Source organism: Schistocerca cancellata, chromosome 1 (genome assembly GCF_023864275.1).
Source record: "Schistocerca cancellata isolate TAMUIC-IGC-003103 chromosome 1, iqSchCanc2.1, whole genome shotgun sequence".
NCBI lineage: Eukaryota > Metazoa > Arthropoda > Insecta > Orthoptera > Acrididae > Schistocerca > Schistocerca cancellata.
This window is the reverse complement of record NC_064626.1, coordinates 231,740,681-231,812,769: the sequence shown is the minus strand read 5'-3', so window position 1 is coordinate 231,812,769 and position 72,089 is coordinate 231,740,681. Positions and strand designations below refer to the sequence as shown.

General features: G+C 40.9%; 1 protein-coding gene across 1 annotated transcript; it reads left to right on the top strand.

The window, feature by feature from the left end:
• Positions 1-57,331: 57,331 nt before the first annotated feature.
• On the top strand, positions 57,332-62,343 carry LOC126169793 (ras-related protein Rab-1A). Its single transcript, XM_049920672.1, has 7 exons — positions 57,332-57,516; positions 59,193-59,265; positions 59,344-59,391; positions 59,472-59,519; positions 59,624-59,851; positions 60,904-61,111; positions 61,194-62,343. Exons 1-6 carry the CDS (start codon positions 57,494-57,496, stop codon positions 61,099-61,101), a joined length of 618 nt encoding a protein of 205 aa, XP_049776629.1. The 5' UTR covers positions 57,332-57,493; the 3' UTR covers positions 61,102-61,111; positions 61,194-62,343.
• The last annotated feature ends 9,746 nt before the right edge of the window (positions 62,344-72,089 follow it).

Sequence of the window (72,089 nt, the reverse complement as noted above, 5' to 3'; positions counted from 1 at the left end):
AGAACATGGCGTCATTCTGGTCGCCGGCTGTTATTGTCTTCTGAGTCTCGTGGACGAAAAGAGCGAGTTGGGTTTCACACAGTCGTTGTTAGCGGAATGCATATGATTCCTAGAGGAGTTTGCTGTTTATTTTTGAAACACAACCTACGACCATCTTAGAGACAGAAGTGATGACACTTTCTGCAGGACCTGACCATCATTTTGCAGGACAATGCTCAAGCACGTACAGTGCAAGCTGTTACTGATTTGTTTGACTGATGGGGCTAAGTGCTATACTACCTACCGCACTCTCCTGACTTAAGCCCTCGTGAGTTCAACTCGATTTATAAACTAAAAGGAAACCCTTCACGGCATTCGCTTCATAACTGCTACAAAATCGCCGGGCAATAGACTGCGCCGCTCGAACTGTCAACACAACTGGCACTGCTAAGAGTATCCTACGACTTCCACATCGCTGGCAAAGGGTTATACACAATGCTGGTGACTACTTTGAAGATCAGTAAAACTTTGAAACACTGATAGTGAGATATGAGTGAAAAGTGTGGCATTACATTATTTAATAAGTTATTGGTAAAAAAAGTATTGTATACCAGGTGTAAATCTGATGATTGTCTCTAACTAGAAGTCTGTAAATGTATATGTATACGAATGAACTTATTTTAAATTGGTCTAAACTTGTAAATACTTTGACATGTCCTATATCCTTGTAAAAAGAGATCTACGGATGAATAAAGGTACTACTATTAATTCTACTACTACTCTTGTCTCGACATCCCAACAAGACCCAATTTTGTCCCAAACTTTACAAAATACTGTTACGAGCTTGGCTCAGGTACTGAAGTAACGCCATCTGTTAGCGCAAAAAGTAAATGCAGCCTCAGTTAGTTATATGTATGTCAAGTTTATGTTGACAAGGTCGTTTCACACGTGGCGTTTCATATTGCGTAACGACGATGCAAGTACCTTCTAGATGTAGCGCCATCAGTCGAGAAAATACCAGACTTCTTCAGTAGAACGGGACTGGAACTATTTAAGCAGCGCCATGCGGAAGAATCGGGCAGTTCCCATTTGAATAGCGATCCGATAACACAATTCTTTCTAAACGTAATACGAACAACGAGTGCAAGTTATTAACGTCTGTAGCGTTCACTGTGAGTATTACAGGGTGTGAACTGTATAGTAACATGTACTCCGTTGACTAAAGTGTTAAAGTGTCTACCATCTAATAAACTTATGTTATCAAAAAATGGTTCAAATGGCTCTAAGCACTATGGGACTTAACATCTGAGGTCATCAGTCCCCTAGACTTAGAACTACTTAAACCTAACTAACCTAAGGACATTACACACATCCATGCCCGAGGTAGGATTCCTTAACGCCTGCAGAAAGCGTATATCCTGCAGAATAAGTCTCTCGTTTGCTTATGCATTATTCATCACTTACCGCCACAATCAGTGGTGACAACTCGCAACAAATGGAATCGAAATTCACTAAACAGCTCGCTATGATCATTCATGAATAATTAATACTCGCATTAACTACAGTATTAACAGCTGAGCGCTCAGAATACTGCTGAACGCTCATTGGCTGTCGGAGAATACGTGACGTAGGCGCGCAGAACAAGTCCAAACTCGACCGCCATTGTTCGTGAAATCGTGACTCCAACTATAACAACAAAGTATAAAATTTTCAAGTATCGCCAATCCTTCATTTCTCTTGACTGTACCGTTAAACTGAATGCCGTATTGTATTCGGACTCCAAAGTCGTCGCAAAGCAATCTACAGGCAGGACCAAAGCTACAGCGGATGTTAAAAATATTCTCGCACCACCCTCCGTGTCCGAATATATTACAACTGCAAGAAGTTTCTCATTTTACGGCATAGGCACCGAAGCATCGAATCCCAAGGGTGAAAAGATGTTTCCTTTAGTTGTTCAACACTTTACTGAAACTGACAGAACTCAACAGAAGCTGTTGAAGTTTGGTTCACTGAATAACGAAACATCGGCGTCAGTTGCAAAGTTTAGTCTAGACACTTTAAGACAACTGCAAATCCTATTAGATAAATTAATCGCATTTTGTGGAGACAGTACCAATATCAACTTCGGAGGGCTTCATTGCCCCGGCCAGCGGTATGTGTTTCACCAAATTAAAGAAGAACTAGGAAAAAATGTAAAGCCCTGTCCACACTCTCCACAATACTATATCAAGCGCTGTTGGAGTCTCAGCTGTCGACACTGGAATAATCATCGCGAAGATATTTAATTATTTTTCAATACACTCTGTAAGGACCGAGAAACTGAAAGAGTTCTGCTCATACGTTGATGACAGCTATCTGACTCTTCTATCTCACTCAATAACGAGAAGGCTGGCCCGCATCTCGTGGTCGTGCGGTAGCGTTCTCGCTTCCCACGCCCGGGTTCCCGGGTTCGATTCCCGGCGGGGTCAGGGATTTTCTCTGCCTCGTGATGGCTGGGTGTTGTGTGCTGCCCTTAGGTTAGTTAGGTTTAAGTAGTTCTAAGTTCTAGGGGACTTATGACCACAGCAGTTGAGTCCCATAGTGCTCAGAGCCATTTTCGAGAAGGCTGCCATTGATACCCGTAGTTGAGAGACTTCTTAAGCTATGGATTCTCTTAAGACAATTTTATGAGCCGAAGACAGACCACCTTAAATAATTTCAGATTTTTTTCAGTAGCCCAATCAGTGTAATTTACTTCATGTTTCTATAGTCAAACTTGATTCTGTCTCACAAAAAAAATAGAGAACATGCAGAAGAATCAAGTCTTGATGAATATATCATTCGACACTCAAAGATGTCTGAATGAAAGGAAGACTGACAATTTTATTGGTGTGCAAACCAAGATCAGTTTGAACAAATTAAAGAATGAGAACTCTAACCAAGAAATAATTAATTTGATTTCGAAATTTGGGGAAGTGACAACGGCTTTCTATACAATTGCATTATATTACTTAGAGACATGAGCTACTTCTTTTAACAAATATCAAGTATTTGATTGGATGACGCTATCTGAAACCCCAGGTTTGGAGATGAATGAAAATACTATTATTTATCTAACTCAAAATGGTGTGAAGATTTCAGGCGACAATTGTTTTCAGGAATATACGAAGGTAAGTCAATTATTACCCGCAATTTAGTTATATTTTTGTTTATTTTAGTACTACTGTCGTTTTACGTTGATGACGCATGCTTTATTTATATGTTGTTATATCTTTGCGATTTTCAATCTGCTAGGTTAGTTTCGTTATCGCTGCCATGCTGTTAATCATGGCTGCTCCGCTGTCTATTTGCACCATAGAAGAGCATTGTTAGTGATCCGTTTTTTTGTGGTCGGAAGGCGTATCAGGGGTCGAAATCCATCGAAGACTTTCGATACAGTACGGAAACTGTGTTTTGCCACAACGGAGTGTCTATGAATGGATGGAAAAATTCCGAAATGGTCGCACAAGTGTTACGCATGACGAAGGACCCGGACGACCGTTTACCGCCACAAATGAAGAAACCATTGAGTGTTCACGTGAAATAATTGTCTTGGACAGACGATTAACTATTGACGAAGTGGCACATCGTCTGCAAATTAGTCACGGTCCTGCCTACGAAATCATCCACAGCAGACTTGGGTTTCATAAAGTTTGTGCACGACGGGTCCCAAAACAACTCACACAGTTGCATAAACAAACGCGCTTGGACATCTGCAAGAAACATATGGATCGCTATGGTAACGAATGGGACAGTTTCTTAGACAGGCTAATTAATGGTGACGAAACATGGATCCATCATTACGAGCCGGAGAGTAAACGGCAGAGTATGGAATGGAAACATCCAAATTCGCCGTTCAAGGAAAAGTTCAAGACCCCACCCTCCGCAGGAAAACTGATGCTTACGTTTTTTTGGGACGCACAAGGTCTAGTACAGGAGCATTATGGGGAAAAGGGCGCAACAATAAACAGTGTACGTTACAGTGAGATGCATACTGCCAGGCTAAAGTCTGCAATTCGAAACAAACGCCGAGAATTGCTGTCAAAAGGTGTTGTGTCGTTGCACGACAATGAACGTTCGCATACTGCTGCCCACACTGCTGAAACGCTCCAGAAACTCAAATCTGAAGCACTGGATTTCCTCCATATAGTCCCGATCTTGCCCCTTCTGACTCTCACTTGTTTGGTCCACTCAAACAGGTATTAAGGGGCCGTCGATTTGCCTCGGACGAAGCAGTGAAAGAAGCGGTGCATTCCTGGCTCACAGCTCAACCGAGAACCTTCTTTTACGAGCGCATCAGGAAGCTTGTACAACAATGGACCAAGTGCGTTGAAATGCAGGAGACTATGTCGAAAAACGGGGTTCTGGTAAGTTTCCTATTTGATTACAATAAAATTTTATAACTACTTTGAGGACAATAGTTGACTTACCGTCGTATGTATCTGAAGAGCTTTTTAGAAATTAAGCGTGAGTCGGAAGAATGGAAATCTAAACACTCCATGGAAGAAAGGTGGGGCTATTTTCTTAAGGAAACCGAAAACCCTGAACGCAAATGTCAAGTGCGAAATTTAGACGAGTATTTGTTTTCTATTCTCGCACACAACGCCACTGTGGAAAGAGTATTTTCGCTGATGACGCTCAGTGAACTGTTGAAAGAAATCGACTGCTGCCAGGGACTGTGGAATCAGTCTTACAGTGTCAGATTAACTACAAGCTGACCTGCATTGAGTTTTATAAATACATAAAATAGAAAAAAGACTTACTGAAAAAGTTGAAATCTTCCGAGAAATATGGTGTACTTCTGCCGCAACAATTTCCACGTAATTGTTTTCTAAGTAAAATTATACTAAATAAATTTTTTACTTCATTTCTACACTCCCATCTCAGAGTGTCCCGACGAGGTTGGTTGGTTTGATTTCGGGTAGGGGTCCAAACAGCGAGGTCATCGGTCCCATCGGGTTCGGGAAGGATGGGGAAGGAAGTCGGCCGTGCCCTTTCAAAGGAACCACTCCGGAATTTGCCTGAAGCGATTTCGGGAAATCACGGAAAACCTAAATCAGAGTGGGCGGACGCGGGTTTGAACCCTCCTCCTCTCCAATAGGACTCCAGCCGACGAGGTTTGAGCTAGATATGGCAACGCTACGCCCCAAACGCTGGATTTTACTATATCCTCCAACAGGGATGTCTTCTAGCTTACCTGGGCCACAGTGGAAGGAAAAAATGTGTGTGAAATCTTATGAGACTTAACTGCTAAGATCATCAGTCCCTAAGCGTACACACTACTTAACCTAAATTATGCTAAGGACAAACACACACACCCATGCCCGAGGGAGGACTCAAACCTCCGCCGGGACCAGCCGTACAGTCCATGACTGCAGCGCCCCTGACCGCTCGGCTAATCCCGTGCGGTCACAGTGGAAAAAGACTAGCACTTTAGGCCACACATAATCCCTAACAATAACCGCTGAAAAAAAGAAATGTTTGGACAAATGAGAGAGTAGCATCGTGTGGCGTGATCTTCAGTTTAAAAACATCCCATTTATCGCAAGTTTACAAGAACGGATTTTATGGGTTTCTTTTTTTCTTTTTTTAATGATCGTTTCATAGGTTGCTCACTTCTTGGATCGTATTGATATTTGCTTTCAGCCGCATGCGGCTCATGGGCCTCGGGTTGGACACCCCTGCACTACAGTGTTAGTATTTTCTCACGTCATTCTATGAGACTGTTGATGGTTCCGCCTCAGGTAAGCTTTCGTTCATCAAAAAAAAAGAATCCGTGGAATGAGTTCGTCATCATGTACAGCAGCCAGCCGCCTGGCATTATCTGTTTTTTGATAGCGCTGCACACACGCTGGTGGTGATAGGGATAAAAGGCGTACGCGCGTGTCGCTCGCTACACTGATGCTCCTGCAATCCCTTGTCCTGCAAAAAGTCTGCTACAGCAATGTGTTGGACTGCGTTCAATTGCTCGACAGAAGTTATTTGCTTCATTTGCATGTCGTTGGCCTTGTCGGCGTGCTACAACACATGCTCCGGGAGAAGACATTCCTCATCCACAGTTGTAGAAAACTTTTTGAAAATTAATGCCGTCTGCCCAACTTCGTTTAATTTAAAAAATATAAACGTTTGTTTTTCCAGCATTCACTTGTGCACAACAGCTGTCTTCGGCGTGTCATCATTACCATATACAGTGAAAAATGTTTAATACAAAAAAAATTATTTAATACGAATTAATAACGCTGGACCGAAAAAATACTATGTAATTTCATACACCAGACAAAAACCACTTAACATGAAAAAATTTTGCTTCTCGGACAACCAGATTACCTGCTTACTACAATCACATCGAAGCCTAAAACTTTTGTTTATTTTTTGGAGACGAAATAAGGTAAACAAAACTTGCTACAGTACTGATGCTATGTTGTCCCTTGTCTTTCGGTATTGCAACTGTCGAAATACTTCAGCCATTTTTCGAGTCCAGTTATGGGCGTGACGAAGTATGTTAGTTGCGTGTATAATTAGTTGACTGTTGCCTTGAGACTTCTCGTGATTTAAAAAGATTGTACCTACCGCATGTTTCCTACGAGCAACAAACGTGAAATTCGGACTAATACAAACCGTAGTTCGCTTAAATTGAAGAAAGAGCTACCTGAGACGTTGATGAAAAACAAGAAGTCGAAAACGTAAATCGGTAAAGAGTTAAACATTGCTTTCTATACTGTCCACCATTATTAAAGATAGACACCAAATTAAAGTAACATTTTTACGCTACAGAGAAAACGTATGAGAACAGCTAAACATGATGTGGAGACTGCGTTGCTAATTCGGTTCAAAAGTTCCATGTTTCAGAATACTCCCACGTCAGGACCTATGTGGCTGGAAAGAGCTGATGAACTTGCAAAATAAATGGACATTGTGCTTTCTGCAAATCCAGACTGGTTGAATCATTTCGAGAAGAGGAATGGCGTGGTGTTAAAATGTCTGCGGTGCCGAAAGATGTCTTCAGCGCTGACAGAAACTAGCTAATTTTACCACTCGTTATCCAATAAAACTTTATCGTTCAAGGGACAGTAATTGCGTTCCGGAACGGGCGGCAGGGGAGAGGGGGGGGGGGGGAGGAGGGAAGGAGACGAAGAAACTTCTACGAAAAGGACTGCAGTACTGATACGATGTGATTCGGATGAATCTGAAAAACAGAGAAAAATGTTTAATACGGAACTGAAGGGAAAGAAAAATTTTAAATATTAAACGACGCATGCGAAAAAAGTACGATGACATATACAAATATTAATTTGAAACAATTGATCAGCCAAAGGTGGCAAAAAACCTTCTTTAAAAGAGACGCAAATTCACGCAGTGTCTCTAACACCTTTGGGATCTCTTGTCTGTGGGATTGTATTTGTATAGAAAAAAGTAGCGTTTTCTTGAAGTTCACGCATGTATTATAGTGACCAAGACGCACTTATGGGAGTTCTCGTGCCATCACATCACAGAATACAAAGTATACTTGTTAACGGCTCCTACCATTCTGATGCTGATCAGCCAGTAGAGTTCGATCCATTGGGAAATCCCCTGGCGTTAGCAGCGGGTCCATACAAATATCCTACATGACAAACGTCGTAGGTTTCAAATAGCTGTAGTACGGAAACCGTTTGCAATAGAACTTACTTCTATGTGATGTGTTCCTGTTGTCCGTCGATGTAACGAGATGTATGAACACTCTAGAACATGTCAAACACTATAGAAGGATTAAAAACAGATTTACTTATTTACAACTTCCTGAGACCCGGCATTGGCAGGATATATATTTATTTCAATTCTATTAGTCAGTCTCCTTCTTCCCACTCCCTCTGTCCGTCTGCTGTGCACTCCCTTCTCTTTCCATCGTCTTTCCCCCCTTCCCCCTCCCCACCTCCTCCGCCATCCCTTTTCTGTCCATCTCCTGCCCTTGTCCCTGCCCACCTCCTCCTCCTGCCCTTCTCTCTGTCTATCTCCTCTTCCCCCTCTCTTTGTCCAACTCCTCCTTCTCTTTCCTTTCTATGTCCGTGTCCTCTTTCCTTGTCTCCCCGTCCACACCCTTCTCTTTCCTCTGACCATCACCTCCTCCCTCTTTCTCTGTGTCGTACAATGTTATAATTTTGTACACTCATTCTACTGGATTTATGGATACCGTCTGATAAATGTGTTGCGATTGAGTTTGTATCAAAGAAGTAATAAATTCAAACGTCATGCACGATGCGGAAATTTTTCACGCATCTCCTGAACTACACTGACGGGAAAAGAATCGCAACACCAAAAAATAATTACTGTAGAGTGATGAAATTTCGTGGATATATTTGTCTAGGTAACACATTTCGGTGAGTAACAATTTCAAGAACACAGGTAATTATAAGCACGAGATAAGACACAGCAAATGTGAAATTCTGGACCATTAAGAACCCGTGTAACCGCTAGAATGTTGGATGCAAGCATGCAAACGCGCTTTCAATCGTGTTGTTCAGATGCTGCATGTCAGTCTGTGGGATGGAGTTCCATGACTGTTGCATTTGGTCGGTCAATACAGCGACGGTTAATGGTGGTTGTGGATGAGTGGACGACGCTGGAGCTGTCATCCGATGACGTCCCACATTTTCTCGATTGGAGATCGAGCAGGCCAAGCCAATATGTCGACACTCCTAGAGCATGTTGAGTTGCAACAGTGGTATGTGAGTGACAGCTGTCCTGTAATGCGCTTCATGAACGGCAGCGCAACAGGTCAAATCACCAGGTTGACGCACAAAGTTACAATCACCATGCGTGGGATAACCACGAGAGTACAGCTGCTATCATACGAAATCGCACCACAGGCCATAACTCCAGTTGTAGGTCCAGTGTATCTACCATGCAGACAGGCTGGTTGCAGGTGCTCAACTGGCCTTCTTCTAAACAACGCTCGGTCATCAACTGGCACCGATATAGACCCAGCTTTCACTAGAAAACGCAACAGACCTCCACCCTGCCCTCCAATGAAGTCTTGCTTGGCATCGCTGAAGCCGCAACTGGCGATAGTTTGGGGTCTGTGGAATGCGCGCCGCAGGTCGTTTGGTTGAGAGGTGTTCTTGAAGTAGCCGATTTGTAACAGTTAGTTATGTCACTGCGGTGCCAAGTGGGCGGTAGTCAGACTGCTGCTGCAGATGCAGTATGGCGCGCCAGAGCCATACGCTGAACACGATGGTCTTCCCTCTCGGTAGTGCCATGTAGCCATCTGAAGCCCAGTCTTCTTGCGACCTTACATTCTCGTGACCACCGCTTCCAGTAATCATGTACACTGGCTGCGTCCCTGCCAAGTCTTTCTGCAGTATCGCAGGAGGAACATCCAACTTTTTACACTACTGGCCATTAAAATTGCTACACCACGAAGATGACGTGCTACAGACGCGAAATTTAACCGACGGGAAGAAGATACTGTGATATGCAAATGATTAGCTTTTCAGAGCATTCACACAAGGTTGGCGCCGGTGGCGACACCTACAACGTGCTGACATGAGGAAAGTTTCCAACCGACTTCTCATACACAAACAGCAGTTGACCGGCGTTGCCTGGTGAAACGTTGTTGTGATGCCTCGTGAAAGGAGGAGAAACGCGTACCATCACGTTTCCGACTTTGATAAAGGTCGGATTGTAGCCTATCGCGATTGCGGTTTATCGTATCGCGTTGGTCGAGATCTAATAACTGTTAGCAGAATATGGAATCGGTGGGTTCAGGAGGGTAATACGGAACGACGTGCTGGATCCCAACGGCCTCGTATCACTAGCAGTCGAGATGACAGGCATCTTATCCGCATGGCTGTAACGGATCGTGCAGCCACGTCTCGATCCCAGAGTCAACAGATGGGCACGTTTGCGAGACAACAACCATCTGCACGAACAGTTCGACGACGTTTGCAGCGGCATGGGTTATCAGCTCGGAGACCATGGCTGCAGTTACCCTTGACGCTGCATCACAGACAGGAACGCCTGTGATGGTGTACTTAACGACGAACCTAGGTGCACGAATGGCAAAACGTCATATTTTCGGATGAATCCAGGTTCTGTTTACAGCATCATGATGGTCGCATCCGTGTTTGGTGACATCGCGGTGAACGCACATTGGAAGCGTGTATTTGTCATCACAATACTGGCGTATCACCCGGAGTGATGGTATGGGGTACCATTGATTACACGTCTCGGTCACCTCTTGCTCGCATTGACGGCACTTTGAACAGTGGACGTTACATTTCAGATGTGTTACGACCCGTGGCTCTACCCTTCATTCGATCCCTGCGAAACCCTACATTTCAGCAGGATAATGCACGAACGCATGTTGCAGGTCCTGTACGGACCTTTCTGGATACAGAAAATGTTCGACTGCTGCCCTGGTCAACACATTCTCCAGATCTCTCACCAATTGAAATTTCTGGTCAATGGTGGCCGAGCAACTGGCTCGTCACAATACGCCAGTTACTACTCTGTGGTATCGTGTTGAAGCTGCATGGTCAGCTGTACCCGTACACGCCATCCAAGCTCTGTTTGACTCAATGCCCAGGCGTATCAAGGCCGTTATTACGGCCAGAGGTGGTTGTTCTGGGTACTGATTTCTCAGGATCTACGCACCCAAATTGCGTGAAAATGTAATCACATGTCAGTTCTAGTATAATATATTTGTCCAATGGATACCCATTTATCATCTGCGTTTCTTCTTGGTGTAGCAATTTTAATGGCCAGTAGTGTATTTCCCTATTGCACGACCTCATTCAAATTGAGTGAGGTGTTGATAATGGCGTGTTTGTCGCCTTAAAGGCATTCTTGACTAACACCAACTCATCACATTCAATCTCAAAGGTACCTCCCGCTCAGGACTGTCACAGAGTGTATTTGAAGCAAACCTTATTTGCATCCTTATAATGGCGCTACTAGCGCCATTCTTATGTTATGCGACTGGAGCGAAAATGTTACAGACATCACTTTTAGATGTAGAAATGCGTCTACCAGCTTTCGTTTGAAACGTGCAGCTTCTCGTAGCCCTATTACACGACAGCGTTCAAACTCTGTGAGGAGTTGATAATGGCGTCTTTATCACCTTAAAGGCATTCTTAACTAATGTCGACTCAACGTGTCGAGTCTCAAAGGTAACTAACGTTCACGGCCTTTACAGCGTGTATTTAAAATAAACCCCACCAAGCGCCGTAAGGTGGATTACGTACATTCAGTGCTATATGTGAGTATTATCTGCGAAATGTGCCGTGACCACAGTTAGTAGTAAAGGTCTAATACAAGTGTAATAAATTAAAACGTTATGCCTGATGCGAAAATGAACGTCGAAAATGTAGTAAGCGATAAACGTTTTTCCTTCCAACTTTATGTGGGGGAGTCAGCGAGAAAAAGTTTCGTAAAGGTTTAAAAGTATGTTTAAAGTCTATTGCATGTCACTAATTGCTCTCGTTCTCAAATACTGTATGAATAAAATTCGCGTATTCGCACGTCGTGGCTCTAACTTGCGTATCACCCCGACCCTTACCCCTTTGATAGACAGGCGGCTCTTACCCTCACAGCGATTCTTTCCAGACAGAAAGTGATTTGTGTACCCATGTTTGGCTGAAATCGATCCAGTGGTTTCGGAGGAAATGTGGAACATACATACACCAGCAGCAAGACGCTCCCATTGGAGCACAAGAAAGGCGAATATTCTCCTCTTTGTTAAAAGACACTGACAGAAAAGTGGGGTATCAGCTGCCTCATCCTGCCTTTCTGACCACCTCTAAAATTTTTCTCAAAAATATTGACTTGTGAACGTATCCGTGCTCTTCTTAACATGCAACTCACCTCTCACTACCACAGGCTGCTCCAACTGCACCTCGCTCACACACACACTACTCCACCGCTGTAAGTCTGTCCTGTTGGAAAACATACCCTGCAATGCTTTTCATGGATGGCAGCACAACACGTCGAATCACCAGAATGACGTATAAAGTTGCGGTTTAGGTGTCTGGGAAAAACACAGCTCAACTCATTATCTCTTTGTGGCTCTCCGGCTGTCATTGTCTCCTGTCTCACAGTCACAGTTGTCATAGACCCAATGAGCCCTCTGCTGTACATTCTTGCCACTGAAGAAGTACTCTGAATTGGAGAAAATGAAGAAGATGTGTATGTATATGCATACGCTGACGACATAGCCGTAGGTTCAGCAGATATACTGAAGCTGCGCAGAATCATTGAGAAAACAGACAAATGGTGCAGTGAACACAAACTTGACATAAACATAACAAAGACAGAAATGGTAATTTTCAGAAAAGAAGGCAAAACACCCAAGAATGCCGAAATCAGCATCAGAGGACAAACAATAAAAATCTCATCAGACTTTAAATACCTAGGAGTGACATTGCAACCAACTGCCAAATGCTTCACAAAACATACAACAGAACGTGCAGCCCAAGCAATAATAGCAATACAGGACATCAAAAACATCCGCCTACTCAGCCTAGAAACAGCCATGAAATTATTCAACGCAAAAATCTTGCCAATCCTGGCCTATGGGATGAAGGTTATATGGGACAACCTGACAGAAAAAAATCTAGAAACACTAGAAAAGGTAAAATCGACTTATCTACAAAGAGCACTAGGTCTCTCAAAGACAATAAGATCTAGACTAGTGTACCTGCTAGCGAGAGAGACATTCCTAATTGAAGACATCAGACTTCGATATATGATACCACACACCAGGGCTTCCAGAAAGCAACTGAAGATCATGGAGGACAAACGAGAAAAAATATGGCCAGAGTTCTATGGCACCGAAGCAATGACAAACCGCTCATGGACAGCACCAAACTTCGAACAGCGACATGTCGTAACTAGACTTCCTATTCACGGCTTTCATCATCTAATCTGCAAAAACAAAACTTATCACGACCCAATCACAACATGTGTATGTGAACTGTGTAACGAAGCTGTGAACGATATTACATAGAACTGTGCAGAAAAAAGAGTGAAATCGATAAATGAATATGCAAAAATGTAAAATGTAAATGTAAAATGTTAAGCAAAGTAACTGTATATGGCTATTTGGCTGCAATTTTATTAAATAAATAGACTCTGTCTCTCAATATCATTGGCTCTCCCACATCCTCCTTCTCTTTATTCCTCTCCCACTAGCACTGTCTCCTTCAATCTCTTCTTAGCACTGTATTTTCACTGTCTAATGTGTTCCACTGCCACTGTGTCTCTCTCTTTCTCTGTGCAATGCCAATTTCTCCCTCGCTTTTTCCATGCCACAACCACTGTCTACTATCTTCCAGTATTTATTACTTCTACGTCTCTTTTCCACTGCCACTGTCTCCTTCTCTCTCAGCATAAGAAAATGCAAATACGTTCACATGTTAACATTTTTGGGAAAATTTTTGAAGTTGCTGAGGAGGGTAGAATTAGGCAACTGCTACTGCACTTTTCAGTCAGAACCTTTTAATTAATTACCGTATAGCATATTTGCTCTGACAGGAGCTTTTTCTCGCCGATTCCCTTCTTCTCCCTGCCACAACATGGCGCGTCACTCATATGAAAAGAACTTGATGGGTCAGTAAAATTTTGATAGCTTACATTTGTGAAACTGAGTTAACATAAAACTAATTTTACACCTCAGACCGGATTTTATGCACACAAAAATTTGCATTTGCTTCAGTACAACAACGTGGAGTTTCTAGAATCACTTTCATGATAACAGAGACATTTTACATCAATTTCTCCATGATACATCACTTTATATGAAGGTTGCTCAGAAAGTAATGCACCGCATTTTTTTCTCAGCCGAAAAAAATGCCACTAATGCGAAACGTTACGTATGTATTATTAAAAGTCTCTCTCCTGAGTGAGCGCGCCAAGTTTCCATCACTTCCGACAGATAGCGTAGCTGCAGGACAGTTTCAAAATGGCGTCTATAGGTGATGTACGTTACAAGCAACGTGTGTCATTGAATTTCTCACTGCAGAGAAAGAAACTGTGTAGAATATTCACAAACGCTTGCGCAAAGTCTGTGGAGCGTCTGCTGTCGACAGAAGTACAGTTAGTCGCTGAACACGGAAGGCGAGGTCATCAGAAGGCGGTTCGGCGAAGCTCCACGATTTACAACGGTCGGGGAGACCGTCCACGGCTGTCGCACCTGACACGTTGTAGCGAGCTGATGTCATTCGCGGGAATAGATCCATTACGATTTGGCAGTTGGCGCTGCATCTGTCAATCAGCAAAGGAAGTGTGGATGCAATTATACGCATTCTTGGACATTCAAAAGTGTGTGCAAGATGGGTCCTGTGGTGACTAACGGTGGATCACAAATCACACAGAAAAACCATTTGTCTTGATTTGTTGCAACGTTTTAAATCTGAGGGGGAGACCTTCTTGTCTTGGATTGTGGCCAGCCCGTTCTCCTGATCTTACACCTCTGGACTTCTTTCTGTGGGCTACGTTAAAGGAGAATGTGTGCCGTGATGTGCCTACAACCCCAGAGGATGTGAAACAACGTATTGTGGCAGCCTGCGGCGACATTAGACCAGATGTACTGCGGCGTGTACGACATTCATTACGCCAGAGAATGCAATTGTGTGCAGCAAATAATGGCCACCACATTGAACATCTATTGGCCTGACATGTCGGGACACACTCTATTCGACTCCGTAATTGAAAACGGAAACCACGTGTGTACATGTACCTCACCCCTCATGATAATGTACATGTGCGTCAGTGAAAAAGACCGATAGAAAGGTGTTAGCATGTGGACGTAATGTGCTGTTCCAGTCTCTTCTGTACCTAAGGTCCATCACCGTTCCCTATGGATCCCTACGTAATTCGGTGCTCTCCGATACACACGATCAAACAGCGGAGGAGTGGTACTCAAGCGTCAACTTTAGGTTACAATATCTCCGGATGTAATTAACATTTTACAATGCAACAAACGGCACTGATTACGTATTTGTTTATATGTTCAGACGTGCTAACAAAACTAACGGGGTTCCATTTAAAAAAACGTAGGTTTGTGTTAAAAAACATACTTCCGTGCATTTTTTTATGGTTTGTATTAACCAATTACACTAGCCCCTCTCCTCACGTTCGGTCTGTGGAATCGATTCGTCAGTATTTGATGTGGTTTACGAAATATATCCAGCGGTAACGTTAGGTGACTCACCCTGTATTGTAAAAGTATACTGTGCAAAGCCACCTTGGAGACTGCGGCTGTATTTGGTTCGCTGCTGACGGCGAAAAAATAATCACTAACGCTTTTTTTTGGGGGGGGGGGTTCTTAGAATCCGCTCATGAATTTACGCAAATGCATCATTCAGTCATTCACGGAAAGCTCTTCAGTTGCATTAAATCGTGTTTATCACGGATATACCCCTCATCACTAAATCTATTTAATTTTTACGTGCATATTTTGTTTTTATGAGTAGGGTAACTTAGAACTTCTGTATCTGGGAAAGGGATTAAAATATCAAGCAAATTTTTAACGTTGTTCGAGATCGGGATCCTAGGAGTATATCGTACAAATTTCAGCCATTTTCTGTGCATAGCCATTTTGGAATCCTCATCTGGGTTTCTGTCCGCGGATGATGGCAAAATATAGTAAAAGACCCTATTCTGGATTTTACAAGTTAATACCTATGAATTAATGGCGCCTCCATAAGTCCCATCAAACCCACTATAGATCACATCAAATGCAAAAAGATCCAACCAATTATCTCTATTTGACTAAGCAGTAGGAAGCATGTAATATTCATACTTTGACCCTGTAATGTAGGATAGCGGCTCTAACACGTTCTTTCTGTTGGGCATGCAAATGTTCCCTAGCCCCAAGAGCTATCCAAAACACTTGACCCTACCTTTTTACCACCAATAGAACCCGAGGTGTGAGCATTTTGGAACATATTGATAAACATGATGAAGTCTTCTCGGGTTATCAGCCGAGTCAAGACGTCGTTCTGCGGCACCGTTTCAACAAGGTTCCTACTTGTCATCTTCAGGTGAAGAAACGGGACAAGCAGAACCAGGTGAAGAAAAGATCACACCCACACACATGCACTCAAACACATACACATCTATATATATACTTGCACACGTAGTACACACAATATATGAGGACACATAGTGTACAGTCATTCACACATACACCTACACACACCTATTACAAACATTTCATTCAACTATTTTACATACACTCCCACACACATCCGCTGTTTATAAATAAATACACATCCACAGACTCAGTCACTCAAGCGAATAGTGTGAGAATGAGATGATCACAGTCCCATCCACACAAACGAATCGTTTGTCATCATGTTGTGACAGTCTGCTTTCACCTGCAGTGCAGTATGAACCACTATCGAAAAACTGTTTGCAGCACCACACTTGAAGCATCGTCAACACCCTCAAGCAGGCATTTCTTGTAATCTTTGATTGTGACAGCCTTTGAGGCTGCACGATGCACACCCTTAGTCTACCCTCGCATCTCTTGCATACGTTTTAGATCTGAGCCCCACAAATTCCACAATCTGTGATCCATTCGCCTCGTCATTTCATGCTGATAAGGACTATCGGCCATAAATCCAGACGTGTCGAATATTTCGGGATTGTTTCTAAATATCTGATATGTATCGCAACCTTCCACCCAGTTGATCAAACTCTCTTTATCCATATAAAATAATGTGGGATCAGCGAAGCTTTGCTTCACAAACTCATAGTAGAATCAGTACGTCAGTACGTAGTGGAGGTCCAGATTGCACGTACCTATATAGGCAGGGTTCGTGAAATGCACAGAAACCGTAGCCATCTCCACAGCAACTAGTCCTTCATTGATGATTATGGCCTACTCAGAATTTAGCCTGCCATTGTAATCTCTTGAGCCATAGCACCCCTCCTGATGGTAAACTAAACGATTTTCACGTGGTTTCTAACTTTTCCATGGTTTTGCCGAAAACGAATTATTCATTATTTTACAAAAATATTTTTCAAAATCACACATGTTCTTTACATCAGTCTACTCCTTCAATTAGGGGCACTGCTTGAAGGAGATGCTGCAGATGATTCTATTAAGTTCTACCCACAAACTGAGATAATGATGGAGGTTTCTGTAGTGCAGAGTTTATCTCTGTTTATTCCCCAGCGTTGTCATCAGCTTGGGGACAGAACCATTGTGGAGGACTAGGTGCCCTGGACACAGTGGCAAGCCGCTCTGCACATCAAGCAAATGGTTAGGACATTCAGGTCAGCCTTCACTAGGATCCGCAGCCACATGGATATTTTCTCCAGTGTGACGTTTTCCTTTTTAAATAGCCATCGGAACTCTCCAAACGGCAGAGACTGTTGCATGGCATGCCCATAGAGGTTGTTTACATCGAAGTAATGAATGTGACTCAAATCTTCACATGGCGTGTACTCTTCCTCACTAATTCACGGGCTATTTGCCTTGGGATACATGTGCACATAGTGGTAAAGTCCCCTGTGATCCTGCGTTCAAAAAAGAGCTGCATGTCAACTTCATTCAACTGTTCGATGCTGAGATGTGTCTTTTTTTTTAACACTGTGTCCCACAAAAGCCCTGGCACAGAGTAACAGGAGGCAGATCCAGAGTGTATGTGTCAATGCACACACTCTGGAATTTCTCAAAAATGTCTGCAAGCAGGTGTACGTCAGTGTTCCTGAATAATCTAGCGTATTACCCTAAATCAGGGATGCTGCACTCCTGCCAAACATTTACCACGTGCCCATACTCCACAGCTGTTATGGCCATGCCTCTGAGTTTATTGGTGAACGCGGTTAAGTCAGACAACATTGTTTTATTGAATCTCTCATTTCAATTCAGGTATTTGTAAGGAAAGTCCCCCTTCTTCGTCATAAACTGGAACTTTTCATCATCAGGCTACGCAGCTCTGGTGATTATGCATATCCTCCCGAAAAATTATCTCAGCAAGTTTCTGAAAAGAAACCTTCACGAAACGCTGTGAACCCAGCTTTATTCTTGATGTGATCCGTTTGGAAAATGAAATGTAGTTTTCTACGTTGTCAGGTATGGTACTGACCTAACCATCTTTCAAACCGAAATCACGTAAATGCTCAACAAGAAAGAGAGTGTCATATCGGCTCAAATTATGGAAGAAGACAGGTATGTGTCATGGCAGTTGGTATTTCAAGTTTTGTGAGCTGCACTGCGGAACTTCCCTGTTGGATGACAGTGGTCTCCATGTGTAGCTTCCGCTTTTCTATCCAACGGCAGCCCGCAAGTATGACAATCAAGTCCCTTCTAGTACAAGGCATCAGTCTCCTGTGGTTTGGTAATGGGAACGTTTTTGCTGTAAATAGCATCAAGACACAACGCAAGTTTCTCGACCTCGGAGAGCAACAATCTCAGGATTATCCCTGATGTTTGATGCAAACTGATCAAGATTAGAGTTATTGGGGAAGTTCACAAGCTAGGAAGTATTCCAGGAGGAGGTGCGCAAGTATTTCGGCGACACACAACGACAGAAGTGCAAGGCTGAAGATAAATTAACGTGCAGGGCACAGCGTCCAGCAGAAACTGCAGCATCCTACATTCAAGACGTCTTGGAGCTGTGTCAAATAGTGGATTCTAGAATGAAGGAGGAAGACAAAGTTGCACATCTCATGAAGGGTGTTGCTGAGGACATGTATCAAGCCCCACTCCTGAAGGAAGTTTCGACAGCAGAGGACTTCATAAAATGGTGCCAGTATATCGAGACAATGCATCAAAAAACAATTACACACAAGAAGTTTGAAAGACTTCTAAACGTCGAATCGATGTCTGTGATGGAGGAAGGCATTGATTTCACAAGGATTTTCGTCCGTTAGTGAGAGAAGAAGTTCAGAAGGCACTTGGATTGCACGGCGAGCAAAGAACCGAGATGCTTCAAGAGGTCATAAGGGAGGAAGTGGAACAGACATTGAACCCAATCTCTCGTCCTTCATTTCCCTTTAAAACGGTGAAAAAGTCGAGACCCAGGCAGAGTTACGTTCCTACTATGCCGCATGAGGAACCTGTTTGGGCACCAAGGAAGTCTGACGTCTGGAGGACCCAGGATAATCAACCAGTATTTCCACTGCGCACGACCGGGACATGTGGTGCGCTATTGTTGAGAAAGGCAGCGGATATTTGATGATGCCCGCGCCAGAAGACAGCAGACCGATATTAGCCGACGCCAACTCCGGGACGACGAAGATGAATAAGAAGATGTGGGCGCAGGACGACGTAGGTCACCATCGCTGCAAGCTAGCCGCTGGAGAGGACGCTCCCCAACACGTCGATCAAGGTCACCATCGTCGTTTAGAAGCTCCAGCCGACCACCTAGCCGCCGCAACCTGGAAAACTAAAGGGTGCGACCTTCCTTGGAGATGAGGCCGCCGAAGAGAAAAATTCTCTGCTGTCGATCACTACAAAAATGATAGGAAACTACGTTGATATCCTCATGAATGGCCGACCAGATCAAGCTCTTGTGGACTCTGGAGCATCATATTCAGTCATTTCGGAGAAGTACCGTCGCCAGTTGCACAAAAATTGTATCCGTCAACAACAAAACATCTCTGCTGAAGGTGGCTAATGGAAAATATGTAAAACCTACAGGAGGATCTACCATTCGTGTGGGTATAAGTGGCCATACACAGCCCTTAGAATTCATCATCTTACAAGAGTGTAGTCATGATATCATTCTCAGATGGGACTTTTTGAAAGCTTCTCGGGCAATTATAGATTGTGGTCGCTCGAAGATTATGCTAGAAGGGATGAGATACTATGGACAGGAAGATGCGCATCCGAGTGTGTGGAGACTATGTGTGCTGGATCAAGTAATCATTCCTGCAGTCAGTGCTAGAAAAGTAACTGTCACGTGTCAAGCCATGCATCAACCCATGGATCTTGTAGTGGAATGTAAGAGAAGCATACCACTGAAGAATAACTTGGTCATCCCAACCTCTGTTGTCTCGTTTAAGAACGGATTAGGTGAATTGTGGATAGTTAACTGTCGCCGAGAACCGCAGATTCTTCCAAGACGCATGTGCGTAGAAAATGCTGAGCCATTAATTGAAGAACAGCTGAGCTTCATAGAAACCTGTGGGTGAAATTAGCGCTACCACTATGAGACAAGATCTTCTAGCTCGACTATAACCAGATCTCACTAAGGAATAACAGAAGAAGCTACTTGCCATTCTTCAAGAGTTCTCTGATTGCTTCAACCCACAGGTGAAGAATAAATTAGACAAATCGACGGTGAAGCACCGACTTATCACTGGAGACCATCAACCAATAAGCCAGAGAGCATACCGTGTGTCAGCAACGGAACGTCGAATAATTCGCGACGAGGTAGAGAAAATGATGAAGAATGACATCATTCAGCCTTCGCAGAGCCCATGGTCGTCATCAGTGGTACTCGTTAGGAAGAAGGATGGCAGTTGACGCTTTTGCATTGATTACAGGAAGCGTTATAAGATAACTAAAAAGGACGTATACCCTGTTCCACGAATTGACGATACACTAGATTGTCTGAAGGGGGCTAAGTTTTTCTCAACCATGGACATGTACTCGGGATACTGGCAGTTCCAGGTAGATTAGACTGATCGTGAGAGAACTGCATTCATCACCCCTGAGGGCCTGTGAGAGTTTAAGGTAATGCCGTTTGGTTTGTGTAATGCACCAACAACTTTTGAACGGATGATGGATAATCTTCTACGTCACCTGAAGTGGACGATGTGTCTTTTGTTATTTAGATGACATTATAATGTTCTCAGAGACATTTGATGGACACATAAAAAGACTGAGGGCCATTCTTAAGTGTCTCTAACAAGGCGGACTGAAACTTAATCCAAGAAAGTGTCCCTTTGGAGCTAAAGAAATCAAAATACTTGGACACCTTGTGTGAAAATAAGATGTGCGGCCACACCTAGAAAAGGTGAGATCTATAACGGAATTTCCCATTCCTAAAAGTATTAGAGATATGAAAGGATTCCTCGGATTATGTTCTTATTAACGTCGTTTTATCAAAGACTTCTGTATCAAAGCCTGGCCACTCCAAGAGTTGTCAAAAGCTGATGTTAAATTTATCTGGGGTGGTGCTCAACAAGATTATTTCGATGTGCTGCGAAGAGATCTGACGATTGACCCTGTACTTGGTCTGTATGATGAGAGAGCACTACACACAGATGCCAATGGGTATGGGATCGGTGCTGTTCTGGTGCAAATTTCGGATGGAAAAGAGAAGGTCATACCCTATGCTTCTAGGACACTTACAGAAGCCGAGAGAAACTACTCGACTAAAGAAAGAGAATGTCTTGCTGTGATCTGGGCCATGTGTAGATTACTACAGTATCTCTATGGAAGGCCATTCACAGCTGTTACAGACCATCATTCACTTTGTTGGCTGACAAGTCTTAAGAATCCAACAGGACGACTCGCCTGGTGAGCACTACGTCTTCAAGAGTATGATATTACCATAGAGTACAAAAGTGGAAGAAAACACCAAGATGCCGACTGTCTCTCAAGAAACCCTGTGCAAGACCATCAAGACTTTGATGAAGATTCTGACTGTCTCGCTGCACTCCAGGATCTCTCTGCTGAGCGTAAGGACGCCAAGGTATCTGTAATTATGCTTGCCTTAATTCGGTCAGAGGATGTGAAAGGACAATTTAAGGTAGTTAATGGATTACTTTGCAAGGAAAACTTTGATCCGTTTGCAAAGAGGTGGCTACCAGTGATTCCCAAACACATGCACCCAGATGTTCTACAGAAATTCCATGACGCACCTGAGGCCGGACATTTAGGATTTATTAAGACATACAATAGAATACGCAAGAGATTTTTCTGGCCGGGTTTATTTAGGAGGGTCTATCATTATGTGTCGCACTGTCTATAGTGCCAGAGAAGAAAGGCAGTTCCTCAGAAACCATCTGGCCGACTCACACCAATTCCGCCAGCCAAAACGCCTTTCCAGCGTGTTGGGATTGACCTCCTCGAACGATTTCCATCGTCTGCTAGTGGCAATAGATGAATTATTGTTTGCACTGATTATCTGACACACTATGCCATTAGAAAAGCGGTGAAAACAGCCGAAGCATCCGAGGTGGACAAATTCATCGTGGAAGATATTATATTAAAACATGGTGCCCCAAGGTCGTTAATTAGGGATCGAGGGAAAGTTTTCCATCGAATCTTGGGACAGGGATAAACTGTAGGTGCAACATTACCCATCACATGACGACTGCCTACCATCCGCAAACTAACGGGCTTACTGAACGCCTTAATAAGACCTTCGCCGATATGCTATCAAGTTCGTCAATGTTGAGCAGACCAACTGGGATGAGGTGCTACCTTTCGTGACGTTTGCCTACAACAACGCCAAACAAGACACCACAGGATTTACGCCATTTTTCCTGGTGCATGGCGTGAGGCAACTACGACGATGGACGCTGTTTCCATTACATCCTGATGACGTGGACGACAACTACACCAGCCAGGTGTTAACCAGAGCTGAGGAAGCTCGGCAATTAGCTCGACTCCGCACGCTGCAGGCTCAAGAAAACGATCGCCGAAGGTATGACGCGAGCCACTGCCCTGTTGATTACCAGCCTGGTGACCTCGTCTGGATCTTCACTCCTGTTCAGGAGATTGGTCTCTCTGAGAAGCTCCTTAGGCGCACTTTGGACCTTATAAGGTTGGAAGACAGTTGTCTGATGTTACTTATGAAGTTGAAGATTTCGACCCCGACACAAGACGATCAGAGATACAGTCCACGTCCTTCGAATGAAGCCCTACAAGGATCCTGCAATCCAGGGTAAATTCTGAGCTCCAGCGACAGGCAATAAGCGGAAAGGTGACGAATACTGTAGCGGCAAAAGAAATTCTTAAAAGATCACCGCCAGGGCGAGCATCAGTCATCGGGAGTCGGAGTATGCAGGACCGATGACTCGTTCCCGTACTAGCAGGACGTAACACCAAGACGCTCTTCTCGTAAGGAGGGAGCAATGTCGCAGAAGAAGCTGAGTAGCACCGTGGTGTAGTGGTTATGATACTAAACTGTTGCACAGAGGGTCGTGAGTTTAAAACTCACCTGGACTGTACAATTTTAATTTCTGTATTCGGTTCGAGTACATTCTAGAAGTATCCACAAATGTCAAGCATCATTGTACTGGAATGTTATATAGCTGTATATATAGTGTATGTGTTGTGGCTGAAGGCAGTTCGCTCCGCGCTCTTGTATGTGCAAGTGTTGAATAAATCTTCGTTAAATGAAGTTAGTGTTCGTCATTCATCTAATTACACTTCTTCTGCGTGACAATACCTTTCTGCAAACATTATGTGCCATTCTGTGAACGTAGTACGAGAGTAAGAGGGATCATCTTCACAAAATGCTACAGGAGCTAGTAAACGTTCGTCAATGTATACTATGAGAGGAGATCCCTCTTGGTGGTGGGCATTCTCAAATTCTAAGAAACTTTTATCATTGGTAGGCATTTCCATGCATAGCAGTTCCTGGCTCGAGCAATTAGTCATATGCCTCTCTAGACACTTGCTCTTAGTAAAAGAATTATGGCATCTATGGCAGAAATGCCTTGCACCATTATGTTTTGATAACAGGGAGGTTGGGTGGTGGGTGTTCTCAAATTATAAGAAATTTTTATCATCGGTAGGCATTTCCATCAATTGCAGTTCCTGGCTCGAGCAATCAGTCATATGCCTCTCTGGACACTTGCTCTTAGTAAAAGAGTTAAGTCATTTATGGCAGAAATGCCTTACACCGTTATGTTTTGATAACTGGGAGGGAAGCAGGTGAGACATGTTTTTGATCCAGGTGTGGTGATGCATATCACTCTCAGAAAATTAGAGGGGTCTGAAAATTTTATCCTTTACTTCTTTCTGCACAGAGTGCTCTTCCTCATCTTCTGGCCTGTTATCATCTACTGTCAGGCTATAAACATGAACTGAATAATCAGGATACTGGCTCTCAAATTATATACATCCTGGAGTTTTACAGGGAATGAGATGCCTTCAAAGTTATAATGCCCACAGAAACTAGGTGTTTCATATGAATCTGTACGCGTGATTTGAGTAATTTGTATCGCAAGCCAGAAGCGACCATACAAAGCAATATTCCTCCCCAGCAATATTCTAGACATTAGTACATACTTTTTAACAGCAATATCTTTTGGAAGAGGGGCAAAACTGGACCCTCTACTTACTGGGTCATAAACATGCAAGCACACATCAAGATGGAGCACCTAACTGAGTACCTTACCAGACTGTCTTTCCTCCACCTCGGGAAAATGACCCAGTATGACACTCTTCGTAAACCAGTCTGCAATTGACTATCCCCATGATATCACGCCATTTGTCCCCCAAAGCTTGACAATACTCTTTTCCTCAATATCACTTCCTTCTTTGGGGGATTGCGTGAGCTCACAGTATAGAACTACCATGTACCTAATTGCAGCATAGTGCAGTCACTGACCATTTCAGCAGGTTTCCTTTTCAAAATGGCCTGATATACATAGGAGAAAGTGGCTGGATCTTCGTAACCCGCTTTAGTGTTGTCAATGCGAGCTGACAAGATGCTATCCGCTAAAGTGCCAGCAACCACTGAGTAGTCCAGCGGGGCTGTCCGATTTACCTGATGATCTGTAACAGACTGGGCTGTAGGGCAACTGCCCCTCGGTACAGACCAATGTCAATGTCGGTATGGTCTACAGCATGATGGACTGTGCTGGGATGAATGCACCACCGTCAGTGAGCCCACGTGCTGTGAATACATTATCACTGATGGACTGGAATGGCATAACAAACGCTTAATAGCTGGGCCTGGCTGCGGTGTCAAGGGGCCTGCATGAGGTGAATGCTTCGTTGATGAATACATCATAGTCAGGTCTGGCCACAGTGTTGTTATTATTGGTGCATACCCACCTCCAGATGGTTCCAATACTCCTGGAAAGGAAGAATTGAGATTGATAAGTATCGTCAGTGAAACACACAAACACATACACACACACACGCACACACACACACACACACACACACACACAAACAAACAATAGACATATGCATTCCAATAATACTTACGTTGGCAGAGCTTAAAACCAACGGAATAACAGCTTTTAGCAGAAATTCGTTTTCAGTACATTGTCAACTTGAAGTTGTACCTGGCTATATGATGTTGGAAGCGGAAGTGGTCAATGGCAGCCTGCTGCCATACTCCAATAGGGTCGTCTCTGACAGTCATTTAATACTCAATTTGATGTTCATACCTAGTCTCATCTGGAAAATGTACTCTTTTTTTCTAGCCTCCATGCTCTGTGCTGGCAGGCCCAAGAATGTGTGAAGCGTTTACCATGAATGCCTATGGCTGACTACACCCAGTCCCACTTCTGCATAGCTGTCAGTATTGCATTTACTGTACTCTCAATATTGCGAACACTGTGGCATGAATGGAGTTCATATCACGTGGTGGCAAGCTGGGTCCTAGAAAAAGTATGGCCTGTGATCGTATTTCACAGTACAGAAGCAGCCAGTCACACTGAGGTTGCTCCCAACATTAGTGTGACACTACCAACTGACCTATGCCTGCACCTCAAGAGGGACCTCATATGCTGCTTGACCATATCTACAGCTGAGAGTGAACGTTGGGTGATTGCTGACGACGACATTGGCGACAGAACTCCGTCACCGATCTTGCGCCACCCCCACAGCAAAGTTCAAGACTGGTTGCTCTATGTGCTTTGGCTGAGCCGGCTGCCTAGCCAGGCAAGTGCCATTCTCACAACTCAGTAGTCGCATCCATTGCAACAACTAGCAACCCCTGCTGACACTGTGGTTGATGGTCTCACTGCAGCTCCATGTCCTAGTCCAGCTCATGTTGCTGCTACCATGGTGCCTCCATTACCAACACAACTATGTTCCCAGCCAGCACAGTGGACCACAATGCTCAGCACCCACCATTGTTAGTCAGGAATTCGAACTGGTTTCAGCCCAGACTGAAACCCTCGCAGTGCAAGTATCTGCACATTGTGCCCAGTCAGCTGTTCCTCCCACACAACCACACCAACACACCTGGGACAACTGATGTGCCAAAGACCAACCCACTATATGTTGATATCAGTATACATTTTGTAAGCAAGAGTTCCTGCTGCTGCCCAACACGCAACGACCCAAGCACCAGCAGGCTCAGCAAGTGAGCAGCTATGGACAGCATGCTGCCTCAAAGTCCTGGGCATCAATCAGTTACACAGTTTCAGCTGTCAGCCGCCAACAACTCGTCCATCGCCACCTATGGCGTACTGGGCGAGGTGGTGCAGTGGTTAGCACACTGGACTCACATTCGAGAGGACGACAGTTCAAACCCACATTGGGCCATCCTGATTTAGGTTTTCCGTGGTTTCTCTAAATCACCACAGACAAATGCTGGGAAGGTTCCTTCGAAAGGGCATGGCCAACTGTCTTCTTCATCTTTCCCTAATTCGATGGGACTGATGACCTTGTTGTTTGGTCCCCTCCCCCAAATCAACCAACCAACCAACTTCTGGCGTCTACCTGATACATGATGCAATTGGACTTATGACTGCACCACACCTTCAGCTGGCAATTCACCATTGGAGATGTCACAGAGCCAAACGCTGGTGTTGGTTTCTTAGCATATCTTCCACTTCTCCCTGATTTTGGTAGCTCTCCTCTCATTGACAAGGACTCTGGTCACACAACAGTTGGGCTCCATCATACTGCGCAAAATTTTGTGCTGAAGCTCGTCCATGCTGCTGACACAGAGCAGCACAAGGACCTTCCTGACCATTTCCGAGCTATAACACTCCTCCCTGGAGTATCACGAGAGGTACAGCACAGCACAGTCCATTACATTTGCACCCCACCTGGCTTTCCAGCTTTCATCAGACAGTGACATCTCACACTGGAGCGATTTACTGCTGCTAAAGCCGAATTCCAGGTTATGCTTCAGGTTGGCATCATTCACCATTTTGATAAACCCTGGTCCTCTCCATTCATCTTGGTACCACAGGACATATTCTGGCGACCCTACAAGGACTATTGCACTCTTAACTTATGCTTGTTCCCAAACAGATATTTGCCCCAAACCTTCATGACTTCAACCATACCCTCAGGGGCGCTACAGTGTTCACCATTCTCTACTGCATGAAGACATTCAAACAGACGACATACCAAAGACAGCCACCACCATGCCATTTGTTCCTTTTGAATCATTTTAGATGACATTTGGTCTCTCAAATGCTGCACAAATATGGGTGTGATTCATTGATGGTGTGCTATGTGACTTATCTTTTTGCTTTACGTATCTTGACGACATATTGGTGTCTTCTTCTTCACTGTAGCAACACTGTGACGTCTGTCATCAGGGTTCCAATGGCTGAATGATTTAGGGATTATCATTCATCCCTGTTAAAGCATTTTTGGTGCCTCCCAGGAGACAGTCCTGGGCCACCTGACTTCTGTAGACAGTATCACTCCCCTTTCTGAAAAATTTCAGGCTAGTTAGGAAATTCAGTGTCCACTAACTTTTCGAGAACTCTGCTCATTCCTCGAGATGTTGAACTTCTACCACCGTCATCTCTCTGGCACTGCCTCCATTCAGAAGCCACTGACAGACGTTCTTGTTAGTTCTAACACTAAGGGCGACAGTCCTGTTACTTTGAGAGAACAAATGAATGACATCTTCACTGCTGCCAAGAACAGCCATGTTCATTCTGCATACCTAGCTCACATAGTACATGCCATGTGGCTGTCATTGGTGGTTAACGACAACCAGCATGCTTTGGTACAGCGTTGCAGAAAGACTTAGATGGTTTCCAGCAAATGTTAGCCCTCTTTTTAAAGAAACATGCTCCTACACAAGGTCAACGGAGTGCCAATGCCAGAGAACGGCTTACCATCTATGATGCGATCCACTACTTTCGCCCATCGCTGGAGGCTAGGAATTTTACAACCACACACCAATCACATATAGGTTCTAGCAGGGCAACAATCACTGCTCAACATGCCTGTTTCGCCAACTGTAATATATCTCTCACTTAAGAACAGGTATGTAAAATATATCGGGAATGGACAATATTGTTTCCAGTTGTCTGTCATGAGTCACTGGGATATTTGTTGCATCTGTTTTTACCATGCTCGTTTCAGCACAAGCGAGTGACACAGAGTTGACTTCTTATCGCCAAGATCCAAACACTGACTGGATAATGTCTCTATGTCTGGCACAGACAAAAAACTGGTGTGTGACACCTCCGCTGGGAAGTCACGACTTATCCTACCAACTGCTTTCCGCCAGCAGGCCTTTGACAGCATCAACACTTTGCACAACCCTGGCGTTAAGACCTCTACCACGTTTGTTACCCAACGCCACATATGCCTTGGCATCTGGTCGGAGTGCCACAGCTGTCAGCTTAGTGTGGCTGGCCAGCACATTCATGGTCCTATTGGTGATTTTGGCAAGGCTACATGGTGGTTTACATGCTTCCATATCAACTTTGTTAGTACCCTTCCCCTCTACGATGGCCAATGGTGTCTTTTAACTACCATCGATTATTTCACATGCTAGCCAGAGGCGACTATTTGGCTCAAGCTGTGGCACAAGCACTCATGAGTATGTGAACTTCTCATTTGGCTCCCCACTCCACATCACCATAGATTGCAGAGAGGAATTTAAATCACGGCTGTTCAGCGAGCTTGCCTGATTTGATTTAATTTGCGTACAGAGATAAAAACAACAGTGGTCTCAGCCCACTATTGGCCACACTGAAACTGCCTTTATTGTGCGATTTCGCGCCTTGTGATTCTAATACAGCCAACAATGGCCCTTAATGAGTAGTAGGAGATCCCTTACTATTTCCTTATTAAAACGATTTCGTCAGGGCTTGATAGCCCAAATGTTCTGGTTTAATTATTTATTTATTTTTTTACTTCCAACACTTGGCTTTAGAAGATTAGGTTCAGTGTGGTTTCAACTACATCACAACATAGGCTACAATTATGGGCTTATTTCTCTATATGCATCATATGTAACATAGCTTGACTCATTATGTGGCACTCATTGACACCATACAACTGCATACCACCAGCCAGTAGTGCTATTGTTGATCGATGGCATTGCACTTTGAAGGTTGCTTTACTTTACCATGACACAGCATGGACTACTGCTCTCCTTGTTGTCCTCCTCAGCCTCTGTAACAGTTTAAAGATGAAACCCAATGCCTCAGTTACCAAGCTGGTCTACAGTGAGGCCCTTTGGTCCTGAAAAATTTTTTGAGACCTCTGTTACCACGTCTGCTTCTGACATACTGTCCTTCCCAGATTTGTTGCACTTTCATTCTGCATACATCAATCCTCAACCTGGCTCTCGGCATGGCAAACTGCCTTCTTCGTTCATTGAAATTTGGCGATTGCCACATATGTAAGGAGGCTGGACCTGGTCTCCAGCCTCCAAACTCTGGTCATCACAAGATTGTTGGACAAGGTCACGGTAAGCTGGTGATTTCCATCAGTGGGAACACTCAGACAGTGGTACTGTACTGCAGAAAGCAAGCCTACACCTTTCCATTTGAGCCTGCATGTATGCACTCTCCTCAGATAGACTCACCACCACCACCATCACAACCAACATGTACTCAGTCATCACAACCACCAGTTCAACACTGTAAATCCTGCTCTAGGCAATGAGTATACTTGTCAGCTCAGTTCAACTCCATATTCTGCTACTCCTGGGAGGAGGAGGGGGGCAGGGGGCAAGGCTGTGTGGTGACTAAACTCCACGATTGCCAAGGTCAGCTAGCCACAGTACCGCCATCTGCCAGCTTAGGTGTGAACTGACAGTGCTGGCCACAACAAAATGCTCCTAGCAGTCTTAGCCAACCTGTGAGCTTACAGCATCAACCACAGCACGGCGCTGTCAGCTGGCATAAAACCAAAATACTGACCCTGACTATAGAGTCTGCGAATGTAGCATCCAGTTCTTACCAACTGTAGTGTTGTCTGATTGTGATCCCAATTTTGAGATCCCAGTAGGACTATGGAGCAGTGAAATTTGGTGTGTTCCCTCTGCGTCCAAATTTGCTGGTCCCATATGTAAATTATTTGCATCAGTGTGTGCTGTTTCGTTATGTGTGCTATCCTAGCATATCGATTTCAGCATTGCGAGAGAGAGGGACTGTGTAGTGTTTTCAATAGACACTCATGTCATGGGCAGGCCATGTTCAGTGTCAAAATGGTCGCCCCTATAACAGGGTGAGCGAGTCTGTAACTAGTTACTTGTACCAACAACACTACCAATATATGTTAACTTAGTGAAAACTTTCGTCTTTTATGTGCTTGAATACTCTTGGCCTACTTTCTGTGTAAATTATCACAAAGTGGCACATGTTTTATGGATAGGCATGCTTATAATTACAGCTTCACATTTCTCCTCTAGCCAAACTTGTATTGCTATTTTCACTTTTTGTCAGCCTGATCTTTTTCATAATTTCATTTCCCATACTTTTACATTTCTTCCTTTTCTTTCTTTCATTAATTGAATTTAATATACAATATGTCATCCAAACATATCTACTAGGTTTCGACCGTGTATTGTTCGTTTGGTGTATTCACCATCTTTGTTGTATTTATTGTATTTGTATCATAATTTTAGTAGGATGGTGCTTAATACTTCATTTGAACTCCCGGGAATGTCTGTGTGTTTTATGTTATCCAGGGTCCTGTCTCTGTAATTTCCTAACTTTCTGCAATCTCTTCAGCTTTAATGAGCAGTTCACAATTAAAAAATTATGATCAGAGCACACATACTTCTGTAAATGTTTTGCCATTTAAAATCAGCTTATTGCAATGGCAAATAAATGAAAACTACAAAGGCAGAAAACAGTAAGTAAATCCTATTGTTTCAAAAGTAATCGTTATGACTTTTAACACACTTATCCTACTGTGTGACAAGACTGTCAATGCCATCATGGAAAAATGTTTGTGGTTGCGTAAGGAAGCGTAATTGAACCCAGGCATGCATCTCATCGCCTGAGGCAAATCGACAGCCACAAATATTTATCCTTAGGGCTCCAAAAATATGGGGATCGCATGGGAAGAGATGAGTAATGTATAGAGAATGTGCAGGGGCTTCCCAGCGAAATTTCCACAACGTACTTGGAACAACATTGGCAACATTTTCCATCGTGTCGGTAAATTTTATTATGTAGTCAGTCTCTCTCCACTATGATCAATTTCTCATCTGTCCCAAACTCCAGGACCGTATGTGATCAGCGGTTCTAGTGTTAATGAAAGGTACAGTCATCCCATTGTAGGCTTTCCCACATATGCAAGGTATGCAGTATATTCCCAATATTGTTAGCGAGTCCCTTTTGTTCATTGCCGATATGACAATGAGATACTTTTCAATCTTCTTTGTCATTTTGTAAATAGTACTTGCAGCATGTAGGTGATGTACAGCCTTTCGGCGGTACCCAAAATTTAATCTTTCGATGTATCACTTCGCTGAGTGTTAGATTTTGTGACATTTCTTACACAATGGGTGGAGTACCCATTACTCCTCAGACAGCTTTCCAGGTGTTGCAACTCGCGTACTAGATGGTGCGGCTCACCTATTCGTCTTGCACGCATCACTAGTGCATTAATCATCCCTTTTTCCTGTCTCAGGTGATGGTTTGACAGTTTCTGCAGGTATTGGTCCGTGTGTGTCGGTTTCGATACGCGCTGTGTCCCATGTTCTCACAGTTCCGGACAACCGGCATATTTACGAGTAGAAAGGGTAGCTGCTTGTCCTTCTGCAGTAAATTTTATGTTATCACAGAGATCGTTGGGACGTCACAGTAAGACACCAAGCTGTTTTTCACCATGGCTGCACATGACGAAGGTATCGTCAATGTACCATACCACACCACAGGTTTACAAGATGCCGAGTCCAGGTTCTGTATTTCGAAATGCTCCATGAAGGAATTGGCCACAACTGCACGAAGCAGACTACCCGTGGCGACTCCTTCCATCTGTTTGCAGAACTCACCATTCCACATGAGATAGCTCGTGATGAATATCCTCATAATACGCGCAGCTCGAATATGTGAGCCACAGCATCTCGGATGCGAGATGCAAATCGTGGAAAGCCATCTGAGAAGCGATGAGTATTCCACTAACTGCATAGGAACTGTCACAAATTCTAATTCTCGGCAAAGTGACACATCGGAAGAAGAAATGTTGGGTATGGCCTTTCGGCCAACCGAGGGTTACGGGCGGAATCGACCGTGTATTGCGCCATCACAGCTTAAAGACAGTTCACAAACCGATCAAGAAGATCAAAGAGTGTTTCATATCGGCCAAGGACAAAAGGGAATATAGCGCATATCCCAATCATGTGGAAAAATGTACGTTGGGATGACTGCACGTTCCAGCAACACCAGGATAACCGATCATAAACGGTATTGAATGTTGGGAAATCGGTATGGCGCTGCACATGTTGTGTGAGACATACATCGTGCCCATAAATGCTTACCCTGATTTCAGTATTAAATATTAATTATGGTAACGTTTGTTTTTTGTTACAAGTCTACTAGGAAACACATGAAGTTTCTGCCTTTCTGTACAGCTGAGTCTCATTCAACACTTTCGGCAGAAGTAGCACTGTGCGAGCTACTGTGTGCTGTATTGTAAAAATAGCTCCCCCCCCCCCCCCCCCCCCCCCCCCGAGCAACCTAATGTGATATGTAGTTAGCAGAAACCAAATCAACGATTGCAGTGCAGCGGAAGTTTAAATTCTATTATGGAAACAGATCACCTCATCTCAAGTTAATCAGAACATGGGTGGAAACTTTGTTAGAAACGGGGTTGATTCAGAAACGAACAGGCAGCAGCAGACCATCTGTTTCGGAGGAGACTATGCAGGCAGTTCAAAACGCATTCACGAGGTCGCCACAGAAATCGGCCTGACAAGATTTGTGAGAGCTTCAAGTGCCAAAGAGTACAGTGCATAAAGTGCTTCACAAAAGTCTTAAATTGTATGCAAACAAGGTCCAGATTGTTCAAGCATTACAACCAGATGATCGTCCAAAATGTTAACGATCTGCAATGGACATCCTGAACTGTTTCGAGGAGGAAAATGCTTTCTTGAAGCATGTGTGTTTTACCGATGAAGTTACATTTCATGTCTGTGGCTGGGTTAACCGCCATAATGTCCGGATATGGGTATCAGAAAACCCTCATGCCATACGAGAACACATTCAGAACAGTCCAAAGGTTAATGTGTGGTGTAGGTTAAGGTGTAATCTAGTGACTACCCGATTTTTCTTCCTTGAAAGCAATGTAAGTGGATATATTTACCTAAACATTATGCATTCCTCAAACTACAGGATACGCAAGACACTATAATCTTTCAGTAACATGCCGCTCCCGCTCATTGGGATCTAGAAGTCGCGATTTTCTTAATGAATCCTTCCACAACAGATAGATTGGTAGAGACACCCCAGTTCCGTGGCCCCCAAGATCACCTTACTTTACCATTGTTTTGTTATCAGGGTAAACATTTGTGGGCGCCCTGAGCTATATAATAAAATTCGCCCACACAGAAATTCTCGCTGTGGAGAAAAAGCTATCACACCTGCTTATTCGGAGAAGCTATAGAAATACACAAACTTGACAGCAGCTTCAACAAGAAAGAGGAAAGCCTCGAGGTGAACTGTTTCTGGATTCCCACACTATAGCGATTTTACTGTTGCAGGTAGCAAAAGGAGAAACACAGTGACAATGTCCAGGAAAACTCCTCAGATGTTGGCGTGATAAGTTATAACCAACCCTTCCGATTTCTCGTTTGACCTCTCTGCCAAATTTTCACGAAACTGATGACGTGGAATCGAACGTACTATTTTTTCATGACTGAAAATACATTTTTCAGTTACGACATTAATAAGTGTGGTTCAATCAGTGTACTTGGAGCAGTCTTTAAATACTATACGGAATCAAAATGTTAAAATTTTGAAACCATAGTCCAGCTTGCTGCCTTTTGTTTGCAAATCGGCCACTCGACCGCCCGTTTCTGTGACGGGGCAAGCTGTGGTTGATGTTCGCGTGTGCAGTCATAGAGAACTGCTATTCATGACACCCACAGTTTCCAGAAATGCTAACGCTTTTGCTCACTCAGCTGAGTATTGGCATTTGTTCTGCAATTCACAGATGCTCTCCTGGAGGTATTTCAGTCACTTTCTGTTACTTTGATTCAGATACGATGTTTTGAATCATACTAATTTGCACAAAATCTTTTATGGAATATATAACTGGGTTAAATAAGTGACAACTGTAGAATTAATTTAATAAATTTTTTGAATGCCTGCTTATATTCAAGTATTTCATAATAAAAAGTGACTATACATTCTTACACAGTTCTAAGCGCAATTAAATTTATAAAAATTTCTTGCCTTAATTGTTGAAGATGTATTTCCAAATTCAGAGTTTTGATGGGTGGTAATTTGTTAGGCTCTTCATATCTCAAAACTAATGGTATAATATTTAGCGAACTGTGTTGCCAGCAGGAGTCATTATTTTAACGTAGCCATGGCTCAAAATTACACTTTAGATTATGACTGGAAAATCTTGCATTCCGTGCCCTATAATTTTGAGAGATGACATTGCACCATAAATACACATTTTCCAACCTTGTCTTACTTAAATAATTTAAGATGTTTGTACAAACTCATCGACATAAAATAATTTACTTTTTATTAAAACAAACAACAATTTTTTGAAACTTTTAAAGAGAGGAGTGTGCCCCAGAGCGCCCCTTACTCTCAAGACTTTTTATATCCTTTGTTCACTATTCTGAACATCTTTTACAGTACTACTTTGTGAAATCCTTGTCCAAACTTTCTCTTTTTTTCCTGTGATTTTCGAGGCTTTCTTTAAAGCACTGTCATCAATGTTGATATATCAACAAAGATATTGTTCTTTTTAGTTATAGATTATCACTATTTCCTGTTTTAATATTATTTTAGCCTATATTTAGTTTCAAATTTAGTATGTATGTTCTTATTTTGAACTCTGGATTCCTATTCTCTTAAAGCTACTAGACACAGGAATTTTCAAATAGTATACATTTGCATGAAGTATATGTACAGTTTTAAATGTTCTATTGTAAACAAATTTAAATTTGATTACTTCATAATTTCTTTCACTCAGTTCCTTATGGGCCCTCATGAGAACTAAATCACCATTTTTGAAATTCGAAATTTCAAATTCCTGTAATGTTGAAAAATCCTATCTTCGTCTTGTCTCTGCATTTTGTTTTTAAATAATTGTTTTCTCTCATCTGTCGTAATTTCTATACATGGAGGACAATTAAGTAAATATTCCAATAAAGTTTTTGGTATTTCATTCCTCAAAATCTCTTCTGCAGTACGGTCATAGTTTTCTCGAATTCTGGCACATACTAACACCCAAGATCAGCATAATCTTCAAATCTCCAGCATGTAACTTTCTGATGGATGATAAGTGTATATATGCATGATCTGTACTTGGCTCTCAGCCATTTCAGTTTTCCATCTCATAGCAAAGTTGTGTACCATTATGTAATAACACCCTCTTAGATTTACCTATATTCATGAAGTAAACCAGGACTGTTTTATTATGTAATGCTCTGGAATTCGCTTTTCTTAAGAGATGCAGCTTTATAAATTTGGAAAAAAACTCCACAACTGTTAAAATTTACGAAACATTACCTGAGGTCTTCACTAATGGACCGAAAATGTCCAAAGCAACCACATTCATAACAATGTCTGGTTTAATTGCTGTATTGGCCCTCTACTGATAACATTCAGTACTTCTGCACTTTGACGAGTGTTGCATATTTAATTCTTTGTGCTACCCTTCTGATTAAATCATTAAACGTTATGCACTCTAGAATTGCTTCCATCATATTTTTTGGCACCACAGTGTTAATATACCAAGTGGAAATAGTTTGTAATTTTAGTAACGAACTGTGAGAGCCAATAAACCCTGCATATTCCAGGATATTTTGCTCTCATTAGATGCAAAACTCCCTTGTATATTTTATAAGATGATCTAATATTGCTGGCATCAGTATCATCACATTTGAACTTTACCAATTTAGGATTTCATCTGCATTCTGGTATCGTCCCATATTATGACTGCTATCCACAATCACATCTTTTCCTTCGACAGCTTTAAAGTAACAAAGCTGTTCCATCATTTTCTTCAACCTGGCATTTCACCATTTCCTGAATCTATCCAGCTGCCAAATCGAAATTGATATTGTTTTTTGTGTCTTTAAATTTTTGAAGTAACTCATCTATATCCTTGGATTGCCAGTTTCTCTTCTTCTTATTTTATTCAGTGCTCTAGCATCAATCACTCTTCATAAGCTACCATCTTTTTTGCTAACAATCACTAGTGGATTATTATATTGACTATTACTACACTCAGTGATTCAACACTCAAGCATTTGGTCAACTCCTTCCCCTACTTCCACGTTTTTGGCTAAAGGAATTGAACAAGATGGCTTGAAAAATGGCTTACAGTTGAGTAATGTTGATATACCACCACCTTTCATACTTTGTCCAAAAATAACTGTTTATTCTTGAGTACCACTTCAACTAATTCCTCCTTCTATTCTGCTGTTATATCATTAGTCTGGTTTACAATTCGTCTGGAGTAATATTCTTCATCAATATGATTCAGATGACACTCTTATATTGTACTGGCTGACTCAAAAGATTTGTAACACTTTACCTTCTGCTTGACATGTAAATATTTCTTAACCACAGAGTAAGACACTGTTTAATCAACCAACATATATCTAAGTTACTTTAGTGCTCAGTTCTAGTACTTTTCTGAATGTGTAGCTGAATAACTGAGGCATTCTGTGGGACAATGATTTAACTGAAATCTAAATCAGTCAGCAATTCTTACATATTACACTATCACACAGTATGTTATAAAATCATTATATTACGTTTATACACTCCTGGAAATTGAAATAAGAACACCGTGAATTCATTGTCCCAGGAAGGGGAAACTTTATTGACACATTCCTGGGGTCAGATACATCACATGATCACACTGACAGAACCACAGGCACATAGACACAGGCAACAGAGCATGCACAATGTCGGCACTAGTACAGTGTATATCCACCTTTTGCAGCAATGCAGGCTGCTATTCTCCCATGGAGACGATCGTAGAGATGCTGGATGTAGTCCTGTGGAACGGCTTGCCATGCCATTTCCACCTGGCGCCTCAGTTGGACCAGCGTTCGTGCTGGACGTGCAGACCGCGTGAGACGACGCTTCATCCAGTCCCAAACATGCTCAATGGGGGACAGATCCGGAGATCTTGCTGGCCAGGGTAGTTGACTTACACCTTCTAGAGCACGTTGGGTGGCACGGGATACATGCGGACGTGCATCGTCCTGTTGGAACAGCAAGTTCCCTTGCCGGTCTAGGAATGGTAGAACGATGGGTTCGATGACGGTTTGGATGTACCGTGCACTATTCAGTGTCCCCTCGACGATCACCAGTGGTGTACGGCCAGTGTAGGAGATCGCTCCCCACACCATGATGCCGGGTGTTGGCCCTGTGTGCCTCGGTCGTATGCAGTCCTGATTGTGGCGCTCACCTGCACGGCGCCAAACACGCATACGACCATCATTGGCACCAAGGCAGAAGCGACTCTCATTGCTGAAGACGACACGTCTCCATTCGTCCCTCCATTCACGCCTGTCGCGACACCACTGGAGGCGGGCTGCACGATGTTGGGGCGTGAGCGGAAGACGGCCTAACGGTGTGCGGGACCGTAGCCCAGCTTCATGGAGACGGTTGCGAATGGTCCTCGCCGATACCCCAGGAGCAACAGTGTCCCTAATTTGCTGGGAAGTGGCGGTGCGGTCCCCTACGGCACTGCGTAGGATCCTACGGTCTTGGCGTGCATCCGTGCGTCGCTGCGGTCCGGTCCCAGGTCGACGGGCACGTGCACCTTCCGCCGACCACTGGCGACAACATCGATGTACTGTGGAGACCTCACGCCCCACGTGTTGAGCAATTCGGCGGTACGTCCACCCGGCCTCCCGCATGCCCACTATACGCCCTCGCTCAAAGTCCGTCAACTGCACATACGGTTCACGTCCACGCTGTCGCGGCATGCTACCAGTGTTAAAGACTGCGATGGAGCTCCGTATGCCACGGCAAACTGGCTGACACTGACGGCGGCGGTGCACAAATGCTGCGCAGCTAGCGCCATTCGACGGCCAACACCGCGGTTCCTGGTGTGTCCGCTGTGCCGTGCGTGTGATCATTGCTTGTACAGCCCTCTCGCAGTGTCCGGAGCAAGTATGGTGGGTCTGACACACCGGTTTCAATGTGTTCTTTTTTCCATTTCCAGGAGTGTATTTTAGTGAAATTTAGTACATATGCATTGTAATAGTTTGAAATGAATTTACAAAACTAATATGTTTGTTTACATAGCCATCTTCCAAAGCGCCTATTAAAACCAATTATTATTAGTTTCTCCATTGTAAGCTTACTACAATTAATTAAAGAGGATTTTACACCTAATAGTCCGCCGCTCGTGGTCTCGCGGTAGCGTTCTCGCTTCCCGAGCACGGGGTCCCGGGTTCGATTCCCGGCGGGGTCAGTGATTTTCACCTGCCTCGAGATGACTGGGTGTTTGTGTTGTCCTCATCATTTCATCATCATCCAGGAAAGTGGCGAATTTGGACTGAGCAAAGATTGGGTAGTTGTACGGGCGCTGATAACCACGCAGTTGAGCGCCCCACAAACCAAACATCATCATCATCATCATCATACACCTAATATGTTTTGCTTTTATTTACTAAACGTCTTCTGAGGTCATTGGTGTTTCTGACTCTTGTTTACATAGTCTGCAAATTGCTGCTTTTTGCTCTGCAAACAAAGAAGGAAAAAGCAATGGTTTCCAGAATTTGTGTACAAGAGGCAGAAACACCAATGACCACAGAAGATGTTTTGTAAATAAAACCGAAATGTGTCTGGTGTAAAATTCTCTTTAAATAATTGCAGTAAGCTTAAGATGGAGAAAGCAATAATAATTGAATACAAAACCATTTAAAACGTTTGATGCTCTGTGTCTCAATCTCAATATATTTAAGTTAAATCATTGATCATGAGAATACTTAAATCATCCTAGTATTTTGAAATGAATCATTATTTGGCATTTGATTGTTTTGCTCAGTTTTCCAGTGGCTTTTATTACTTTTGCTCTTTCACAAGCTGATTTCCACATCTAGTTGTTCTTCGAACATCTCACAGAATGCATTGGAAATAGCACTGATTTGCACTCATGTATCTGATAAGATATACAGATCAAATTTCGATAAACTTCTATAGATATTACTGTTAAAGTTCTCATATTCTTTTGTCTTTTCTCTTTAGTCTCCCACAATAAATCTTTTGTGTAGCTAAGTCTTGCTGAGAAACCAATCCTACTTTTATGCCTCACTGTTTTCCCAGAGCCTTCTTAACCTCTATGTTCTGAACTACTTTCTCTGTCTGTTTTACATTCCCATCACCTTTATGGTCCACTTGGTCCACTTCGAGTTGTGTCATTTGTAGGTTCTCTAGCGTTTCAATAGCTTTGGTAACAGTTTCTTCAGACAGCACTGTTTTGCTGTTATTGGCTACTTCTTCGTTCCCTTTTTCAGTACTATCTCCTTCATGCAGGGTATTTCCGATTTCACTACACATCTTTTGCAGAAGAAAAATAAACTTATCATCATCACTATTATCACTTGCCTTCCTTTCTTGATGGATCTAGGCTTTACTTTATTTAAGTCAAACTAAAGCTAACAATTCCACTTTTAGTCTGTATGTTTCTTTAGCAATGCAATTGTCCTCTAACAAAAATCCATTAGGATCATAAGTGTCTTCCTCATCTTCAACCTGTGTTGACAATGGATTTTCGAGATTTTCTAAAACTATCTCTATTGTGTACTTATGTCAGTCAGAATGGCTTTCTTTTATTTTTATCTTTGGATCATGTTCATCTTTTCTTTCTGAAAGTTACTCTCTTTCTGGCAGTATTAAATTCAAGTGCTGCTGTTCATAATCTGGAATAAACTAGTCTAAACTTGCTTGTGCATGCATTGGTCTACAATGCTTTCTTCCAACCTTCCTTTTAAATACTACTGGTAGAGCCTTTTTTAGGTTACCACCTCTCATATTTTACTCGATTTTCCAATCTCATAAACCATCACAAAATGGAGTCAGTTCCATAAACCACGCATCACACTCAACTCCTTTACCTGGATATATTTACTTTCATTATCCGTGACAATATACACCTCACTTCGAACTTACTATCTTCCGCATCCTGTTCTTCTATTCCTCTTCCTGTCCTCAGTTGTGCTTGATCAGTAGTACCATGTTTTGATCTACATCATGTGTGAATGGTTTTTGATTTGTACCAGATGCCTATAACCAAATGGATATAATTGGGAGGAGAAACAGCATTGGTCGTATTTTTTTGTTTTATTATCCGGAAAATCGATTTTTGGTCACTTAGTGACCATCCACAGTGCTGTAATATACAATTAAAATTGGTAGGCACTGGTATCAACAAGCTTAGAGCGATCAGTTTATGTGATCGCTCTAAGTAATCAGTTTATGTGATCGCTCTAAGCAATCAGTTTATGTGATCGCTCTAAGCTTGTTGATACCAGTGCCTACCAATTTTAATTGTATATTACAGCACTGAGGATGGTCACTAAGTGACCGAAAATCGATTTTGCGGATAATAAAACAAAAAGATTCGACCAATGCTGTTTCTCCTTCCAAATATATCCATTATCTTGGTCGTGGTGCACAGAACACACCATGGAGTTGCCAATCAATGTAACCAAATGGTTACCGTGTTATCGTTTCGGTTTCGAAACTGGTTTTCAGCATGACTGTGCCTTCTACTTTTGTCTCTATCTCCTCACTAAAGTACTGTTGCTTCTGCCTGTTCTTGGGCCGATTATGTCGTTCCATGCCTGTTAGGAACTTTACCTACGCAGGACTTATTGTAATTTTCCACGTCCTCTAAGAGCCTATTATTTCTAAAATTTTCATGACCACAGTTGGCAAAGTTTCCTTGCCGTGCCCTCTCATTAGATGATTTGGGTTCCGTTTTGACCACCCATTTCAGATACACTGTAGTTCCAGAGGTTTTGTTGGTTGTGTGTTTCACTCCAGCGTCCTCATTCTTTATTCTTTCAAGGAATTCGTTGAAAATTTTAATTTACTTGCGACGTCTCTTCTTTAATCGTTCGGCAGTGTTTTCCACAACTCCAATGCTGTTTCTAAATCAGATCGTCTATCTTTGATATACTTGAGTCTTTTAGACCATCCTTCATGGTAATCTTTCGTGGAACCTCTTCTGTGATATGACGTTCTTGCGATTACGAATTTGCGCCATAAATTATCTTGTTATTGAATCGACCAAATTCTTCCATAAACAGGACCTGCCGCATCTAAAATTCAAGTCCCACCATTTTGCGTTAGCAGGTATAGCATCAAATGTTATGTTGATTATTTTCTCGGTCAGTCAGCTCTTTCGGTAAAACTCGTTTGCAATTCCTTACCCCCTTGCTTCTTTCAAGGATCGTACCTTTCTATCTTACTTAAGAGATCGGACTTTTGTACGACCCTTAGTATACAACTCGGCCTACTCAGCAACTGTTGTCACATGACTCAATTTCACTACATAAATCGGTGCCAGTACCAACACCATTTTGAACATTCATGAAACTGCTTTTCAATATACTGTATCTGCATTTGTTTCGTCTGTAATTTCCGTTTTCATCACAGGGACAAATTCCTGCATTTTAAGGTTTAACGTTGGTTTTATACTGTTTTCGATTTTGGAATAGAACCTGTCCTTGATACTAGCAACTTGCATTTGAACATCCTTTCCCTACAGAACCTATGGATTTACTGAGTTCAATTATTCTTTGATTTTGTGTGTTCAAAATAGATAAATTCGTTTCCATCTTGCCTGAAATATTTGTATCTTAATCAGATATTTTCTTATTATTTTTCTTCAACTGATCCTCCAATTTACCAGTTTCATATTATTCTCTGTTTTACGACATCCATTTTCATCTGAGTAGTGAGATTCGATTGTAGCACAACTTGTTACTATTCTAAGTGGCCATATTGCAGGCCATGGTTTTTTAACAATTCCATGATTGCAGAATTCAAAGTCTACTGTTTCACTCCTAACGTTCGATCTTCTTCTACATTTTCCTGTTCATAAGTCACTGTTTCAGTAGTTCTCTTAATTGGAAGCGGGGTTGATTTTCTTAGCGGATTTGAAAAGCCGTTCACTCATTCAATATTCATTGTTACTAATTCCTATCGACTAATGCCAGAGCTGTCTGCACTCACACACCCACCATCTACAAATATGGCGTCGTCACCTGCTTTATCAAGATCCGTTTTGGATTCTAATGGTACTTTGCTATCGGGTACATTTTGATTAACCGCCATGTTGTTTCATTCTCCTTCTTGCCTCAGTAATGTTCAAATACAGTCCACAAAAACTGACATACTGTTCTAAACTGTTTTCTGCCTACCGCTTTACAGTTGTCGTCATAACTTCATCAATTTCGGTACATCTTTTTGACACAATTATTACGTATAACCACCAGAACATATTTAAAGCCCTTTCACGCGGCGACAGACTCGCTGAATTCCCGTTTAACCTGACTACAAAATTTTTACAAAACTGATCGCATGGAATCGAACCTATAAATTTTTCGTAATTAGGACTATACTTTTAACTACGGAATTAATAAGTGTGAGTTGGTCTGTGTTAACTACTTTTACTTTCAGCTGTGTGTAGATACTGTACAGAATAGAACTATTAATGTTTGGAGACCACATGCCACCTTGTTGTCTGTTGCTTGCAAATCGGCTCGCCTGCGCGTGTGCAGTCGCAAGAAAGTACCATTCTGGACACACACTGATTCCAGAAAGTCTAACATTTTTGATCACTCATTCCTGAGATCTGGTTAAATAGTTTTTATTCTTTAAAGAATTCTCTTCAATTTTTAGCAATCATTATATTCGACTCCAGTAAACAGTATTGTTAACTGTGACACTAAACGCTGCATCCTTAGCAATCACTGTAGTTATACATTGGGTTTTCTTCGTTGCCACTATGTTCATGGGAAATTATCCGATTCTTTGGTGCAGCTGCAACTTTGACACTGACCTGCAATCAAGATGGTATGAACATTTGCAGAACCATGATGAATCTGTCTTCAATCTATTTCTATTGCTTCTTCATTTGCCCTCCTAATTCTGAATTCAGTTTTACATGTTACAGCTATTTTAGTACACTCAGAAAAACACAGTAATGCTGTATTGTACATTGTCCAGTCACATTAATGTAACCAGCACCTATGTTCGACTTCAACGTACAGTAATCACTCACAGACAGCAAGTGGCACCACTAGCAGTGGAGTGTTGGCGCGGAAAACAGGGCAGTCGTAATGCGGAAATGGAGTGATTTATCTACTTTCCAGGACTGGCACTTTCTCAAAGTCTATGGGTGCAACACAGAGCCACATGTAGTCACAGAGTTTCAAATTCTACATTTCCATTGGCATGCTACACCATAACTGAAAATATTATGTTCATGCAGTTCTAGGCTGCTAGAAAGTGATTCTTTGTGCCAAGTTGAGGATGATTTCTGGAAAATATCCATATTCATTTCATCATAGATTGTCTCTGTGCTACACTTTACCTAACCCAAAAAATGTAGTTTTCAAAAAACATTTCGTTCAACTTCATTTATGCCAGTTGATACTACCATGACAGTAATGCAATAAAGTCATTAACGTGAACAGCTGATACATTTTATAAGAAAAGTGCTATAAATTGCATCGAAATTGAATAAGCCTTTATAAGCGCATGCAATATATGCATATGCATGCATGCATGCATGCATATGCATGTGTGAATGATTGAGAATAAATAACTGGAAAGAGGAAGCAGATGACAGGAGAAAAATGGCTTTGAGCACTATGCCACTTAACTTCTGAGGTCATCAGTCGCCTAGAACTTAGAACTAATTAAACCTAACTAACCTAAGAACATCACACACAGCCATGCCTGAGGCAGGATTCGATCCTGCCTTCGTAATGGTCGCTCGGCTCCAGACTGTAGCGCCTAGAACCACATGGCCACTCCGGCCGGCAAGACAGGAAAAGCTGGAGGAATCATGCAAGATTGGCATGGGAGCTTCGAGTCCCTTAGAAGCCTGCTACTGCTTCTAAAACTGCTACTACTACTATTTTGTAAATGTATATTCCCTGTTCCTCCATTTTGAGGAGTATTAAAGAACCAATTTTTTTGAAGTCCAGCAGGATATTTCTCAGTCATTCTGACTTTTCTTCTTATTCCAGCTTTTTAATTTTCACTTTCAACCTAATATTATGAATGTGTGAATAAGTTATTTTTGTGAATATTATATAGTTTTATGTATTTCATAACACATTGCATACCCTTGATTTAAATGAGGATTTAATTTCAGATCGTTGAATCAAAAGGTGGCATCCATATTCATGTTAATAACATAAGAAATGAACTTTTAATGTGCTATTGAAATATGTTTACTGTTTTGGCACCAACATAATTTACCTTAAAAATACTAAGCAAATAATTATTAATCTTTTGCGTACTTCTTGTAAAATTTAGTTCTTGGTGTAGGACATGTTTTCAGCCTCACCAAACCAGTTATAACAGAACTGGTAAGTTTTGAATCTTGCCCCCTCTGGGAAAAATTCCTGTGAACCTCCATACAATAGAGTACTGGCATTTGTTCTGCACTTTACTGTATGCATTTCAAATACTTTTTAATACTTTTAAATATGTGTAACCTAACTGGAATTTACTTTATAGTCAAGGGAATCAAAAGCTGTCAGCGGGTTCTTTCCAAAGTGTGAATAGGGTAACGAGTCTAATTTATAATTTTGATGAACACTTGTGGAACATGCATATAAATGGCATTTCACTCCACTGGCTACCTCAGTTGTATTCCTAACAACTCGGTTTTATCCTCAGCATAACAACTAATATTACCATGCTGTATGGCAATCCCTTTGAAAAAATGTTATTTTACAAAGTTTTTGGTTGCCAGCTCTGAAGGAGCAATTTAACTTTAACATTTCAGGAATAAAGTTACAAGTACTGCAATGAAGTTAATTATCTTTTGTCAAATAGGTTTTTACTTAGAGACACTTTTTTACTTTAGATGGATGCAAACAGTGAAAATCTATGTAGCACAATCGCTACCGTTTTTAATGTTTTGAATTATATGATTGTTGAAAATAAAAACTTAAAATGGTGGTGCTACTTTAAAACAAGTTATCAATGAGACCACAATGTTTAACAATAATAGCTCTTTAAGCTGTAACATAGTTATCTAGGACTTATGACAAACATGCTTTATCGTAAAATGTTTATTCCAGAATGATGTTTTAAACTGCATAAATTTACACAGAAACTCTTACAAAATAAATGGTCAGGAAACAGTAAGTGACAATTCTGGAATAAATTTAAAGACCTTTTTGAATGCTAGCTTGTATTTAAGAATTGGACAATAATAACTGACTAGTATTCTTGCACAATTCTATGTGCAATTAAGTTTACAAAATGTTCTTGCCGTAATTATTGGAGATGTTGTGATGCTGTCACAGATTTTCAGTGAGTGGTAATTTTTTATGCTTTTCATGTTTTAGAACTGATGCAATAATATGCAGAGTGTCAAGTTGCCAACAGGAACCATTGTTCTTGAGATAACCATGGTTCCAAATTCCATCTTAGATTATGACTGGAAAATCTTGCATTCTGTGACCTATATCTTGCATTCTGTGACCTATACATATTTATGTAGTGTAGTGTACTCTCACTCATTATCACAATGAAGACAATTACTTTAAAAGTCTAAAAAACTCTGACACTTCTGACTTTGTTTCTAGACAATATACATGAAAAAGTGTAAAGGCATCAATAAATGTTAAATCATACCTTTTATTATCATCTCCTCGAATTTTATGAGATCATGAGGTCTATTTCCCTTCAGTACATGTATGACAAATCTCTTAATCTGACTAGCTATATTTATGATTCATTCTGTCCACTTGTGTCTGGAACTTACCAACATTGTCATAACTCAGGTCAAGTCCTAACTGTTGGTGAAGCTACATGACCTGAAGTTCCTTACTCATAAAATTTATTGTTTAGCTGTTTCACTCACTTTCTTGCACCACTTCAACAGTCACATTATCCCTCTGAATAATGTCTTTACATTCTTCAAAATAACTTGCAAATCTATTGATTCTGGTTTACATATTCAAAGCAGGCTCTAGCTAAGGTCTGGAATTGACAGAATACACATAATTAACATAAACATGAACATGTATAGAGGGAAGTGATCAACAAAGAAATAAAGTCATTGGAATTTAATGAGACATGGGAGTTGACTGAGTACAGTCCAGAGAAGAAACCAATTGATAGCCAATGTATCTTCAAAATGAAACATAATCAAGGTGGAGAGATTGAAAGATATAAAGTGAGGCTGGCAATCGAAGTCTGTGCTCAGAAGAAGGGTTATGATTGTAAAAAAAATCTGTGCTCCTGCTACATGTTTGACTAGGTTGAGATCTTTAGGTTCAAACATCATTGAAGAGATCCATATATGTTTTTTCCTTCATGTGGGGCACCACAGTCACATATTTGTTGAAAGACATTTTATTATTTTCCCCCTTGTATTTAGTTTACTATACCTTGAATGATTCGCCAATTTCAGTCTTGCAGGCCATTTTAGAGTGCAGTGGATGTTGATGTGTTGTGCATTTATCCTGTTAATAAACAATGATACAACCAATCTGAAAGCAACTACATAACGTGCAAGTGACAAAATTAAAACCAGAAAGCTTACTGTGTGGTAATAGTCATCCAAAGTCAGTGTTTGACAACAAAAGCGAACATATGTAGTGTTCTGTAACGTGGCATTAGTAATGAAGATGGCTACTACTGCATACAGTAAACTTTCTGCTTTAATTCTGACAATTATACTTTATGGGCTCCCTTTCAGATCAGTTGTATCGCCGTTTGTTAACAGGATAATTGTGCAACACATCGACACCTACAGTGCTATAAAATGGCCTTCAAGGCAGAAATTGGCCAATCACACAAGGTATAATAAATTGAATACTTGTGAAAACAGTCAAGGTGAAAAGTACCAAAATGTCTGTTGACAAATATATGGATGTAGTGCCCCACGTAAAGGAAAAGAACTCCCTTAGGAATTCACACATTTTTGAAGAAAAAGAACATATATACACTCCTGGAAATGGAAAAAAGAACACATTGACACCGGTGTGTCAGACCCACCATACTTGCTCCGGACAGTGCGAGAGGGCTGTACAAGCAATGATCACACGCACGGCACAGCGGACACACCAGGAACCGCGGTGTTGGCCGTCGAATGGCGCTAGCTGCGCAGCATTTGTGCACCGCCGCCGTCAGTGTCAGCCAGTTTGCCGTGGCATACGGAGCTCCATCGCAGTCTTTAACACTGGTAGCATGCCGCGACAGCGTGGATGTGAACCGTATGTCCAGTTGACGGACTTTGAGCGAGGGCGTATAGTGGGCATGCGGGAGGCCGGGTGGACGTATAGCCGAATTGCTCAACACGTGGGGCGTGAGGTCTCCACAGTACATCGATGTTGTCGCCAGTGGTCGGCGGAAGGTGCACGTGCCCGTCGACCTGGGACCGGACCGCAGCGACGCACGGATGCACGCCAAGACCGTAGGATCCTACACAGTGCCGTAGGGGACCGCACCGCCACTTCCCAGCAAATTAGGGACACTGTTGCTCCTGGGGTATCGGCGAGGACCATTCGCAACCGTCTCCATGAAGCTGGGCTACGGTCCCGCACACCGTTAGGCCGTCTTCCGCTCACGCCCCAACATCGTGCAGCCCGCCTCCAGTGGTGTCGCGACAGGCGTGAATGGAGGGACGAATGGAGACGTGTCATTTTCAGCGATGAGAGTCGCTTCTGCCTTGGTGCCAATGATGGTCGTATGCGTGTTTGGCGCCGTGCAGGTGAGCGCCACAATCAGGACTGCATACGACCGAGGCACACAGGGCCAACACCCGGCATCATGGTGTGGGGAGCGATCTCCTACACTGGCCGTACACCACTGGTGATCGTCGAGGGGACACTGAATAGTGCACGGTACATCCAAACCGTCATCGAACCCATCGTTCTACCATTCCTAGACCGGCAAGGGAACTTGCTGTTCCAACAGGACAATGCACGTCCGCATGTATCCCGTGCCACCCAACGTGCTCTAGAAGGTGTAAGTCAACTACCCTGGCCAGCAAGATCTCCGGATCTGTCCCCCATTGAGCATGTTTGGGACTGGATGAAGCGTCGTCTCACGCGGTCTGCACGTCCAGCACGAACGCTGGTCCAACTGAGGCGCCAGGTGGAAATGGCATGGCAAGCCGTTCCACAGGACTACATCCAGCATCTCTACGATCGTCTCCATGGGAGAATAGCAGCCTGCATTGCTGCAAAAGGTGGATATACACTGTACTAGTGCCGACATTGTGCATGCTCTGTTGCCTGTGTCTATGTGCCTGTGGTTCTGTCAGTGTGATCATGTGATGTATCTGACCCCAGGAATGTGTCAATAAAGTTTCCCCTTCCTGGGACAATGAATTCACGGTGTTCTTATTTCAATTTCCAGGAGTGTAGATCCTCTTCAATGATGATAGACCATAATGTTCTCAACCTACCCAAACATGCCAAAGCAGCAATCGTTTCATTGTAATCATGACTCTTCCTCTGAGCACGGACTTTGATGACAAGCCTTGCCTTATATCCCTCAGTTTCTCCATCTTGATTACATTCATTTTGAGGACACATTTGCTATCAACTGGTTTCTTCTCCGGACAGTACTCAGTCAGTGCCCATGTCTCATTCAGTTCTAGTAACTTTACTTTGTGCTGGTCACTTCTCTCCACTTATGTCATCATGTGTCCCTTTATATCTTCATGGCATTCAGAAACATCATCAACCAACGATTCAACATGCATGGCCAGCACTGCTATATTATCCCTTCCTTTCTGTGGCTATTATTATATTAAATTATGTTTCAAATGAGCGCCAGGCTCTCTACAAATTATTTCAAAAGCTTTCGGCGAAATGTAATGCAGGCTAAGTTCACTAACCTAGAATAAATCGTATGTTTGGAAGTACGCATTTTTTGATGAAATAAAATTAGTGAAGCTTTGCACTTAGTTAATTGAATAAGTTGAAATTATGAGATTTTCACTCTGCAGCGGAGTGTGCGCTGATACGAAACTTCCTAGTAGATTAAAACTGTGTGCCGTACCGAGACTCGAACTCAGGACCTTCGCCTTTCACGACCAAGTGCTCTACCACGAGCTACCCAAGCACGACTCACTCCCCGCACTCACAGCTTTACTTCTGACAGCATCTCGTCTCCTACCTTCCAAACTTTACAGAAGCTCTCCTGCGAACCTTGCAGAACTAGCACTCATGAAAGAAAGGATATTGCGGAGACATGGCTTAACCACAGCCTGGGGGATGTTTCCAGAATGAGATTTTCACTATTCAGCGGAGTGTGCGCTGATATGAAACTTCCTGGCAGATTAAAACTGTATGCCGGACCGAGACTCGAACTCGGGACCTTTGCCTTTCACAGGCAAGTGCTCTACCACGAGCTACCCAAGCATGACTCACGACCCGCACTCACAGCTTTACTTCTGCCAGTATCTCGTTTCCTACCTTCCAAACTTTACAGAATCTCTCCTCCAAAGCTTGCAGAACTGTCTTCGCAATATCCTTTCTTTCAGCAGTGCAAGTTCTGCAACGTTCGCAGGAGAGCTTCTGTATAGTTTGGAAGGTAGGAGACGAGATACTGGCAGAAGTGAAGCTGTCAGGGCGGAGCGTGAGTCGTGCTTGAGTAGCTCAGTGGTAGAGAGCACTTGCACGCGAATGGCAAAGGTCCCGAGTTGGAGTCTCGGTCCGGCATACAGTCTTAATCTGCCAGGAAGTTTCATATCAACGCACACTCCGCTGCATAGTGAAAATCTCATTCTGGAAACATCCACCAGCCTGTGGCTAAGCCACGTCTCCGAAATATCCTTTCTTTCATGAGTGCTAGTTCTGCAAGGTTCACAGGAGTGCTTCTGTAAAGTTTGGAAGGTAGGTGATGAGATACTGGCAGAAGTAAAGCTGTGAGTGTGGAGCGTGAGTCGTGCTTGGGTAGCTCAGTGGTAGAGCAGTTGCCCACGAAAGGCAAAGGTCCCAAGTTCGAGTCTTGGTCTGGCACACAGTTTTAATCTGCCAGGAAGTTACAACTTGAAATGATTCTTCCTGCTCCGGCTGTGGTGATATGTTACACAAAAAATAAATTTAAATACGCCGAGTAATGGCGGCCAATTGTTGCCAGTCAAAGATCGCCACTGCTCGCTTCTCAGAGACTGAAAAAATGGTAAATAACTTCTTGTAATTATTAATTCAGGAAGAATTGTTTGCATAGGTTCTTTAAGTAATACAATGCACTCACTTTTTGTAAATATATTTCCACTAAGCACAGGATACAAACTTGAATTATTCGCTACATACGAGATCAAATAGAACAGAAGCTACTGCTTTATATTAGTAAGCGTACCTTGCATACAGCAGAAGAAATGATCTGACTCAATGTGATTTTAAATGTTTTTTTCCTCTTATATATAATGACAAAGACAATAATGTTAGTTTCGAGAACGTTATGCACTACTATCTCATCTAATATAAATAATGTCTTTTTATTACATTGCTATCGTTATAGTCTTTCTTTGAAGCTAATTTAATATATTTTCATAATTAATTTGTCGTTTATGTCCATATAATATTATTCAGAGTCCTTTTACTTTATACTTCAAATATATTGGCTTGAATATTTCAAAAGGGACACTATACTGCATAATCGACAAATTACACTAGCATCCTTCATTTCCTGTTGCTTCATCAAATAATTCGTGCCATTTCAGGTGCCACAGCTTATTTTCTTGAATTTTCGATCTTCTTTCCTTCCATCTTGTTTTCGTCTGTCTTGCAATCCAGTGTTCTATTTTCATCTATCTTGTACTTGTCGATCTTGTATTTGTCTGTCCTTTTTTCTTCTTCTCCTGAAAGCCACTACTATTCAATAGTTGTCTCATCAGAATTGAATATCATCTCATCAAACATTACATCCTTTTCCTGAAGTACTTATTTCTACAGCTCTGGACATCAAAATCTGGATTTTAGCCCGAGCAATTGCATCAGAGTGAACAATAACCAATCGTGTGCTTGTGCTTGCAGAATTTTTAAAAAGCCTAGACAACCAAAACACTTCATCTTCTCCTAGCTGAGTTTTCTTCCATACCATAGAGCTGCTGGTACTTTTCATTCCAGAGCTGTATATGGGGCTCCTATTTCCCACATAGACTGCAGCCAACTTTGCTTACATCCAGAAACACTTGCCAAGTTTTGATTTCAGAAGCATATGATGCACTTCATCCAAAGTAGTCCTATTTAAATGTCAGAAACCTCATTCTGCTGCCGTGTATATCTCGTTATGAATTCAAATTGAATGCCAAAGTATTCACTGCAAGTCCTCAGCTAATTCGACGTTTTCTCTCACTCATTATCAGAATGAAGATAATTTCAAGTAAAAGTGATGTGTAGACATAACTTAAACATCTTTGAAAACTCTGACACTTCAGACTTTCTTTGTGAAAAACATACACAAAAAGGAGCAAAGACATCAATAAATGTTAAGACGTACGTTTTACAGTGAAGCGCCAAAGAAACTGGTATAGGCATGCGTATTCAAATACAGAGATGTGTAAACAGGAAGGTTGTAAAGATTTAAACGAGTTTGAACTTGGTGTTATAGTCGTCGCATGAGCGATAGGACACAGCATTTCTGAGTTAGCAATGAAGTGTGTATTTTCCCATACGACTATTTCACGAGTGTACCATGAATATCAGGAATCTGGTAAAACATCAAACCTCTCACATTGCTGTGGCCAGAAAACGATCCTGCAAGAATCGGACCAACGACGACTGAAGAGAATCGTTCAAAGTGACAGAAGTGCAATCCTACTGCAAATTGCTGCAGATTTCAATGCTGGCTCATCAACAAGTGTCTGCGTGCGAACCATTCAACGAAACATCATCAATGTGGGCTTTTGGAGCTGAAGGCACACTCGTGTACCCTTGATGACTGCAGGACACAAAGCTTTATGCCTCGCCAGGACCTGTTGACACTGACATTGGGCTGTTGATGACTGGAAACATATTGCCTGATTGGACAAAAAAATCAAATCTGTGTGAAATATTATGGGATTTAATTGCTAAGGTCATCAGTCCCTAAGCTTACACACTACTTGACCTAAATTATCCTAGGGACAAACATACACACCCATGCCCAAGGGAGGACTCGAACCTCTGCCGGGACCAGCCGCACAGTCCATGACTGCAGCGCCCTAGGCTGCTCAGCTAATCCCACGCGGCCCCTGGTTGGACAAGTCTCGTTTCAAATTGTATTGAGCAGATCGATGTGTATGGGTATGGAGACAACCTCACGAATCGATGGACCCTGCATGTCAGCAGGGGACTGTTCAAGCTGGTGGAGGCTCTGTAATGGTGTGGCCCTGTGCAATTGAAGTGATATGGGATCCTATTACGTTTAGACATGAGTCTGACAGGTGACGTGTGCATAAGCATGCTGTCTGATCACCTGCATCCATTCATGTCCATTGTGCTTTCCGATGGAATTGAGTAATTCCAGCAGGACAATGCGACACCCAAGACGTCTAGAATTACTACAGAGTGGCTCTAGGAACACTCTTCTGAATTTAAACATTTTCGCTGGCCACCAAACTCCCCAGACATTATTGAGAATATCTGGGATGCCCTTAATGTGCTATTCAGAAGAGATCCCACCCCATCGTGCTCTTATGGACTTATGGACAGCCTTGTAGGATAGTGTCAGTTCCCTCCAGCACTACTTCAGACATTAATTAAGTTCATGCCACGTCATGTTGCGGCACTTCTGGGGACCTCACACGATGCTAGGCATGTGTACCAGTTTTTTGGCTCTTCGGTGTATTATTATGTGAACTTGCAGTAATTGGTCCAATTAGATCACTATGAATAAACCATAGTAGATTGCTTGTATTTACTTTTCGCATTTAATAGGCTGTGAGGTCTGTTTCCCTTCAATATGTGTATGACTTATCATAAGTCAGGTCACCCATACTTTTACACCATAATTCAGTGGTCTCTCTTGGCAAAGCTACATGGTATTTAAATTCCTTATGTATAAAATTTAATGTGTACATATTTCCCTCACTTCTCACTGTAATGGCAAGAGTCAATTGTCTTTTTTAAAGATACCTTTATAGTTCTCAGAAACTGATTGTAAACCTTTTGCTCCTGGTTGCAGGCTGTAGGTGAGATCTGGAACTGACAGAATAGCTATTATAAAAGCAGGAACTTCTTATAACTTCAATTTTACACCACATTTAGCAGATATAAAATGTTCCTCACTTCGAAACATTAATTTTAACTGTCTCTGGCAACTTTTTATTTTTTCAACTGTATATTACCATTTAGTTTCAATTGATGATGCTGAATTTTCATTGGTAGCTGTTAGGAAGCAAGTCATTATTCTCCTTTTGCACTTTGATCGTCATGGGGTGCCTCTGTAGAATTTTGTTTTGATTTCTGTGCTTTGTGTTTCTTTTGTTTTCTATAATTTGACATTTGTATCCTTTCAACACACAGTTACAACACTAAAAAAATAAAACGATTGGTACTTTTGTTATTTAATTTAATATTGTTACCTGACTTCGATTTCTGTTGCTGGCTTAAAGTGGACTATTGACATATTTCCTCTTTGTCTCTTCATCCAAAAGTACATTCTACACGAAGTCTAGATTTAAATGGTAACAGTGTTTCTCGCTCGGTGATTAGATTATTATAATCTGGCGGTGCTGTGAACACTATTTGCAGACAACATGACTTTCGTCTAATCTTACTCCATATGATCATCACTATTGAGTTAATTTGTCGAATTTCAAAGCGATAGCCTCAGATCTAAAGTCGTAGCTTCGTTTTTGGGGTACTCCAGATAATTATCTGCAATTCTCCATATGACTTCAGCCTTACATATGTTGTCACATTTCTTCAAAGTTGCTAATTGGTCATCTTTCTTTGGGCATACTTCTGCCATATCATTCTCTTTCTATATCATAATTTCAAAATGTTTCATTTGAATAAAAGTTTCCCCAGTCCATTCCACCAAACATCAGTTCGAGTGTTTTTAAATTACTAAAATTGGTTCCATCGAACAGTTTTTATGCTGAAGCAGAACTTCCAAACCTTAGAAAACTGGTCCGTGATAATGAAATATCAGTGTCCAATAGCCCGCATCTCGTGGTCGTGCGGTGGCGTTCTCGCTTCCTACGCCCGGGTTCCCGGGTTTGATTCCCGGTGGGGTCAGGGATTTTCTCTGCCTCGTGATGGCTGGGTGTTGTGTGCTGTCCTTAGGTTAGTTAGGTTTAAGTAGTTCTAAGTTCTAGGGGACTTATGACCACAGCAGTTGAGTCCCATAGTGCTCAGAGCCATTTTTCAGTGTCCAATAATGTGAGTAAGTCATCTTGGAACCTCATCATAAGTATCAAAAAACTTCCATAACTAGGTATTGCTTACCTTTATGCATTATACAGGATAGTAATATTATAAATGACTGAAAACTAGTGTATAATCTTTTGTAATAACCGTTTCATGTCACCAACAAGAAATGCAACACAAACTAGAGACATGCTCCCAGATATACCGAATCACATCACTCAAACAGTGTACTTTGAATCTGAGGAGGTTAAAGACAATGAAATAAGCAAGATAACCCTCAAATTAAAGAACAAATATTCAGCTGGATGGAATGGTATCGAGTACAGTCGTTAAAAATGCATAATAGAAATAGTTTAACCTCTAATGTACCTCATAAACCGTAGTATCAGACAAAGCACTTATCCTAGTTGCTTAAAAATAAATATTGTTAAAGCAGTGGGTAAGAAGGGAAGCACAAAAGAGGCTTCAAACAACCACTCTGTATCATTAGTTCCTACTTTCAGTAAAGTTTTTGAAATAGTGAACCTTTCTCAGCTCTCTGATTATTTTACAAAAAACGAATTGCTGATAGACACACAGCATTGCCTTAGAAGGGATCCCTGCGCAACAACTGCATTTACTGAATTTTTCCATAAAGTATACACCCTCCTAGACGAAGAAATGAGGACAACAGGCATATTCTTACATTTTTCCAGAGTCTTTGACTCGGACAACTGTGTGCTGCTCGTTAAGAAACTGAAGGCACACGGCATTAAAAAAGCATGTATGGAGCTTCTGTCCACATACTTAATAAACTGAATGCAGTTTAAAATAGATAATAACGTCGTACATTTCCTGTTTTGTAGGGATATAGTAGTCCGGGGTGCTTCACGTGCCAAGCCTTGTTCGCTTGCTGTTCATGGTGTATGTCAGTGACATAACAGAACCTTTAAATGTACATCTCTTAAGTTATGCCATTGGCACTTCCCTCCTATTTATTGAGAAATACTCTGAGGCATTGCAGCCGGTGGCAACCAAGGCTGCAACTAATGGAACCATGTATTTTCTGCACCCAAGTCTAAACAGAAACATCAGTAATTCCAAGCTACAAATATTCTGCTGCTGCAGAAAAGATAATTTATGTTAATAGCTAGACTAAATCTGTAGAGCCCTGCCATGAAACTTTTGTGTTAAAAATTTCATTTAAAACCAGTGCGTCTGTTAGAACATTCATCTTTGGCGTCATTTCTATAGACTTTTTTTATATGTGTCTTCTGTGAACTAATAAAAATATTATTTTTGTTTCAAACCGTAACTGTGTTTTCATTTAAACTCATATCACCACAGTTTGTCCAACATTGATATTAAAAATATATTCCTTACGTTTGTGTAAGCTTATGTTGTTGAGAATAGTAAAAACAGTGTAAGCAATAAGCCACAGGCAATCAATTGCAACATGTATTAAATTGAGAATATTAAGTTGAATAAATGTTTTTATATTAGTTTGTTACTCATCGTATGTATAAAGTTTGCAAAAGACATCAGCTCGATGGATACACGTAAAAAAAGTAAATAAATAAAATATATATTTCCCCGCCTAGCCGGCTGTCGTGGCCGAGCGGTTCTATGCGCTTCATTCTGGAACCGCGCGACCGCTACGGTCGCAGGTTAGAATCCTGCCTCGGGCATGGATGTGTGTGATGTCCTTAGGTTAGTTAGGGTTAAGTAGCTCTAAGTTCTAGGGGACTGATGACCTCAGATGTTAAGTCCCATAGTGCTCAGAGCCATTTGAACCATCCCCGCCCAGTCAACCATGATCAATAGTGAGATCGCGTCTGTTGTACAGTACAAGTAAATTAACGCAGCTCTGGGGTCATAACCTAATAAATTTAAAGAGCTGCGGGCAATCCTCAGGCACACAAATTATAAGTCACTTGCGTTAATAGTGGTTTATTTGATCATCTTGTGATTTATTGACTTCTGAAAAAGCGCAAGAAACTGTGGCACTTGGCAACCACATATCAACAACAGAATAAAAGATAATAGCACGGAATTACCATCAAAAACGAAAAAGAAAAAGGAATATACTGAAAACAAAATTAATTTGAGAAATTCGAGCTAAAACTGTCAAATTAAATGTTATTAATCGAATTGGTTTCCTATTAGTTCTGGTGTAAGTACAAAATTTTGATAGCAAAATGTGTAATACCCAAAGACCAATTCAAATAAAAATCTGAAATGGAAAAATAAAGAAATAGTTCGAGTAAATACAGTGGCTGCTCTTTCTGCCAACGTAATGTTACAATTTCACAAACTGATGGATAAAATCTTGGCTACTCAAAAGAAAGAAGATAGAGAGTGAATTTAAAACGTACGGTATTAATTTTCTCATCTGATGTCCGAAATTCATGTAGTTGTAATACTTTTCCTATGAAAAATCTTTACGGGTATTTCTAAATTTAATGGGATTACATTTTAATTGAAGGTAATAGTTTTTATGGCGGAACTACTATCGATAGCTTCATTTTGTGACAGTTGGCGTGCATCTGAATTTCTCATACCTCTCTGCCACTTTGGCATTACGTCAATGCCGTAGACTCCTATAGAGTTGCAGTTCACATAGCAAGAGGCAGCCATTGTTTTTACGTTACCTGCAACACTTTTAAAGGGCCGAAGTAATTTGTGTACGGTTTTCTTGAAATACACTCGTCGCACATTTGGTGATGTCCACGATGAACCCCGAATAGTAAGTACGGAGTGTCAACTGTGCGGTTCAGTATGTGAGCTGTTTGTCGATGACATTCTCTCTGCGTATATCTCATATTGATGGCGTTATTGTGTGGTGTGCCTAATTTTTGTTGTTACAGTGTTTATTAAAATTTTGCGAAGTAGCGTAGATATTTGCGCAAGTCTGAAGCTAACAGTGTAACGTTACTTCGTTTCATACGTTTTTGTGACTCACTGTCATCCATGACGGGTGGAGGCACAATGAAATCAGCAAACATGGATGGTTGCCTTTATGCTTTTAGTGCTGTGTAAATGGCAAGTAGCGTTTGTGAACATGGAGAGGCAAGAATTGACTTAATAGCATATGTTATTTTTCAGAAGTGTGGGAGATTATCTTATGTAATTTTTTCCTTGCTTCCGTAATCAACAATTCTAATTTGTTATGATTTATAGGTTGGTGGTAGTTACTCGATATTCGTGTTGATTTGTGCGTATCTGTATCAAGATATGGTTGTCAGAGAGACCTGTGGCTGCTTCAAATGTGTTTTTCGGAGACTATGTTTCGTGTTGGTATTTGTTTGGAATAGGAAATGATGTGCAGTAGGTGTGTGAGCACTAGGGACTCGACTAGACTAAGGAATATTTAGGACTTAATTACCCGGCATGAAGCGGGAAATTAAAAAAAAAAAAACCTACGTATTTACGAGTAGGCTATATTTCTTCGTCTCACATGCCCAGAATGTGAGTTTTACGACATAAAGAGGAACCCGTTCATTTCTTTGCGGTTTGAATGTTATTCATTTTACTGTCATGAAGTGAAGCAATCGCAACATCACAATCCATTCTAGACAGTGACACACCAGCGACTTCCAGAATGTTTTTGGGTTTAATTAGAATTCTGTAAAATTATACAATATACTGTATGTATATGCCCAGAAGTATCACACAAATTTGATGGGTTTGGATTTTGAATTAAAGCTGATTGCATTGATAATTCAGTATTGGTGCCACAGTCAATATTGGTCACTGGATATTTCAGATTGTTTCATTACGTGAGTAGGAAGTTTCCTTGCATTAATAATTGTTGTAGTAGTTTGATAATCTGGAAGTCTAGTAAAATATTTTATTTCCATAATTTGCTGCAGATTTCTTTATGTAAAGGTAACTTAGTGGAGCATTTCACATAATGTATTTTCTTGCCAACTGTTACTGCACACTGAGTTACCTAGTTCATTGGAAAGTTAATTTCACTTAAGGGTTGCATTTTGACAGAATATTCTGATTGAGCACATCCCTATTCGAATTTCAAATTGACACACTGTTTTTGTAAGGAATAAAGTAACCAAAGCATATGCTGTACATTGCAAATCTAATATTATTGGGAGTGTTTAGTGATAATGTGCTGCATATAGGTGGTTTTCTGCCAATAGTGGCACGTTTTTCATAGTTTTAAATGTTATGTTGTATTGGAACTGGCAAGTGTGGTAGTAGACATTTACTGAATGAAAACATTATCCTAATTGCAGGCAAACTATTAGTATTGTGACCTCTGATTCAGATCTGTTGCGGTTACTAGCATTTTGGGAAGTTATGCATCACTTTGTGAATTGCTTGTGAAGATATGATACAGTGCTGTGCTATGTAAATTTTCTTGACTGTGAACAGATACTAAACATTGCATTGACCATTTTTCAGTGACTACCTTTTCAAGCTTCTGCTCATTGGTGATTCTGGTGTTGGCAAATCTTGTCTTCTGCTGAGATTTGCGGTATGTGCTATTAAGTATGTGAAATATTAAATATTTCAACTATTAATAGTTTTTAATGCGTATGTTCATTGTTTGCAGGATGATACGTACACGGAAAGCTATATTAGCACTATAGGTGTAGATTTTGTAAGTATTTCAATAGTTTTATTCAATTCAGTCTTTTTTATACTGAGCATTTGGTGTAAGAAATTTCTATTCTGTTGCAGAAAATAAGAACAATTGATCTGGATGGGAAGACTATAAAACTACAAATTGTAAGTTTTTATAATTTTGAATGCTTGGGTTTTAATGTTTGGGAGCAGAGCATTGCTCCTTTTATGTAACAGTCAGTACTGAACGACAAAATTCTGTTTTACAGTGGGATACTGCTGGTCAAGAGAGGTTTCGCACAATTACGTCAAGTTATTATCGAGGTGCTCATGGAATTATTGTGGTTTATGATTGCACTGACCAAGAGTCATTCAATAACGTTAAACAATGGCTGGAAGAAATTGATCGCTATGCTTGTGACAATGTAAATAAATTACTTGTAGGAAACAAAAGTGACTTGCATGCCAAAAAGGTTGTTGATTATACTACTGCTAAGGTAAGATGTTAAATAGTTCTTTGAAAGATGTGAATGTGTTTTAGAAGAGTGGAATACTTTAACCTGTATGTGAGCTTTGGAATAACATGGCAGTGCATGAGATGTTTGTGACACTGGCAATGTGCATGTTACTACATTTCATGTATTGGTAGATTGTTTTTAATAACTTTTACCATTGCCTTTAAATCTGTGCTAAACGTTACTGTAATTGTGAAATGAAATAATTTAAACGTTCACCTTGATATATATACTCTTTTCATTATTGCATGCATTTGGAGCATTGTTCTTCTGCTACTCAAGAAGCCGGTTGATAGCTGTGTCATTGGTTACTAAAATTGCCATAATAGTTTTCTGCTTCTAGAACATAATGCTGCCAGCAGTCTGGCACATCAAAACAGCAACAATTTCAGAAAAGTTTCTTGCAGCCAATCATGGCATTTGATTAGACATAGCAGTAGTAATTAAAGGCATCTAGTTCCAGCTATCAATTAGTAAATGAGTGAACTTCATTTTTATATTTGAGATCCATGATATTAAGCTTAATTTTTATTGAAAGAATTGTCAGGTGTGTACTTCTGATAAATTATCTATGCTTAAAACATAACTAGTTTCACTTTGAACTTGGAATTGCAGTTCTGCAGCACACTTCAGATATTTAAATTTCCTACATTACTTTGACAGTGAGTGTAAATGGCAAAATGCTGTTTACTATATTGTGAGACAGATCTAACATTAGGTTGAGGAAAACATAAACATTGGGATGCAGGAAGGTGTCAGTTGTAAAACTTTGGAGTTGGGAAACATTGGATAATTGTAGTGCTGGAAGGTTCACTGACAGCAATATAGGGAGTGTTTAGGCTTGGTGTGTATTCATTAACTAAACTTGTGCTGTTGCTTCCAGTGTGACTCAGGATTTTGCAGTTTCTATAACTGTAAAGGAATTTGTAAGGACTTCACTCTTGCATTCAAAATAAAACCTTAATGACATCTTTGGATAACTGGAAAGTTTCATTGTTTTGCATAAACTACTATGAGCTCATTATTACCTACAGGAATATGCAGATCAGCTAGGAATTCCATTCCTTGAAACTTCTGCGAAGAATGCTACGAATGTTGAGCAAGCATTCATGACTATGGCAGCAGAAATAAAGAACCGTGTAGGACCTCCATCATCAGCTGCTGACACGGCCAATAAAGTTAAAATTGACCAGGGTCGTCCAATTGAAACGGCAAAGTCTGGATGTTGCTGAAATTAGTGCAGTATGTAACACACCTTGTTTTGGAATTACTTTATATTGTACTAGGCATATTGATTTCATTTTAACACTTTCTTTCTCTTCAGATTTATTGCTGCTGTGTACACTTCCCAGCTCAGCATGTTGCAGTAGCATCTGCTTGGGAGATCTGGCAGGGTTTTCCAGAAACTTTGGAAATGTGTTAGTTTTTGTGAATATCTTTTATCCAAAGACAGCCTGGAGTACCATGTGACATACATTTCAATCCAGCCAGTTTGTTCTGCAGTGTTGCTGTATTATAATGGCTGATGTGCAGGTTTTTGTTCATGTTTTTATAGAAATAGTGTTATTCTGTGTATAGATGTGTGGAGCAGATCGTGCTGGTGTGCTTAATTCTGGAATAGCCCTGTGACTTACAAATCTGAGGAACCTCGAAATTTAATCAGATGTATATTTAATATAAACGTTTGATACTTCTAAGAATTTCACACATGTAAAATATTATACATAGTATACTTAAGTATTAAGTAATACACATTTCAGAAAATATCCTTGAAGGGTTAGGATTTCTTTTGGGGTATTACATAACCAAAATTCTTGCACGCTTTATGCTATATAATTTAAATACTCGTATTTGTACATCAGTTTGGTGCAAATTGGCCCTTCAGAGTATTAATATTTAAAAGATTAAAAGTCAAAATAAATAATTCACAAATATCATTCCATAAATTATATTTCTTGTAGTGTCTTTCTTCCTGAACAATAAATATTCTGAATGGTTAAATGGATGTTTGTCCATGACGTGAGCATGTGTACTGTATGCAGTTCCCACAGATAACCTTGGCAGCAAGTAGCTGTGGGACAACTGCAACAAGTGGTGGACCACACTATTGGTTTCACAATCCTAAAAAAATTGTGTGAACTATTTATTTTTTGTACTTTACTTACTCTACAATGTTCCTGCTGTTGGTGCCAAGGAACAATGTTCATTCTACATAAAATGCATCAACAGCAGGAATGGCAAAATATTGTCAGGAACAATGAAACAATGGAGATGTCCATAAAAATGCAGAATGAGGTGATTGATAACCAGTTATCTGTGATCTGAATTTTAATAACTGTATGGTCCACATTTACACTTTATTATATAAATTTTGCAGTAAGTGAAGCATTAGTAGTGTACAGTGATGAAAACAATTTTCTGTAAATTAATTGCATTTTGCGATGCAGAACACAAATAAAATTTTGTTTAATGGAGTCAGTTTTGTCCTACCCTCTTGCCATTCCACAATCCATTTTGTTGGAATAAAAGCTGTTTACATTTCTCATCTGACAAGACACACATGTACTGCATTTATCTAAGTCCAGAACTATGTGGTAACAGTAAAATTAAAGCCTTGTGAAAGAGAAACCAAGTGGAGAATGAAAACATTGTTAGCCATAATTGTACCATACTGTGCACAATAAGAACGAGAGCTCATCTCTTGGGACCAAATAAGATTAAACTTGCAATCTTTTTGTACTGGACTACTTAGATTTCTGCTCTTTGCTGTACTCCAGAGTAATGTAGCATGATTGAGATAAAGTATAAGACAAGTTGGCAAGTAGTGACAGAATGGTTTAATCTGCTTAAAATACTCACACAGGCATCTTAATACCAAATGACATGTAAAAAATATCTTTCATGCAGTTCATTGTGGAATTTGTCAATTATGGGTAGTGTCAGTAATGAACCATGAACAAAAATTTTCAGTGATCTAGGGGTAGGGATTTCATACTGGTCTTTAGAGAAAAAGCCAATTTTTTTTAATCTTTCAAAGCTCTTGGAAAGAAGTCTGTCAATTCCTTGTATGTAGGTTACATGCACTCCCATATAAGAAAAAATTTGACTGATAAGTGAACCCAGAGCTGGGGTCAACATACATTAACACATTCACTGTGCGTTTAAGTATGAATGTAAAAGGCAGAAACTGTGTGTGTGTGTGTGTGTGTGTGTGTGTGTGTGTGTGTGTGTGTGTGTGTGTTGGAAAAGTACGAAAAATATTTTTTTAAGTCACTGATAAATTTTTCGGAGAAAAATTAATCTTAAGCACCAGCCACAAAAACTATTTCATTTACATAAAGTCTAAGATTGTTCTACTGAATGTTATTTTCACTGTTAGAATAGAAAAATAATTCCTGGGGGTTCTTGTCCTCGGAGTTCAAATATTGTAATATCGATCGAAAGAATTAATGTCTTATTGTTTCTGCGGTTTGAAATTGCCGTCCATACACTCACATGGTGGCAGACAAAAGTCTAGACTGAGTATTCTTACCAAAGTGATTTTTCATAGAAAATCAATCACATCAACCCTTCTTTCTGTTGACACCATTATGACTGTTCACAATAACAGTATTATTCACCAATTACCAATAATTCAGTATCGCTGTACCAGGCACTAATGGCCGCTTACCTGTTTGCTGCGGATATTAAACTTAAAACATTCATTGTAGGTCATCTAATTCCATTTAGTAGATGGTATGTTATATTTTACATTACTTGTACCTCACATAATGCAATTATTTTTTACAAAATTTAAAAGGAAAGGCATCTGCTTAATCTTTGATCTCAGCTGCTTCATACATCATAGAGAACAATAGAAGGAAAAAATTTTGGACTGCAATGACAATACATTGTTGTAGTGGTCTTATCTTTTGTCATGATGATTCTTTGTAGAAAACTGTTTATAAAAATAATAAAACACATTGCTGGAAATTATTCACATATCATAATATGTCTTTCCTTTATCAGTTTTCACACATAGGCTTCAGTCATTTCTTCAGAGATACTGTGTTTTTTACAGTCCACTAAGGCAGTGGCACATCAGTTTTCACCGTAGGTAAGGAGCTTCAAAGTTTTTGAAGTTTAGATAGTGGTAAGACAAATCAAGTAGTATACCACATGTCTGGCATTCATGTGGTAGTTTTACATGGCTTCAGCAACTGTATAGTTTCGAAGGAGACTTCCCTTAATTGCTTATCTCGCCCCATTTGGATTTACTGGATCTGGAAAACAGGGAACAAAACCATCCAACAGCCTTCAAAAAAGTGTCAGGCTTGACATGTTCATTATAGAAAATATTGAATCTGTTATTGAGGTCAAAAGAGGTCAGTAAATGTAGAAAAGTTAATTTCAATTGAAAGAAAATTTAAATGAAGCTCCCGGTGATTTTGAATACCCAACCCCGTATCGAATTGCTGGTGGAGGCTGCTGCCGGTTTGCCCCGACACGTCGCTGGAATGCCACCTGCTGTCAACTGCACCTGGTTCTCAATCATATTTCTGGAACAGGTCTTGCTTCCATGTTCCTCTCGTCCAATATGGGTACGTGCAATATCGAAAATTGGGGTAAGTGGCAAAGAAACTACTTACGTTCAAGAATCAAGTTCATCTCCATTCATATAGATTCACTCATTTTATTTACAGAGTATGTTCTGTATATACACCTTTTTTTTGTAGTAGTAATGTAGTGACTTGCAGTTCATTTAAATAAATTACACATCTATGACGCTGCACTTTGGAGTCTGGTGTTCGTGTGGTTTGTTTATTCCTGACTGCGTAGACATTTGCCCATGGCGCAGCGGAGCCAGTGTTGCACTCGCATTATTGACGTGCAGCTGGCAGTACAGTCTATTAAGAGTTTATACTCGTGAGGTTATCTTGTTATATTAAAAGTCTGAGGTACGTTCAATTTTATTTAACTTTAAAAATTTGTGTACCAATTTCCAGTTGTTGTTGCTAACATCTGCACTCAGAGTATTCATATTATCATGATTTGACTGCTGCTTAACACAGTTTTAAAATAAAAAAAACACAGTTTGTGCATATCCATTTGATTTTTAAAGTTCTTGTGAGACATACAGCATAAACATTGATTACTGCAGGGGCTCATAGTTCTACTCAAACGACAATCTTCATATCACCTAAAACTTACACTGCAATGATATTTGTTTTTGTTTACATTTGGTGTTATGTCGAAACATGGAGATAAAAATAAAAAATTGACTGATAGAATCTTCATTTTTCTTGATCAATGGATCACTTTCAAACTGTTTAGATTTCAGTACATTTCCATAAGTTGTTTTTTTTGTTTGTTGTCATTTATTCTCATTCATTCAGTTGATTAAATCTCATTAGTATTTTGTAACAGATGCCCATATTCGGTACACCTACTAGTAGGTAGCTCAGAGTTAACGGCAAAGCAAAACCCGAAAAGTTGAAAGTACCGAAAGTAGTACGCAAGAAACCAAATGCTCCAGAGCCAAATCGGAAGTAAGCAAACACGCCGACTAGCACTCGACTAATATCTGTGCGTGTGTGCTATATAAATCAAGGTAAAGTACATTCATGACTCGTCCACATTCGTAGGTGCATGATATACTTATACATATATTTACCCCAATAGAATCTAGGTAGAAAATCATATTTACATCAAAACATTTACTCCATTTTTTAAAAAATTCAGTGAATGAACTTTCAGGATGGAAACTTCAGACTTCAAATTCTTTAATTGTTCCATTGGGGGAACTTAGATTTAATCAGGAATTACAGTTAAACATACCGTCAGGTCATACATGACCTGAAATAGACCCTTATAAACTAAGACATGTGAGTAAAAGAATTTACAATAAAACTGTTTACATGTTTTACAATGGTGCTTGTGCACCGAATATATTTTGGTACTTGCAGTCAGTGAACTGTGGTTCTTATTGCAAATATTTCTTAAGGTCTCTGTGACGAGAATCCTTTTTTCCTTTAAGTATTGATGTCTTGCAGTAAATGGCAACTATCATGAGGGATTCTGGAATGGCCCTTCATATAGTAGATGCACTTTTTTCTTCTCGATCAGTGATGGCTTAGGATGCGTTCTAAGCAGTACTAGTTCATCAACTGAGTACTTCTGTTTGTTGCGGTCCTGAAACTTTGGAATGGCATTAACCCACTCACTTACTTCCTCTTTCTGTTCCCTGATTAATTCAGTTGGTGTAAACCAGTTGAAATGTGGGGTAGGTTGTTATAGATTTCCATGAAGCTGTTAACATATTCAACCCACTTCAGTGTTTGTTGTGGACACGTCATAATGAATTAATTCAATTCTCGAAATGTCTTCTCCAAGGGATTACTGCTAGGTGAGAAACGTGAGATGACGTGTCTGATACCATCTTCCGTTAAAGCCCTCCATCTGTCTTCTGTGAAGTAAGAAGCATTATCAGTAAGCACAGTTACTGGGCAACCAAAAGATTTTATATATTTGCCTGCTAGCTTCCTTCCAATGCTGCTTGCTGTTGAAGTCCGGGGAGGATACATCGTAATGTATGTAGTCAACAGATCAGTCCAGAGACTGGTTTGATGTGGCTCTCCATGCTACTCTATCCTGTGCAAGCTTCATCATCTCCCAGTACCTACTGCAACCTACTTCCTTCTGAATCTGCTTAGTGTATTCATCCTTTGGTCCCCCTCTAAGATTTTTTACCCTCCACGCTTCCCTCCAATACAAATTTGGTGATCCCTTCATGCCTCAGAATGTGTCCTACCAATTGATTCCCCCCTCCTAGTCATGTTGAGCTACAAATTCCTCTTCTCTGCAATTCTATTCAGTACCTCCTCATTAGTTACATGATCTACCCTTCTAATCTTCAGCATTTTTCTATAGCACCACGTTTCAAAAGCTTCAATTCTCTTCTTGTTTATACTATTTACCATCCATGTTTCACTTCCCCCACAAATACTTTCAGAAAAGACTTCATACTCGATGTTCACAAATTTCTCTTCTTCAGGAACGCTTTCCTTGCCACAGCAAGTCTACATTTTATCTCTTCCCTACTTCGACAGTCATCAATTGTGCTTCCCAAAGAGCAAAACTCATTTACTCCTTTAAGTGTCTCATTTCCTAGTCTAATTCCCTCAGCATCACCTGATTTAATGCAACTACATTCCCTTATCCTCTTTTTCTTTTTGTTTATGCTCATCTTATATCTTCCTTTCAAGACACTGTCCATTCCATTCAACTGCTCTTCCAGGTCCTTTGCTGCCACTGACAGAATTACAATGTCATCTGCAAACCTCAAAGTTTTTATTTCTTCTCCATGGAATTTAATTCCTATTCCAAATTTTTCTTTTGTTTCCTTCGCTGCTTGCTCAATACACAGATTGAATAACATTGGGGATAGGCTACAAACCTGTCTTACTCCCTTCCTAACCACTGCTTGCCTTTCATGCACCTCGACTTGCATAATTGCCACCTGGTTTCTGTGCAGATTGTAAATAGCCTTTTGCTCCTTGTATTTGACTCCTGCCACTTTCAAAATTTGAAAGAGTATTTCAGACAATGTAGTCAGAAGCTTTCTATAAGTCTGCAAATTCTATAAAAGCCTTTCCGTAATTTATCTTGTAAGATAAGTTGTAGGATCAGTATTGCCTCACGTGTTCCAACATTTCTACAGGATCCAAGCGGATCTCCAAAGTCAGCTTCTACCAGTTTTTCCATTTGTACGTGTAGAATTCATATCAGTACTTTGCAGCGGTGACTTACTAAACTTATAGTTCGGTAATTTTCAAGCCTGTTAACACCAGCATTCTTTGGGATTGAAATTATTATATTCTTTTTGAAATCTGAGGGTATTGCGTGTCTCATTCATCTTGCTCAGTAGATGGTAGAGTTTTGTCATAGTTTGCTCTCCCCTGGCTATCAGTAGTACTAATGGAATGTTGTCTACTCCCAGGGCCTTGTTTCAACTTAGATTCTTCATGCAGTCTCGTATCTCCCATTTCATCTTCATCTACGTCCTCTTCCATTTTCAGAATATTACCCTCAAGTACATTGCCCTTGTATAGACCCTCTATATAATCCTTCCACTTTTGTACTTTCCCTTCGTTGCTTACAACTGGTTTTACATCTGAGCTTTTGATGTTTGTTCAAGTGGTTCTCTTTTCTCCAAAGGTCTCTTAAATTTTCCTATAGGCTGTACCTATGCTACCCCCAAGTGATATATGCCTTCACATTCTTACATTTTACTCTAGCTATCCGTGCTTAGCTATTTTGCACTTTCCGTCAATCTCATTTTTGAGACATTTGTATTCCTTTGCACCTGCTTCATTTACTGCATTTTTATATTTTCTTCTTTCATCAGTCAAATTCAATATCTCTTCTGTCACCAAAGTATTTCTGCTAGCCCTAGTCTTTTTACCTACTTGATCCGCTGCTGTCTGTACTACTTCATCTCTCAAAGCTACCCATTCTTCTTCTGCTGTATTTCTTTCCCCATTTCTTGTCAATTGTTCCCTAACACACTCTCAGAAATTCTCTGCAACCTCTGTTTCTGTCAGTTTATCCAGGTCCCATCTGCTTAAAATGCCACCTTTTTGCAGTTTCTTCAGTTTTAATCAATAAATTGTGGTCAGAGTCCACATCTGCCTCTGGATATCTCTCACAATTTAAAACCTGGTTCCTAAATCTCTAACCATTATGTAATTTATCTGAAATCATCCAGTGTCTCCAGCCCTCTTCCACGTATACAATCTTCTGTCATGATTAAGCTATGCTCTGTGCAAAATTCTACCAGGCAGCTTCCTCTTTCATTTCTTGCCCCCGTTCCATATTCACCTACTATTCCTTGTCTTCCTTTTCCAGCTATTGAATTCCAGTCCCCCCATGACTATTAAATTTTCGTCTCCCTTCACTATCTGAATAATTTCTTTAATCACATCATAAGACTTCTTCACTCTCCATCTACAGAGATAGCTGGCATATAAACTTCGTACTACTGTGGTAGGCGTGGGCTTCGTATTTATCTTGGCTACAATAATGCGTTCACTATGCTGTTTGTAGTAGCTTACCTGCATTATTATTTTTTATTCATCATTAAACCTACTCCTGCATTACCGCTATTTGATTTTGTATTTATAACCCTGTATTCACCTGACCAGAAGTCTTGTTCCTCCTGCCACCGAACTTCCCTAATTCCCACTATATCTAACTTTAACCTATCCATTTCCCTTTTTTAAATTTTCTAACCTACCTTCCCTATTAAAGGATCTGACATTCCACTCTCTGATCCGTACAGTGCCAGTTTTCTTTGTCCTGATAACGTCGTCGTCCTGAGTAGTCCCCTCCTGGAGATCCAAATGGGGGACTATTTTACCCCCGGAATATTTTACCCAAGAAGATGTTACAAATCATGCACTGCCAAAATATACTTTACGCCTCCTCTTGCAGTAGGTAGGGGTTCCGTTACGTCAAGTGCTGTGATTTGTGTTGGATGTCATGCAACAATGGGATGCAAATCCGTGTCCCTGCAGACATTATTCGGTTTAACCTTTCGATAAATGTTGCAGGTTCTGAAAACTCCTTGTACCCTTTCTATATGTTTGGATAGTAATAGTATTGACTGACTAAACAAACACTGTTTTTAGCCTTGTTTCACAATTTATTATTAATGTTATTGCACAACCTAGATTTCGGGTTAGAAGCCCATTTTCAAGTACATTAACTGATAAAGGTAATGCACAGATAAACATGGTGACAAGTCAAAGATATCATTTCAACTTCTTACGGTATCGATCCATAACTTAATGTGCAGTTATGTCAGTGACCATTTTTTTTAACAAATTACACGTATTATTTCATATTCATCGATTATACTTACGACTGGGCTAAAGTTATGCAGCAGCCAAGATGTTTTTAACTAAAACTGATTGGGGCCCAAAGTTTTGCTTCTATCATGAGGTTGTGACCTCATGTAACAGAGGTGAATAATTGAATTGGGTTTGCTCATTTAATAATAGTTGTGGGGATATACACATCTGTTTTTTTAATTTCTAAAAATTTCTAATTGGTTGAGTTGGCCCCCTTTCCTCTGTATGTAGGACTTTTATATCTATTGTGTATTTGTGGTTATTATTCTGGCAATGTTCTGCTAAGGCTGAATCAGGGTTCTTCAATCTCCAGCTTCTGTGGTGTTCTTTACGTCTGGTACAGATTGACCTCCCCATCTCTCCAGTATAGCAAGACTGACACGATGTGTGATTTTTGTAAACACCACTTTTTGTGATATCTTGTTGTTCGTCTTTACAAAAAAGTACTTATTGTCTGACTGACATAGAAAAACACAGAGAAACTCTTTGCCTTCAGGATGTTACTTACGCTATTTGATGTTATCCCTATAAAAGGTAATCTGCACCATTTCTTTTCCTGTTTGTATTTTTCATTGGGGACAGTAGGGACCTGGCTTGCTTCATCTTTTTACCTAAAATTTTATCAGTGGTGCTGGGGTCAACTTCATTATTTATGGCTATTTGTATAAAGTTCCTGGTCAAAGTCTTCTTGGGGCTGGGGCAGAAGGGAGATGGGGATCATGTGATGGAATGCTACATGTTTGTAGGATGTTGGGAGGAAGCTAAGATGAGTGTCAGTGAAGGAATCTTCTGGGGAAAATTTTAAATTTATGGGTACTGCTTTCTATCTTTAAGCTAATATCCAGGAAATTTATGCTGGCCTTTATGTTAGTGTGCCACCGGTCCATATTTTCCACAAATTTATGGAGTTGTCTATTGGAACCTTTCCACATCCAAAGAATATCGTCTACATATCTGTACCGATACACAACATGTTTTGCCAGTGGATCTCTCTTCAGAAAATCAGTCTTCCACTTGTCCATGAACCTTTCTGCTAGTAAGAGGGATAAAGGTGAGCCATTGCCAGACCAACTGTGTGCTGATATTAGCTCCCTTAAAAGCATAAATAGTTTTGATTCAAACATTATTCCACTGTACTAACAATGATCAGCTGCTCTTCTGGATTTTTGTTGTTTGAAAACAATGATTGTGGCACAATATCTATACAGTCTTTCACTGGAATAAATGTGAACAAGCTATGCACATCAAAAGAGACTAATTTTGCATTTGTTGGAACCTTAACATCTGTTAACTTGTTAAATAAATGTAAACTATTCTTAATGCTAATTTCTCTTTGAAGTGCAGCTTCTTCTTCAAGATGGTGTTGATTCTCCTGGCAATCTTGTGTACTGGAGCTTGTATTACGGATACCACAGGATGGATTGGCACTTCTGGTTTGTGGAGCTTGGGTAAACTGTACAGCTGTGGTGCATATTCAGAAAAGATATTCGAGCAATTTTTTGCTACCTGACCTCATTACCTGATTCTTCTTCATCCGAGTGACTGAATACGAACCTTTACAATAGGTCTGGTGTGGATACACTTTCATATCATGAATATAATCTTTTATAACACCTGGCGATCTATGAATACTTCTTCATAGTTAGACAATAGATTTATTAACTGCCTAGCTTGGATTTTGTCAATGTATGAAGCTTCCTTCACTTTCTCCTCAATCATGGCAGAGATGTCACTCACATTGTTGTGAACACCATCCTTTTGGCTAGTATGCCACCCTTTTGGGTGATCATCCTCTAATATAAGCAGTTTTTGTTTGCTGACCACTATATTTACACGTCTAGTCAGCTGAAGGCCTACCTAGATTTCCCGATTTAGCTGTAAGGTTATCTCTAGCTCTTGGTATTTCAGTTCGCAAACTCCTTGGGCGAGATCTATTATTGCTTTTCTATCCCGGAGAAATTCAAAGCCCAAAATAATTGGTACTACAGGTTTTCCATAAATAAGAACGTACACTTGAGGCTATCATTTCCAAAGGAAAGCTCTATCTGCATTTGGAACTTTGTCTGTGACTTCTTTTCCAAAGCTCCTATAATTTAACAGTTACTCACTGGCAGAACCAGTAATTGCTTTACTCACAAAACCCTCTGGAAAAATTGACCACTTCTCACTGAAATGCTTGTGCCAATATCAAGGAGTATTGAGGTAACAAGTCAGATTACGGATACATTCACCGTATATATTCTACTGTTTCATTATCAGAGACGGTATCTTCTTGATGTAATTCATCCTCTAATTTTATTCTGTCCTCGTATCTAATCATATTAATTCTG

Excerpts from the sequence above, each read along its gene's own strand:
- LOC126169793 (XM_049920672.1), top strand. The coding sequence starts at position 57,494 with ATGTCCACGATGAACCCCGAATA. Across the intron at positions 59,392-59,471 it reads GCACTATAGGTGTAGATTTT|AAAATAAGAACAATTGATCT; the intron begins GTAAGTATTTCA and ends ATTCTGTTGCAG. Across the intron at positions 59,520-59,623 it reads AGACTATAAAACTACAAATT|TGGGATACTGCTGGTCAAGA; the intron begins GTAAGTTTTTAT and ends TCTGTTTTACAG.